The following is a 72,089-nucleotide window of genomic DNA, read 5'->3' on the forward strand; positions in this document are numbered from 1 at the left end:
ACTGAGTATCGTGTCAACGCCACAGCCTACCTGAGTATTGTTGCTGACCATGTCCATCCCTTTATGACCACAGTGTTCCCATCTTCTGATGGCTACTTCCAGCAGGATAACGCGCCATGTCATAAAGCTTGAATCATCTCAGACTGGTTTCTTGAACATGACAATGAGTTCACTGTACTCAAATGGCCTCCGCAGTCACCAGATCTCAATCCAATAGAGCACCTTTGGGATGTGGTGGACCGGGAGATTCGCATCATGGATGTGCAGCCGACAAATCTGCAGCAACTGCGTGATGCTATCATGTCAATATGGACCAAACTCTCTGAGGAATGTTTCCAGTACCTTGCTGAATCTATGCCACGAAGGATTAAGGCAGTTCTGAAGGCAAAAGGGGGTCCAACCCGGTACTAGCAAGGTGTACCTAATAAAGTGGCCAGTGAGTGTATATAACCTATACATACATTGAAACATAAGACCTAACCTAACCTAAACCTAACCTATGGCATATGTACATTATTGTGCCTACATATCAACCCATATTCATTTACATGTGTTCACACACAATACCAATACTCTACAAACCTACTAAAAATACAGTACAATAATGTGACGATAACTACATTCAGATCTTAAAATTTTGCAGTCAACAATCCACCTGCTGTACCGTCCTTAAGTGAGTTATTGTAATGAATTCCATAATTTAATAGTTCTAAAAATGAAAGTCCGTCTTCCCATTTCAGTTTTTATTTTTGGTGGTATATAGTGATTTTTATCTATTATTCTTACATTAACTTGATGTTTATCACATACCAACAATAGCTTGTCCTTAACACTAATTGGCTTTTCAAACTTTTGAATTTTTGAAATCAGTGCAATAGAAGGTTGTCAGTAGGGGTGGGCGATCGATCCAAATATTGATACTATCGATAACACATAAGTATCGATACCGGATCAATTCCAGCGCAAGGGGATCGATGCCAGTTTCAGTTTCTCTCTTATAAGTCACCCATTTCAACAAAGAGTAGAACCGTCTGTGCAAACAACTTTCTATTGTTGTGAACACATACACGCGCACTTTACTTCTCCTCCACTGCTGTTGTTGTCGTGTCGTCACGTGAACATATGCGTCGCCTGACTACCGGCGGCAATCGGACATATGCAGTGATGGCAGAGAGAAAGAGGAGCGCTGTATGGAGTTGTTTTACACATGCAAATGAAAACCTTGCGAACTGCATTGTATGTAAGAAGGCTGTTCACTACTGTGGCAACACCACCAATTTATATAAACATGAAAGGCCATGAGAAAGAGAACGCAGAGCTTTAAAAGAACCGAAGGGAGGAGGAGGGGAAATCTCAGACAGACAGACAGACCCCCAGCCCAGAGACTGAGTTCATTGGCAGAGTCCTTTCAGAGAGGAAAGGAGTATCCAGGTTGCCTATGTAGTGAAATTAATATTCTAGTCAAATCTGATCTTCAGCACTGGTTAATGTTAAGATTTTTAAACTGTGATTGTACATCATTAGCTGGTAATTCAGCAGGCTGATTAAATAAAGACTATATTCAGGCCATTAAATATATTCACCCCATTGAAACTTATCGACATTAGATATTTTAATGGAATTGAAAAAAAATATACCTCAAAACTGAAATATAAAAATGGCTGAATATAGTAACCTTTTTGTGTAACTGAAAGGGAGACTATAGGATTCCTGTATGTAGTCTATATAGGCTATATACCTAATTATTTTATTTCATCTAGGTGATTCCACAAGAGCTCTCAATATAACCCGAAGCCTTGCCGAAATGATTGTGAAGGACATGCAACCTCTCTCTGTGGTTGAAGATGAGGGTTTTAGGAATTTTGTCAAGAGACACTTGAGCCACGCTACAAGATCCCAAGTAGGAAAACTTAAATGGAAGGGAAAATACCAGAAATGTATGAAGAATGCCAATCAAAAGTTGAAAAATCTCTGGGGTGCAAACACTGTTATGCTCACAACAGAGATGTGGACATCGAGAGCCACAGAGGCTTATTTAACTGTCTCATGCCATGTCATTGATGAGAGCTGGCAAATGCAAGACTATGTCCTGGAAACCTGTAGTTTTGCAGGACAACACAGCACTGGCAACATTTGAACAGAATCAAAATGAATCACTGATGAAGGGGCAATAACTGACAAATTTCAGGCTGTAGTCACAGATAATGGAGCCAATATGGTTGCTGCAGTGCACAAAGCAGGTTGGGCACATTATCCATGTTTTGCACACACTTTAAATTTAGTGGTAAAAGACTTAATTAAGGCTCTTCCTGATCTACTTAACATCCAGCAGAGATGCAGTGCTATAGTAGCTTTCTTTCACCACAGCACAAGAGCAGCAGAGAAGCTCAAAGAAATCCAGAAACCGCTGAAGTTTCCAGAACACAAACTGATACAGTCAGTTGAAACAAGGTGAAACTCTGCGTTCTATATGTTGGAGAGACTCTGTGAGCAGAAGGAAACTGTTACAGCAGTCCTCTGTCCTCTTGGAAAGAGCTCACTGTGCTTAAGTGAGGAAGACTGGTCCATGATCAGTCTCTCCACTGATGCCCCGAGACCCTTTGAGGAAGTGACGAGAGATATCAAGAGAAAAACATGTTTCACTTTCACAGGTGATTCCTCTCATGTCACTCCTTGAGAGCAACTGCATCTTATGAATGCAACAGTAGCAAGCTAGCTGCTGAGCTGTCGGTTCAATGCTAATGTCGTTTCAAAGGTATTGAAACCTTTTATGGTCTCGCTGCCAGCACCTTCCTGAACACAAGATTTAAAAACCTTGGGTTCCGCGACCAAGCAAACCCATAAAAAGGTGACTCATCACTGAAATGCAGTTACTGAGCCAGACCTCAGCCACTTCAGTGTCAGCTCCTGAATCTGCCTCAAGCTCTGCCTCAGCAGTGGATACTGTGACTACTTCAACCTTCCTTGCAGTGGCCACTGTATCCCCACCTGCAGCAAAGGGTGGGACATGGACAGAGTTTGACACTCAAGTGCTTGCATCCCAGCAGCATCGCACAACTGGCACCGATGCCTTAATTGAAATGCGCTGGTTCTCAGAAGGGAAGCCAATTCCACGGGATCAAGACCCACTACTTTGGTGGGGGAAAAAATGAACAAACATTCCCCTCTCTAAGCAAGCTTGCCAAGAAACACCTGGGAGCCATTGCGTCCCCCGTACCTGCAGAAAAGATTTTCTCTAAAGCAGGACAGTTAGTACGCCAGAAAAGAAGTGCAATGAAAGGGAAACATGTAAACATGTTATTGTTCCTGAACAAAAACCTCAGTGGTTCTCAACAGGGGGGCTGGGGCCCAAAGGGGGGCCTCAGGGAATATTTCCTTGGTCACAGGAGAGCCTTGGGGGTAAAAAGGTTGAGAATGCTGCTGTAACAAAAGGAAAGAATAATGGTTTAGGGTAGTTTGTGCTTTTGTTCGGTTATTTGAGCTTTGCTTGTTTACAACAGTATTATAAGACATTCATTGTTCAAATAAGTGTGTGCACTTTGCTGAACAAAATGGAAAGGGAAAAATGTAAACATATTATTGCTGAACAAAAACCTCTAACTCAGTAGTTCTCAACAGGGAATATTTCCTTGGACACAGGAGGGTCTTGGGGGTTGAAAGGTTGAGAATGTTGCTCCAATTGAAGGAAAGAAGAATGGTTTAGGGTTTGTGCTTTTGTTTAGTTATTTGAACTTTGTTTATTTATTTCAAATAATTGTTTGCACATTGTTTATAAAAAAAAAGCCAGACAAGAAGTGCAGTGAAAGGGAAAAGTGTAAACATGTTATTATTTCTGAACAAAAACCTCTAATGGAAAGATGAATGGAAGTTTTAAAACATTTTCCCCACAAATAATTGTATGCACTTTGTTTATTAAAAAAAAAATCATGATTACACATTCAACTTACAGTAATCCATCCATCCATCCATCCATTATCTGAACCGCTTATCCTGCTCTCAGGTTTGTGGGGAAGCTGGAGCCTATCCCAGCAGTCATTGGGCGGCAGGCGGGGAGACACCCTGGACAGGCTGCCAGGCCATCACTGGGCCGACACACACACACACACACACACACACACACACACACACACACACACACACACACACACACACACACACACACACAATCATAATATTTTTGAATAAATAAATATTTTTGTTATTTGCCTTTAAAAACTGGCCTGTGTTTTAACATGCATGTGATTAAGTGTGAAGCACAAAATCTTTCAAATCATAAATCAAAAAATCACTTAGTGGTCATGAAAATGTATTCATATTTAGCCTATTGATGATTCATTTACCTCATAAATCATGACACACTGCTCTCCCCTACATGAAAGTACATAAGCCGCTTAAAGAAAGAATCGGTATCGGTATCGGGTTACTGGCCCTGTATTTACTTATTTTGCAGTATCGCACACCCCTGCTGTGCAACACGTGTGACGGCCTCTTTCCAGTTCAACAAAATAATGATTAATCAAGGCCTTCTCCCAATCCACATCTGAAATGACATTCATGCCAGTCTACATACAGGTCTGCACAGGTGCACGGGAAGATTTTTTAAGTAGGGGGGCTGCCAACTAAAATGAAAAGTATTGTGGAAGAACGAGTCAAGAGGCAGAGATCTCTTTTTAATCGCAACTCCCGTGCCCCATAAACTGCACGATCCTGGGAGAGCTCTTTTATTCACACCGGCCAGAACAGACCAGAATTCACAACAACATGACGAGCCCCCCCCCCCCCCCTCCCATGTGGCAAGTGGCGACATCAGTCCCAGTCATGGTCCCGCAGTTAGTCAGTGAATGGTCTCCTAAATCTGGGTCGAACCCCAAAACAACAACACAAGAATAACCACTACATGAACACCACATCATTAAAAGACAATTTTAAATCTAACATTAACATTCCCATCAACCATTGCTCTCCTCCAGCGCAGAACCGCCGACAGTCAGAGTGACCGCCTCCCAGTATGACGTCATTGTTTTATTTGTAAGATGCGTGTGTAGCAGATTTGGAATGGGGTGTTTACTCACTTTATTATTAAAAATGTACATTCCACGCAGCCCTGGCCCACTGTTTAAAATAAAGGTATGTTTTGTTGTTTTTTTTTTGCATTTGTACGTTAGGAAAAGTTAGGCATACTGTTGGGTCTGAGATGTTACACAGCCACCTGCCACTACTGGGTTGGGGGTGTGTGTGGGGGGGTGCTGCACCCACCACTAGGGGACCTGCAGCCCCCCAGCCCCACCCCCTTCCCGCGCTAATGGGTCTGCCTATCAAAATGTATGATCCATGTCATATGGAAAAAGACAAAAACAAATTGTGTATCATGTTCTAGGTGTCACACATGGAAAATGTGCAAGAGAAAAAAATCGAAGGAGGAAGAATTTCATGAATCATTTAAGACGACAGTAGGTCACAAGAAGGATTATTTACGCTTGGCATTCTGCCTATTAATAAGGGCCCTGTGTCCGAGTTTGATTGGAGAGTCACTCTTATCTTATCTTGCCGTCTTTGCTTATCTGTGGAAATGTCAAATCAAAACAAGATGGGCGAGTGTGTGCGAACTCAGCAGTTGTTTTGTGCAAAGCGGTGTTCTTACACGCTGCACCGTCAGAGTGGGTGAGGATGCAGAGGTTGAACAGTTTTTTTTGCTGTGCATGTACGTAATTAATAAGGGCCTTGCAGGACCTAATTCACACCGGGTCTCGCACATCTCTTACATCAAGTTGCATGCCCCCACGGGCCAGGGTGTACGTATCTCCAACTGTGAAGAGGAGTGATCCAAGTCTGCAGAGTGAAGGGGCAAAGGACGTCCGTTTGCCTCAGAAATTAAGAACAAAAAATCAAATTTGTTTCACATTTTTTGTTTAAAACATGCATTTTGTTTCAAGATAAAACAAAAATAAAAAAGCTTAAATGTTTTGAAATTGAATGAAAGGTATTTTGGCTTATTTTTGAAAAGAAGAAGGTTTGCTGGTTTCCTGCTTTGAAAAGTCTTGGCACACAGCCATACTTTTTACTGGCAGGAAGCATGGCTGCTGGCTTTACTTCTTCAAGTTAGGCAAGGTGAGCTGGGGGGCACACTAAAATGCTTTCAAAAGCATTACTGATTTTGGAAACCTGCAACACTTTCAGACAAGACGACAGATTTTCCGGCTGTTTTGTCAGCCTGACGTGTCTGGAATCAGCAGGAAAACCTCAGGTCTGTCACTCTTTGTCTTTCATGGCAAAAAGATCAGGATCAGTGACAGACTTCACACACACACACTCATGAGATATGTCATTAAATCAAGAAATATTGCAGAATATGACGTGCAGCACACACACACACACACACACACACAGATGCACAAAATAGATAGATAAATAAGTAAATAAGTAAATATATATATATATATATATATATATATATATATATAGGTTTGTTGTGTGTGTGTGTGTGTGTGTGTGTGTGTGTGTGTGTGTGTGTGTGTGTGTGTGTGTGTGTGTGTGTTTGAGCTCTAGTTAACCAGTTCTGACATGTTTCTCTTATTACTGTTGTTCTTTTGCCATACAAATTATCTGACTGACTGCTTTCAAAACAAGTTCAGAGATGCCCCTCTACACACACACACACACACACACACACACACAGTCTCTCTGCTCTCTCTCTCTTTCCCTTCCCCCTCTCGCTGTCAAGACGGCATTGTGTGTGAGCCCCACTCTAGAAAATGGTCTGTCATTATCATTTCTAATTTTTAGACAAGACATTGGAGAACACATTCTTCTATAACAATTTGGTGAAAATGGTACAGGATAAAAATAGTGCAGTAAGTGAAAGGCGTCACCACAAGCTATTCTATCAACACTGTCATTACTGTTGTCATCTCGCCATCATCAAGCCATATCATGGTTCACATTGAACCAGGGTCAAACTGAGCAGAAGACACTAACTTGTCATTACTGGCCGGCTCACTGACTCCTCTCTGTCCTAATGCTGTAGAGCAGGTCTGTCTGATTTTGCTGGCATGTTGGCCCGACACCAATTACCCCTTCCCCTAATGAAAGGCAACAGCTAACCTATAGCTGCTCCTGGATTGCCACCTTGCCGTGGTGGAGAAGCTTGCATGTACCAATGACCCTAAGAGCTATGCCGTCTGGAGCTTGGCTCCTGGTAGGGTCATCCAAGGCGGATAGTTCAAGGGGGAGGTTCCAGACAAAGCATAATCCAACAAAGACCTCAACGGCAGAACTGGCGGAAGATGTCTCCAGGTCACAACAGCAGTGAAGGCAGATGAAGGCTGCAACAGAGGGTGGTCCCCAATTGTCTTGGTTCTCCATGCCATTGGATTCTGGTCACCCCCTGCCAAGGACTGTGTGGTGGCTGCAGGTACATCAGCTACTCCACGTAAAAAGCTGTCACACGCAGGTGTCCTTGTCCTCCCATTATGTGGCTCCCCACCTGAAGACCCAGAGGGACCCAGAAGGAGGACGGTCATACTTGACCCTGAGTGACTGCCGATAATGATAGCACCAACCAAACCATTTGCTGGTGCTATGGTATGGTATAGTGGCCTTTGTCAGTTCATGCCTGAGCCAGAGGGCCTGGGATTCAGTCTTCCTCAATTCTCTACCTGTCAAGTTATCGTCTAATAAGATGCTTCTACTCTGACAGCTCATGGAAGCTTAAAACCTGGTTGACACTGTTGTGCAGTTAAACTTTGAAAAGAACTCCACACACACACACACACACACACACACACACAACCAATTCCAGATAGTTTCTAGACCAGCGGTTCCCAAACTTTTTTTGGCAATAAACCCCCTTCTTCATCCTGACCCGGTTGATGCACCCCCGATCCCCCAGACCTTCAAAAAAAAGTAAAAAAGAAAATGCAACATAGCCTATTCATAACTGCATTGTAGGCATGAAGTTTAATCATACACAAATAACAATGGACAACGAAGATATTGCTTCCTGAACACTTTTGGGTGTTTTATGGATGGCTGCTGATCACGAACATCCCCTTAAAATTTTCCTGTCACCGTTTTGTAGATATAACCTACTTTTGTGCTTTCCCACCATATTTTAAGTCTACTAGTACATTGCCAACAAAGCGAGCTGTTTTGGCCAGGCCAAGCCTGTCTGGACATGCACTCAGTGTAGGTGCTATGCAGATGTTGTCTTAGGCATGCCTGATGCTTAGTCAGGTTAGATGCTGGCAGACAAGGCTATAAAAGCTGCTCACATTTACACATACTGTTTGAACCCATGTTGATGCATATGTTCTTAAGGCAGTAGAATCAGAAATCAGAATCAGAAACACTTTGTGGTTTCATTTCATGCACTTGCGCACATGAAATGAAATGAAACGTTGTTTTCCCCAGCCCACAGCAGTGCAACACAAAGACAAAAACACATATCCAAAAACTACAAGAAGTACAAGAACACATATATCCAAACTAACTAACTAAATAAATAAATAAATAAATAAATAAATAAATAAATAATCACTGTCCAGGAGAATGAACACCAGCCAGGATGTCTGTCAGAACTGCCGGTCTGCATGGGCTAGCAGTTAGCTTAGCCTGCCCCACTTCCGCGTCCTGTCAGACCGCCCTCGGTGTTTCATCTTCGGCCGCAACTACAGCCAGGGCCGTGGTCCCTGCGCCCACATGATGCAGACCAAGCTCCCTCCACCGATCCAATGTGAGCTCTCCCAGCCAGACACCTTCGACAAACCTCCCCACACTCCACACGACGACACTAAAAACACAGTCAAGGCTAGGCGATGCCGCCACCAGACCGCCCTCGGTGTTATCGGGACTGCTGGTCTGCATGGGCTAGCAGTTAGCTTAGCCTGCCCCGCTTCTGAGTCCTGTCAGACCACCCTCAGTATTACCTCTTCGAGCACAGCTCCAGGCAGGGCAGTGGTCCCTGGGCCCACAGGATGCAGCAGACCAAGCTCTCCCAGCTCATCCAGCGCCAGCTCTCCCAGCCATCAAACAAAGACAAACTTTGACCTGGACAAAGACACTGCATGGACGGTAATGGGTGAGACCGCCGCAAACGTGATTTCTGACCACCATCTTCCCTCAGAGGTACTGGGTGAGGCCGCTGCAAACATGAATTTGAAGTGCAACATGTCATTGAAAATTAATTTTCTGCATCACACTTGGACCTCTTCCCGGCTGATCTTGGTGCAGTCAGTGATGAACATGGTGAAAGGTTTCACCAGGACATTGCAACCATGGAAAAGAGGTATCAGGGTAACTGGAATCCATCAGTACTGGCTGACTATTGTTGGACACTGACACTAGAGGCACCAGATGCTGAGTACAAAGGAAAATCAGCTGCAAAACATTTTGAGCTTAGTTAAACTAACACAATGTGTCAACATTATTATGTGATTAAACATGTTACATTTAGTAAAGGTTATTTTAAAGTTTTTCCAGATTCCTACGTGAAACAGCAAATCTGAACATATTTTTTGCATTCAGTTTGACATTGTCTATCATAATCTCCAATTTCTTTTCAGGGAGCAAAACATTTGAAAATATTCGTTCTCAGCATTATCAGAACAACAGATATTCAAACAATCGCAACAATGCGCTCTGATGTTCGAATGCAACTGAAACTACACTGTAACAAAGTTTCAATAAGCTGCAACAGAGTTACGCACAAGCCGTCCCTTTAAAGAGCAAAGAGGATGGGTGAGGATGAGGACTCAGGCTCAGAGGCAGACAGGCCCATCAGGAGAGAAGATGGGGGGGGGGGGGGTGCAGTCATATTTTTAACCACATTCAAGAAAAATGGCATCCAGTTTAAATTGAAATTAACCATACATAACATAGCGGTTGGGGATATTAGAACACCAGTGTAATGGTGTAATTATTACATTAACCTGTAATTATTACGCCATTATACCACCATTACATTTTTTCCTCTCGCGCACCCCCTGGTGGCAGCTCGCGCACCACACTGACACTCGCTGGTTTACACCGTATTATACACAAAGTACAAGTACAAAGGTAAATCTGTTCAGCAGCCAAACAATATATATGCTATATACACACATACAATACATTAAATTCAAATAAACAAAACAAAGAATATATGCGGCACTTTCACATTAGCACGTCTATATTCACGAATTTGTAATTCAGTCGACAGATACAAAAACGTAATCAAAATAAAACGTATTCTTTAGTATTTCTTACAGCAACAAAGTGCACAGTGTAGTTTATACTGGTAATTTTGATGAAGTTTAATGAAGAAATTTACTATTAAAATTCCACCTACTTCAGTCAAGGAAATTGCGCTTCCTTGACTCTGATAGCCCCTGGCGTAAATATAGGCGGTGCAGCCGGTGCAGTGGCACCAGGGCCCGTCGCTGGGGGGGGGGGGGGGGGGGCGTCAATATGTCTGCATACATTGTCCTAGTCCAATGTTATGTGTCTGTTTTGAGCATGTGACGATAGCTTGTTTAGCGCGCGCAATATCATTTAACTATCTAGCCTACCTAAGTAACGTTAGACAAATAAAATCAAGCAAGCAAGCGTGAGTTACACACATAAAAGTGGATGCAAAAGAGGAAGGAGAGCTAGGAAAAAAAGGAAAGCTGCAATGTGTGTTGCGTGCGTGCCAAACCATGCAATCTAGCAGGTTTTGAGTGTGATGTGTGCTCCCCTGTTACTGTCGAATGACGAGGCTATTAGCTATATTACAGCCTAGTGGCTCTGTTGACTTATTTCATTGACTTGTCGACTGATTTGATTTAGAGACCGTCTGTTTAGGTTTCCCAACCCTGTCCGTGGTGCGTCCGCTCTCCGTGGTTCTGAAGTGTAGCCAATCTTTGACATACTGACCTTTACAATAACTCATCTGTGTAAACTTTGTCTGTTACTTTGATATTTCTATTTTATTTGTTATATTTTATGCTGTGAAGCACTTTGTGATTGTATATCTGTGAAAGGTACTATACAAATAAATTACTAAAATTACTTACTAAACCCACCTATGGTGGTGGTGGTGTGTGTGTGTGAGCGAGTGAGAGAGAGACGGGGGGGGGGGTCTACAAGGGTTGCTTGCACCAGGGCCCATAATAAATATGTTACGCCAGTGCTGATAGCCTATCAAAGTTTACCGTGTAATGCGCATTTGTTTTAATGTCATTCATATGAGACATTTAACTCACAAGAACATACAGACCCAAACACTAAGCTCTAGCAGGGCAATTTTCATAGGGATAAAGAACTGATATTGACTAACCTGAATCGTGCAAAAGTCCTTTACACCAGCTATTACACCACCTATTGGCAAGTACTGCTTTAGTGCAACTGAGCACAGCACATAAACCAATGCTTTTCACAAGGACGTTATGTACAAAGTAAACATTCTTGGCAGATATCAATATGAATATAAAATAAAACATAAAAATGGCCTCATTTACTTTCACGTATATCTGTCATTATATCAAATACATTTAATTTTGAATGTATGCTTTGTAAAGAAAAAAATAATTACAGAACTACAAGGATAATAAGTACCTTTAATTATCATGAAATAAAATCCAGTCTTTCCATATTACTGGGCGATATATATTGAAGATTTCTGTGCGTTTTTTATGACTGTGACCGCAAAATGGTATTCGAACGCTGGCAGATTTTTTTCTTGTGCTTGATGTCCCTTTGCTGTTATCGACATGCTGACCAAATGCTCAACTAAATCCAGCAATGGCCTCCTTACAGCTATTCTGTCCCAGTTCATGGTTAAAATCACATGCTGCTGTTTACTGATTTTACTAGATGAACCAAATGTGACAGTGACAATGGCCTTGACTTTCAGGTTGGAGGAGGAAAGTGAGATTTTCACACCTGGCTACCGAGGTCACGTGGCACATCCAACATGTCTGTTATAAGGTGTATTTAAATCTTGGTAAAGAAATCACAGGCCACTAGAAAATCAAGCCCAAGGGTTGGTATTTGAATCTGTCAGAGTTGCATTCATAGGGGGCCTTCACGGGGGGCTGCGTGGGTTCAATGGTGGGTACAAGAATGGGGATGGTGAGCGCATCTATTCAAAAGCTTGAAAGGCTCTTAAAGGTGGCTGTTTGTCCTTGGCTCTGCATCATCCTCATTCAGCTTGATGGGGGCGGAGGGTGGAGCTGTCAAACTCAAAGGAAATGTGCCTCTTTCTTACTGTCTCTTTCTTACTGTCTCCTTCTTGCTCTGTCCTGCCTTTAAACACTTGACCTGACAACATTAAATCTGCAGAGATTTTCATCCCACACAGAGAGCACAAAAAACAAACCAACCTTTAATCTTTTGTTCCGTTTTGGTTGTTTGTAACCAGAGGCATACATAATGTTGGTTAAAACGGCTGCTGTGTTATTCAAAGGACACGGACACACACACACACACACACACACACACACACATACTCAGGCACAGATGCAAATACAACCAAAGACTGATGCTGTATCATGGATTTCGCCAGTCACTGTGACTTAGGCAACATGAATGTTGACTCATACTGTTCGACTTTCATGTTGCCTAAGTCACTGTGACTTAGGCAACATGAAAGTCCACCTACAATGTTCGACTTTCATGTTGCCTAAGTCACAGTGACACAGTGACTTAAGCAACATGAATATCCACCCATACTGTTCGACTTTCATGTTGCCTAAGTCACAGTGACACAGTGACTTAAGCAACATGAATATCCACCCATACTGTTCGACTTTCATGTTGCCTAAGTCACAGTGACACAGTGACTTAAGCAACATGAAAGTCCACCCATACTGTTCTTGTGCCAAAGTTAAAGTCAACCACTATTACAGCATGTCAGCTAGTCCAGCCAAGCCAAGTAGTCTATCTGATTAAGGATACTGTAGCATGCATCTCATGTTTAGTTTTCATTTTGCTCATCCAGCTACACAGGTGTAAAGAGAAAGGAAAGCTGAGGAGATGTTACAGCATCACACAGAAACCCTGTGCAGGTGAGAATACACCAGTGGTGAGTGAGGAGCTTAAGCTTACCTTGCAACAGGCGGCAATTACAACCGGAAGGTGCGACATCATTAAATGTTGTGATGACACAGTCTTACCTTCCACCTCAGGGTAGGCATAGCCCTGCACGATAACACAGACCGGTAGATTTGACTGGTGCCTGTTGCCAAGACAAACAAATCTGTGAAAAAAAGATCAATTATACAAGGAAGACTGTTCTAACAGACCTGTGTAAAGTGTAAAGTAAGTTTCCGGTTATGCTCTTCTCCTCTGGTATTATACAAGAAGCTTCCAGTGGCAGAAAAAAGACAAAGCATAAAATTTAGTGAAGTGAGGACACATCTATAATGAGTAATGTCTAATAGGTATGGTTTCTAGGTATGATTAAGACAATCTCTTGCCATGTTAAACCATGAATCTCTTGCCATGTTAAACTCGATGAATGATTCAAACTTCCATGTCCATGAGGTTTTCTAGAAAACAACATGCTATGATCAAGACAAGGGGAACATTGACCTGAATTGTCTGCTAGTAAAATGCTGCAGGCTTGGTCAGGTTGAATTCAAGTAAACCTGCCAGGGAATAGGTTTGTGAATTTTGGATTGATAAGATCTGGCTACCTTGCCAATCCCACTTTCAGGAATACTCCCCAGGCCAAGCTAAACATAGAGCTCAAATAATAGTCCCAGAAAGTTGAATCAGTTGATCTGAACACAGCATTTAGTTGGATAAATGTTTCATCACTCATCTAAGTGACTTCTTCAGTCTCAACTGCCTCCCTATCAAGGATGTGCACATCCACATCCTTGAAAGAGTGGCAACTGGCCCGTAGATGGTTGTAGACTGCGGAGTCCTGGTCTGATGTGTTAGCTCTTCTGTGTTGTGCCATCCTCTTGGCCAACGTCTGTTTGGGTTCCCCAATGTACAAGCCATGGTAATCCTCCTGGCACTTAACATCGTACACTATATTGCCCTGTTTGTGCCGGGGGACCAAATCCTTGGGGTGGACTAATTTCTGGCAGAGCATTTTTTGGGGTTTGAAAGCAGCTGCGATGCGGTGATTGGAAAATATGCGTCTCAACTTTTCAGACACTCCCGCCATATATGGAATCACCACATGCTTAGGCAGCTGTTGTCCTTCTCTCTTTGATTGGCTCGAGAACGAGACGCTCGAGAACTGTTTGGGTGTCTTCCTGGCTTTGAAAAAAGCTCAGTTAGGATAACCACTCTTAACCAGGGCCTGTTTAATGTGGGATTTCTCCCTTTCCCCGGCTGCTGTGTTGGTGGGGACGTTGTCAGCTTGGTGGTACAGCATCCTGATGACTCCTAGTTTGTGCTCCAGTGGATGATGAGAATCAAACCTTAAGTACTGATCAGTATGTGTTGGTTGATGGTCAACATCAACAATAAAATGTCCCCCATCACCAATTGCAATTTCACAGTCTAAGAAGGCTAACCTGTCATTTTTCACATCCTCCCTGGTGAACTTGATGGGGTTGTCCACAGAGTTAATGTGATCGGTGAAATGTGGTACGTCCTGAGATTTAATTTTAACCCAGGTGTCATCCACAAATCTGAACCAATGGCTAGGTGGTGTCCCTGGGTAGGCAGCCCAATCTCACGGCAGTTTGTGAAATAGTCATGACTGATTCGTGTACATGGACACAAATTTTCCATTTTTTTCCTGACACTCAGCATGACTTTCAAACTCGCTGAGGATCATGGGTAGGAACATAGCCTTCCGCTATTGAAACTAACCCTAACAGTTAATCATGGCATTTTGTCCTTGTTTTTATTTCTTTATTTTAATTTTATCAGTCCGGTGTGCGGGCTGGACAGGATCTGTCGCATATCGACCTGTGGATTTTAAAGACATCTTCAACATTTCTCAACACAAAAACACGAAAGTGTCCTTGATACCTCAACAATATGACAGGCTAGTGTTACGCCCATCTGTTTTCCTTATTTCTCCTTCGATTCTAAGAAATCACACTTGTTTTGGTCAGTTTCAATAGCGGAAGGCTACGTTATCCTGCCCACGATCCGCAGCAAGTTTGAAAGTCGTGCTGAGTGTCACGAAAAAAATGGAAAATTCGTGTCCATGTACACTAATCAATAGATTAAATGTTGTAACTATTTCACAAACTGCCGTGAGACTGGGTAGGTCTACACCCATCTATAGGCCAGTGGCCACTCTTTCAATGAAGAGGATGCGCACATCCTTGATAGGGAGGCAGTTGAGACTGAAGAAGTCACTTAGATGATTGATAAAATGTTTCTCCCAGTAAACGTTGTGTTCAGATGAACTGATTCAACTTTCTGTGATTTCCTTACCTGGATTATTGAGCATGCATCAAGACTTAAACAATAGTGTTTTGAAACTCTATGAAATGTTATTCCTGTCAGTGATGGCGCTGTTTCATAGCCCAAGTTTAACAAATATGGCTGAAGAGCTTACATTTTAAGAATCCCAGAAAGTTGAATGAGTTCATTTGGACACAAAGTTTAGTGGGAAAAACGTTTCATCACTCATCTGAGTGAATTCGTCAGTCTCGTCAGGTGAGAGTTTTCACAACTTGCTTGTACTGTATGTTGAAACTAGATACAAGTTACTGTCATGCAGTAAGTCATTGTATGGCTTTTTGTCATTCAAAAGCAATAGTCTGTGGGTTGTTCTCTGTTATAGCCTTGTAATGTTTCTCTATTTAATTGCAGGTGGGCTAACAAATCACCTTTTAGGTGCTGCTGATGTTACCACGTCACCAAAATGGCAACTTCCATTGCCAGTCATCTCACTTAGTCTTGCCACTGGTAGTAGGTGGTCTCGGATGAGAAAGTGGGGCTGATGATACACAACTCTTACTCACTTTAATCATCGTGCAAGTCATCAGTCATCCATCACAGGATGACTAGATGGTCCTCGTCGCTGCGACGGATGAATAACACCTATCTATCTATCTATCTATCTGTCTATCTATCTGTCTATCTATCTATCTATCTATCTATCTATCTATCTATCTATCTATCTATCTATCTATCTATCTATCTATCTATCTATCTATCTATCTATCTATCTATCTATCTATCTATCTATCTATCTATCTATCTATCTATCTATCTATCTATCTATCTATCTATCTATCTATCTATCTATCTATCTATCTATCTATCTATCTATCTATCTATCTATCTATCTATCAATCACCCATCCCTCCAAAGAACATCTCTCCTCTATACATTAATGAAGCCAAATGCAGTATTATTTTACTTCCTGGTATTTTTGTATGAGTAGAAATCTTAAAAAAAATGTTGCTGTTTTTTATTTTTTTATTTAGAGTGTTCTGGCCCTGCAATACATTAACATGCTGCCCTCTGTGTGTCTGTCACCTGTCACTGAAACTAAAATCCAGATTCTGGGAATTTCAGGTTCTGACTTGATATTTATGTTTTTAAGCAGCATTTCCGCAGACATCATTGAACAATACAAGCCTAACCTTATTACTGTGGTGGTATTGATAAGCCTCGGAGCTTTTCATATAATTTATTTCTTCACCAACGGAAGCAACAAAATCAATAAAGTAGCTGAATATGCTCATGTATGTTATCCGAGGCTGCTTCTTCAGATCGTCCTCCAATTCCTCTATAAAAGATGGTGGGGGTATGATAACATCGCCCTGTTTAAGATTTGTTACGATGTGTTCCCACATCATTTAAAACAAGTTGTTTGAATAAGCAATCGATAGAAAATAATCCTTAGCTTCAGAGATGCAGAACAACAGCTGTCAGGACCAACTGGAAGTTTCTCACATCATTCCCACATGCTATCATGGGTGCTAGACATAATGTGGATAAATGTGACAATCACACCACTGCCCTTTGCAGCATCTGTGCAGGAGCTTCACACTATACAAAAATCTCTGATGTTGCATCAGAGTTTCTTTTGAGTATCAGGATTTTGCACTGTGTCCTAATGCAACTGCCAAGCACTCTGTTTTGATGTGAGCTCAGTATTTAGCTACTCTGCAGCTGTCCTGGATGCAACAGGATTTTTTTTTTTGTTGCATATAGCAAAGTGTATCAGGTTGGCCTTGAACTTCATCCAGCTTTGTTATATCAAATTGGTCTGTGTATTTGACTTGTTTTTCTCTGCCAAATTACGGGGTATTTTCACATGCAAGGGCTGTTGAGTGTCAGTTCCACTGGTTAAAGCTGCACTGGGCCTGCTGTTGGTATGGTACAGTGTCTGTACTTTCTGTCTGTCCATTTGCATACTGGTGGGAATGTGGTTCTGTTTTTGGAGGAGAGAAGTGAGGGAATATTGATCATCTACATTGCTTGCACCTGCACAGCATATTGAAATATACTGCCATATTCCTGCCAGCAACCTTGCCGGTAGCTGTAATATATGAAATGCTGTATGTGTGGATGATTTCTTAGCGCAAAACTCTGCAGTTACAGTAAACATAATAGAAAACTGCACATATACACATATTATGCCAACATGAATATCAAATGTCACTCTTAAATAGGGGCGGCACAGTGGTGCAGTGGTTAGCGCGGTCGCCTCACAGCAAGAAGGTCCTGGGTTCAAGCCCCGGGGTAGTCCAACCTTCGTGGGTCATCCTGGGTCGTCCTCTGTGTGGAGTTTGCATGTTCTCCCCGTGTCTGTGTGGGTTTCCTCCGGGTGCCCCGGTTTCCTCCCACAGTCCAAAGACATGTAGGTCAGGTGAATCGGCCGTACTAAATTGTCCTGAGGAGTGAATGTGTGTGTGTGTGTGTGTGTCACCCCTGTGATGGTCTGGCGGCCTGTCCAGGGTGTCTCCCTGCCTGCCGCAAAAATGACTGCTGGAATAGGCTCCAGCATTCCCACGACCCTGACAGCAGGATAAGCGGTTCAGATAACGGATGGATGGATGGATGGATGGATGGACTCTTAAATAGAAAAAAGTGAATCCAGTACAGTGAGGTTTTGGGATCTCTTGTTCAAATATCTTTCATTATTCAAGCAAATTGGATCACAACAAATTAAAGACAACTGATGTTTGATGGCAGCATGGAGGCGCAGTGGTTAGTGCGGTTGCCTCACAGCAAGAAGGTCCTGGGTTCAAGCCCCGGGGTAGTCCAACCTTGGGGGTCATCCCAGGTTGTCCTTTGTGTGGAGTTTGCATGTTCTCCCCGTGTCTGCGTGGGTTTCCTCCGGGTGCCCCAGTTTCCTCGCAAAGACATGTAGGTCAGGTGAATCGGCTGTACTAAATTGTCCTGAGGGGTGAATGTGTATGTGTGTCTAACTCCTGTGATGGTCTGGTGGCCTGTCCAGGGTGTCTCCCCGCCTGCCGCCCAATGACTGCTGGGATAGGCTCCAGCATCCCTGCAACCCTGAGAGCAGGACAAGCGGTTCAGATAATGGATGGATGATGTTTGATGTTTTTTTTTTTTTGGTTTGTTATGGTTTTGTGGAACCCACTTTTTTTTAATTACTATTATTATTTTTGATTTGGTATATTATGGTTTTAAATTGGAGTTCCAGCATATATATATATATATATATATATATATATACACTGCTCAAAAAAATAAAGGGAACACATAAGCAATGCAATGTAGCTCCAAATCAATCACACTTTTGAGATATCAACCTGTCCAGTTAGGAAGCAACATTGATTTGTGAATCAATTTCACCTGTTGGTAAATTGTCTAATGTCCACCAGGTGGACATTAGACAATTTGCAAGACAACCCCTATAAAAGGAATGGATTTGCAGGTGGTGGCCACAGACCATTTGCCTGTCCTCATCTTTTCTGGCCGATCTTTGGTTAGTTTTTCATTTTGCTAGTGCCCTCACCACTAGAGGTGGCATGAAGCGGTATCTGCAACCTACAGAAGTTGCTCAGGTAGTGCAGCTCATCCAGGATGGCACATCAATGCGTGCTGTGGCAAGAAGATTTGATGTGTCTCCCAGCACAGTGTCCAGAGCATGGAGGAGGTACCAGGAGACAGGCCAGTACACCAGGAGATGTGGAGGGGGCCGCAGGAGGACAACAACCCCGCAGCAGGACCGCTATCTGGTCCTTTGTGCAAGGAGGAACAGGAGGAGCACTGCCAGAGCCCTACAAAACGACCTTCAACAGGCCACTAATGTGCAGGTTTCTGCTCAAACAGTGAGAAACAGAATGCATGAGGATGGTATGATGGCCCGACGTCCACAATTGGGGCCTGTGCTCACAGCCCAACACCGTGCAGCCCGATTGACCTTTGCCAGAGAACATCTTGGTTGGCAGATTTGCCATTGGCGCCCTGTGCTCTTCACAGGTGAGAGCAGGTTCACACTGAACACATGTGACAGACGTGAGAGAGTCTGGAGACGCTGTGGAGAACGTTCTGCTGCCTGCAACATCCTCCAGCATGACCGGTTTGGCGGTGGGTCAGTGATGGTCTGGGGAGGCATATCCTTGGAGGGCCGCACAGACCTCTACGTGCTAGCCAGAGGTACCATGACTGCCATTAGGTACCGGGATGAGATCCTCAGACCCCTTGTCAGACCATATGCTGGTGCAGTGGGCCCTGGGTTCCTGCTCATGCATGACAATGCTCGTCCTCATGTGGCCAGAGTGTGTCAGCAGTTCCTGTATGTCGAGGGCATTGATGCTATGGACTGGCCTGCATATTCCCCAGACCTGAATCCAATCGAGCACCTCTGGGACATCATGTCTCGTACCATCCGCCAACGTGATGTTGCACCACAGACTGTCCAGGAGTTGACCGATGCCCCGATCCAGGTCTGGGAGGAGATCCCTCAGGAGACCATCCGTCGTCTCATCAGGAGCATGCCCAGACGTTGTAGGGAGTGCATACAGGCACATGGAGGCCACACACACTACTGAGCCTCATTTTGAATCGTCTTGAAGAATTTCCACAGAAGTTGGATCAGCCTATGTTCTCATTTTCCACTTTGATTCTGAGTATGATTCTGAATCCAGACCTTGATGGGCTAATGATTTTGATTTCCATTGATCATTCTTAGGTTATTTTGCTCTAAACACATTCCTCTGTCTAATAAATAAAGATTTTCAGCTGAAATATTTCATTCATCGAGGTCTATATTGTGTTTTTAGGTGTTCCCTTTATTTTTTTGAGCAGTGTATATATATATATATATATATATATATATATATATATATATATATAAAGTCCAAATGTCATTAATTGATAGTGAGAGAGACCGTGCTGCTTAGGGGCTTGAATAGAGAGAGTGTTTGCTACTGGTATGTATCATCAAATATCCGGCTGCCACACCTATAGTGGAAAATAGGTCAGTTGAAGTTTGGGGAAGTGTTGGCTGAGTGATGCAGATATGATATGCTAATGCTGGTGATAAGGAAGTTAACGATTTGCTCATAAATCTCTGGTCAGCGGCGGACTCACCAGAAGAACTGAGCACGAATTTCATGTGCCAATTACGTCATGCGATACCTTTGGTGAGGTGTGTTCCACAGGATACGGGGGGTGGACTAGGCTTCAATTCAGAGAGAACCAGCCCAGCGCGGGATTGTCAATACTGGACGCACTCCCAGTTTATGTGCACCTTAGAGCTCAGCACACAGGTCAGTGCAAGCAACAAAAATATGCCGTTACTGCACCAAACCAAATATTAGTGTTCCACACAGGAACTTCACTTCTATCCAGATGGTGTTTGCTGCCCAGGTCTAACTTGGTCATACTAGCTTCACACAGTTCCTCCACACTTAAAGTGTACTAGTGTACTAGTAAAAGTTCAAGTATGGATATGTATTTATGTTTTTTCACTTTGTACTGACCCATTTGACATTAGTTTAAATTTTGAAGAGGTCTAGTGTGTACGCTATCTTGTAACCTTTATAAACAAGACAGTTAACATTTATTAAAAAAGAAAAGCATCACTATCAAACACTCTTGAATTGCTTGCTCGAGGGATTTTTAATAGCTTAAAAAAACACTTGTCTTTCTTGTCTTGTAGAGTATCTGCAAAGATCTGATTTGCAAAGTCAAGTGATAGGTAAGCCCCTATGAATACCCTGGGGATCAGCTTGTCGGTGCAGGTGCAAGAAAGAGAAAGATTAGACAGGACAACGTTAGCCTATTATGTCACACCAGGAAATAGGTGGCTTGTCAGTCTGTTGTGAAAATGGTTGGGTGACTCTGAAACTCTGAAAACTCCGACCCACGTCATCCTTACTCCACATTGCATCAGCTGCTGAAATGCCTCATCCCTCTGAACCACAGCTGGTTTAGATAGACTGAACAGACACACACAGACACACACACACACACACACACACACACAATTAAAAGGCTTGAAAGAAAGACTGCGAATAATGAATATGAAAGCTATAAAAGAATGACAAGACAGGCCATTGGCTAAGTGAGAGAGGAAGAGAGAGAGAAAGAGGGGGGGGGCTAGAGAGGGAGAGAGAGCTAGAGAAAGAGGGAGAGAGCTAGAGCGAGGGGGAAAGAGCTAGAGAGAGAGGGAGAGAGCTAGAGAGAGAGAGCCAGAAAAAGAGAGGGAGAGTTAGAGAGAGAGAGAGAGAGCTAGAGAGAGAGAGCCAGAGAAAGAGGGAGAGATAGAGAAAGAGAGGGGGAGAGCTAGAGAAAGAGAAAGAGAGCTAGAGAAAGAGAGGGAGAGAGCTAGAGAAAGAAGAAGAGAGCTAGCGAGAGGGAGAGAGAGCTAGAGAAAGAGGGGGAGCACTAGAGAGAGAGAGAGCTAGAGAAAGAGGGAGAGAGAGAGAGCTAGAGAGAGAGGGAGGGGGCTAGAGGAAGAGGGAGGGGAGAGAGTGTGTGTGTGTGAGTGAGTGAGAGGAAGGGGGAGTGTCAGAAATTATGCAAAAAGAAGTAAGAGAAAAAATGTGAAAACAACGTGTGAGGGAGCAAGAGAAGTGTAAAGGAAGCATTAATGGCTACTGAGTGGGAAGTTAGTGAGTAAAACTTGAATGGGTACAAGTTAAGCAGAAAGATAAAGAAAGAACAAAGGTTTCTTGAGAAAGAGTAAAAAAAGAGGGAAAGAGAGAAAAAGAAATTCTCAGTCTGAGAGGTCTTCACTCCCTGGGATTTGGTGTGTGTCAAGGGTCAGCCAGAGGGAGAAAAGTCAAGTGTCTGAGAAAGAGAAACCTTGTGTGTTTGATGCCTTTTCGGTTTTTTGAGTTCAGATTTTGAGACTTTATCTCATTAGGTGTGCTATACACTTTGGTAGTTTTAGATTGATGTGTATGAAGGACAGATACAAGCTGAGTTCATCCCAAAGAGAGAGTGCTTGACAGTGTGTGTGAGTGTGTTTGTGTGGGCTGTATGTTAGGGAGTCCAAAATGATCAGGAAGTCTGCATCAACCTGTGGGGACCAAGTCATAGCGAATGGGCAGAATTCTTCCCGAAATGAAGCTCGGTCAGACCTCAACGGCAAACAGTGGGATTCTGATGTTCCAAGCGGGAAAGTGGAACTGCGGAAGAAGGTGACGCTGCTCCGGGGAATCTCCATCATCATTGGCACCATTATTGGAGCAGGAATCTTCATCTCCCCCAAGGGGATCCTGAAGCACTCTGGCAGTGTGGGAATGTCCTTGCTGGTCTGGATCGCATGCGGCATGCTCTCACTCTTCGGTGAGTCAGTTTACTGGCGTCGGACTTGATTACCATGGCGACCTGTCCTCTTTTCTTTTTTTTTAAAGTAGCACCGTTGAAAAGTTGGAGGACGGAAATGGGACAAAATAAGGGGGCAGACAATGGCATAGAAATTGTGGGTTGTGAAATGGAAGAAAACATCTTGACTTCCTTTGCACCATTAAAGGAGGAGAATAGAGGTCAGAATATGTTTACCAAGCCAAGAAATAAAATATTGTGTAATAGCCCTTGGGCAACAAGTACAAGTACTAGTAAGATGAGAGTGAACTGCAATGTGTTGAACTGCAAAAAAATATCCATTTTAACAATTCATTCAGTCAAGCATAAAGATTATTTTGTATTAATCTGTCAATGGCAAATGTTCAGTTCAAATAAAACTGTTTTAATTGGTCAAATTATCTTGAAATGATATGCTTTATGCAACTTGTTTCAAAAATAATCTGGAAACAAATGAGAATGAGTTGGAAACAAGTGAAATTATTCCATTAAAGTGAAAGAATGTTATACTCAAAGAACAGCAGCAGAGTTCTTGGAGACTACTAAAATCATCAAATCCACCCACTAGACTACAGTTGTAACTGCAAACCAAACCAGTTAGACCGATTCTCTCAGAGATTGTTAAGGCATGTGGAGGCATGGTGCATTATAATTCATAGTATTTGCAGGGAATAAACCCAATACAACAATGCCTTGAGGTCACAATGCCTAATAAGGTGAGAGGGACATTGTCAGTAATCCACGATGTGCCAACAGGCTTAAGAAATCCTGGCTCTGAATCAGATTTCCGTCTATACTGAGTTTGTTTTGGCCATGATTCATGTACAACACAATGATAATCCTGTTCATGGTATACACTGTGTTTAATGCCATCAGTGCCATGTAGCCATCTACTCTCTAAGTCGTACTGTGTGAAGTTTACATGTATCTCCTGCAGTCTAAACAAATGCATTTTAGTTCAATTAGAGACCAACAAAAAAAGAAAAAAAAAGAAGAAAAAATAAAGCCCACGGTAGTGAATGGTGTGGAATGATTGTGAGTGATGGACTAGCGAGCTGTCCAGGGTATCACCCTGACTTTGTCACTCCTGGCTTGTTGGAAAGACTTTTTAGTCCCATGGAAATCTTGAATTGCATTAAGCAGATATAAAGAATGCATAGGTAAATTCATGAATGAATGAATGAAGGAGTGAATACATAAATGAGTGAATTATAAATGAATGAATTTCAGTGAAAAAACGGCAAAAAAAACAAAAACAAGCTCATGCCCTAAAATGTAGGTCTATGTTTTTGCTGGCTTCTGCAGTACACTTCTAGTCATTTAGCAAAATTGTTTTTCACCACCAAGTTAGCTGGAAAAACTGATGTCAGACTGACGTTCTGGTAAATCAAACACAGTTCATGCAAATCCATTAGGATTTGTTTGACTTACCTGGTAAAATGGATATGTAAAAGACACAAGTTAAACAGCATTTCATTTTAACAAATCATATTGCTTCTGTATGAAACTGTAAATTAGTATAACCAGAACTTAGTCCAAAGCACTCAGAGACAGAATCAAAATAAAACACAAATAAAATAAAGACAAAACACCACTACTACTTTTGGGCTTACATATCCATCCATCCATTATCCAAACCATTTACCCTGCTCTCAGAGTCGCGGGATGCTGGAGCCTATCCCAGCAGTCATTGGGCTAACATGTATTTTTGTATAATATAAGATATAGCTGCAAGTATATTATTCTATTATTTTTTTTTTGTCTTTTCAATGTGATAAAAGGTCCAAGCATACTATCCCTCTGGGCACTCTGTACCATTTGTAAGCCTTGGTTCTTACTGTTATAATGCTGTCCCAGTACCCAGCCTGTACTTTGAAATAAACTATCTCAAGTTTTTTTTCCACTATGGAGCGGAATCTTTTTGATGGGTCACATATTTATATCTGATTATTTCCTCTACGGTAGCATAAGCAATACATTTTGATGATAATGGAGGCCCAGAGGAGTAAACACTATTTCTATTGATCCAGAGCTGAGACTGTTGGAACCCCCAGGCCTAACATTTACTTCCTCATATCTGAGCAAAAGCTAATCGTTTGCATCTTTAATTGCAGGAGCTCTCTCCTACGCTGAGCTGGGGACTTGTATCAAGAAGTCTGGCGGACATTATACCTATATACTTGAGGCCTTTGGACCTCACATGGCCTTCATAAGACTATGGGTTGACCTCATCGCCATAAGGTAACTTGGGATACCGAGCAGTGGAACTGACAGGATGGCATGCTGTGACCTTGTGAAGTTGTATAGCTAGTTTAGCGTAGGTCAGTGAAGCGAGAAGAGGTTGTGTGAGTCTAACAGTCTGATTGTGTGCACAGCAGAGCCGAGGCAGTATAAACAGTCTACACTCTATCCTCAGCTACTGTGTTCTGTAAATCAGCCCGGGCTAACCACGACCCGGTGAAATCCATGGGAAAAGAAGAGATAGAAAAGAGAGAGACACTGAGGGATGAGAAACGAGAGCGAGAATAACAGAGCGAGGGAGGGAAAAGAAATTAGAGAACGAAAGGACAGGAGATTTCCCTAGTTGTGGTAGCTTAGGCTGGTCTGGAAAATGAAGTGGGATAAACTGATGACAGGCTCTGGGTCCTAGTAATCCTTATTTGATTCTTATCATGATGGGCCAGTCCTATAGAAAGCCAGTCATCTTCTCACCACCCAACATATGGACGTGATTATGGTTTGTGTTTCTCTGGTATGCCTTTAAATGTTTGTACAGCATACGATGACAGATATTACCCACACACCTCATGACTATTGCTAATTTAGTCTATTGCAGGGGAGGTGACGCGATAGGAAGTTTTCTTTCAGTCTGCATTTAGTTTTGCAGCAATAGCAGTACAGCACAGCACACACTACAAACCACTAATATCAGAATCACTCATCCCCCTTTTGAGAATAGCACTTTAGTCAACACACAGTATAGCATACTGGTGATGACCATTTCAGGTCAACAGAAAGGAAATTAGTGACTTTGGATTTGAATACGTTCAATGAATATAGGAAGTCCCCGGATTATGAACGCCCGTACTTACGAACTGACCTCTGTAAAGCCTATTATTATTAAAAAAAAATATCGGGTTACACACTGTGGTTCATACTAATGAACTGACGGACTACTTTGCGTGACGCTCAACACACTGCGCGTTTTAGGCGGTTCCTCGGCCCGAGCGAGAACAACGCCATGCCGTCGCCGCCATTTTAAGTCTGCTCGCATAAACATTATTGCGTTGTACCCTCGTAATCACGGCTTCAATGCACAAATCTGATGCAAGGGACGGTGATACCGCGTAGAAAAGGAAAACGACAACGATCGAAACGAAACGAAAGTGGAAATAATAAAGCGTCCAGGGAGAGATGAAACGCTCTTACCGTTTTTTCCACTTATCTGGTGAGGCGCGGAGGTGAGCCACGAGCGGGCTCTCGTTTCCGGCGCCAAACGGCCGGCCTCCGCCGGTCGCGGCCCGCTCCCGGGACAGTGGCAGGTGGGGAGTTTGAAATGTAAAGTTTTTTTTATACATATACACACAATCTCACTCTGTTACATTTATCATTATTACTGCATTATTATATTTGTGATGTTTTAGGTAAAATATATACCATTGTAACCTATTTTTCTGGACTCGCAGAGGGTGACGACTGTAAACTACTAATAAAACACGTTAGCCCCTAGTTAACGGGTACGACTCTTTAGCCGAGCGGTTAGTGATGTCGCCTTGTGGTGCAATACACCCCGTATCGAATCCCGCACCGGGCAAGAAAATAACCGGTTACACCATATTCTAAGACAAACACGCTAAACGTGAACTCTATGTAACTTCCGATTTACATACAAATTGAAAACAGACTCAAAAAAGGAAGTCGTTCGTAATCCGGGGACTATAACACCCTTTCCTGCACCTAGTCTGACTCAAAGGCGTCAACTATTTGGCTAACTATATTCCTGGTGAAGGAGAGTAATTAAGTGGGTGCAAGGCTATCAGAACGCCATCAACGAAAAAAGGGGGTAATTCCTGCTCAGTGGGGGTTTGGTTGGGGTGGGGACGGGGGTCTGATCTGATAAATGACACCTAAATTCATACAAATAAAAATATTTATTTAATTCATAATTTTTTTTAGTGCAGGTAGAACTGGTGACCTGAACGAGAACAGGAGAACGTCACTTAATATGCGCAGTAAGCCCGTATACATGTTCATTATGAATACAAACCACAGGGTTGATGTCAGGTTACAATCTGTTTTACAGTAAAACACCAAGCTCATCGATCTCACTTTTTTGAATATTCCAAATGTATTTCCGTGGAAATGGAGAGCTCATAACAACCAGGAAAAAAAACAACAACAGTAAATTATATGAAGTGAAAATTAATATATCCCGCCGTTTGGTCACCCTAAACTAGCTAGGCTAGTTCACACACTCTGGTTAAACCAACTGGACACAATATTCATAGAGAGTAAAAAGAGACAATATTCCCCAGCAACGGAAATCAAATGATGAGATAACTTACTGTACACATAGGATATGGTCTTCTCCCAAGTCGTTGTCGTCCTACTTCAGATTTGTGACTAAGTTAGTTAGTAGATAGCTGTCCTCTTCTGTCAAGTTGTTGTAGCGGGAATATCTAAATCTTACCCGGATATAGCAATGCTATTATTTGATTGGCTGTTCGGCAGCTATATTCTTTAATTTGATTGGCTGGTGCGTGGCAGGCCCTTCTCAACGCTATGGGGAATCCACTTGATTCCTACCTGTTCCACTGTTATAAAGAATAGCGGCGCAACTTGGTGGGCGTTACCCTGGTTCTCTGCGTGAGAAATAGAAGGTGTGGCGTGTGAGCGAGTTTAAATGCGTGTGTCTCACGCGAAATGCGTGAGACTTGAGAGCCCTGATAGAAACCATACCCATATTTGTATATTATGCACACCAGTAGGCTGACAAGCTCTATGATGGCAGGTGTGGTTAAGCATCCAGACCAACCAGGGTGATAAACATCCAAAAACAATTAACAATACAGTAAAGTACATAGAAAAGGACTAATACAAAAGCCATACTATCAAGCATACATCTTATATATACACACTATATTGTGGTGATACACAATTGAGGGTAGCTTCACCAGGGGCTGCTGCTCCTTTAAGGCAGACGTTCAGAGTGCTGACGTAGGCACTGCTTGGAGTTTCCGGGGTGGAGCCATGTTTGCAGCAGCCTAGCAGTTAGTGGTTGCTGTAATATTTGCTAGTAATATTTGATTTGCTAATGTCCCTTACGGCTTTCCGTAGCGCCACAACAAAGTCACGTGATGTACGTAACAACGTCAGTCGGAATGCGGTCGGTGAATAAACACCCAGCACGAGAGAAGTCGTCCTTGCTTTATTAATGTTATAAGTTAACATAGCCAGAGGGCACAGATCATTACATGGTGTCAGAGTAGCGGAGTTTAAATACCCAATATGGATTCGTACGGCGTTCCAGCTCCACGGATGGACTGGGAATCGGCGAACTTACCTGAAGCATGGAGACGATTTCGACAAACAACGGAGCTAATGTTCACGGGCCCCCTGCGCGGGAAGAATGAAGAGGAGAAATGCAGCTACCTCCTGCTCTGGATAGGGGAAAAAGGGCGCGATGTGCACAACACTTGGACACTCAGCGGAGAACAAGCCAAGAAGCTAGAAACGTACTACGATAAGTACACTGAGTACATCACCCCCAAAGCAAACCCGATTTATGCCAGATATAAATTTCATGAAAAGATGCAGGGAGAGAGTGAATCCTTCGAACGATTTGTAACTGAGCTAAAGCTCCTAGTCAAAGACTGTGGCTACCCAAATGCCGACGAGATGGTCAGGGACCGCATCGTGTTTGCCACCAACTCACCCAGAGTGAGAGAAAAGCTACTTAGCCAGGGAGCTGAGCTAACGCTAGAAAAGGCCATAGATGTAGCCCGCTCACACGAGCTAGCAAAGCAACAGCTAAAGTCTATGGGCCAGGGCAGCACACATGAAACGGTGCACGCAATAGGCAGAAAGACTTACAAACCGAACGCACCCAAAGCAGCTAACGCTAACTTCAGACAAAGGGAGGGTAACGTTAGCACCGCCGCTAGGGCGTGTAGCTATTGTGGAGGGCTACACGGCGCTAAAGCCACTTGCCCAGCTAAGGGTAAACAATGCATTAAATGCAAGAAGCTCAATCATTTTGCTAAAGTATGCAAGTCTAGCTCCCAGGGACAGACAAAGTACTACCGCGGCACAGTACATGCCGTCGGAGAGAACCCAGAAGAGTACACCACTGACAGAGAGCAGGAAGAACTGTACTTCGACAACATTACAGTGGAGAGCACCGCTGTGGGAGAACAGACAGAGCTGTACATAGACTGCATCTCAATAGAGAACAACGGAAAAAGCAACGAGCAGGCTTACGTAGAGGTTGGAATTGGCACACCTCCACAGAAGGTAAAGTTTAAACTAGACACTGGGGCACAGGCCAATACTATTCCCACCAACCTGTTCCAGGCGCTGTTCAAAAATGTGACACTGAAACCAGCAATACACAGACTCACTGAATATGGAGGAGGCGCGCTGAGCGTGAAAGGCACATGCAAACTCAAATGTAAGTACAGAGACAATGCAATTATGCTGGACTTTTACGTCATTGACACAAACGCCCCACCAGTCATGGCAATGAAAACATGCCGTGACCTAAACTTGGTAAAAATAGTGATGGCTGTGAGCGAGGAAAACAATGTCACATCACAGAGCATAATGGATGAGTATGCAGATGTTTTCCAAGGAATAGGAGAGTTCCCAGGCGAGTGCACCTTCCGCGTCACACCAGATGCAACGCCGGTCGTCTGCCCGCCACGCAGAATCCCCATCGCCCTACGCAGCAAACTGAGGGACGAGCTTGACAGCATGGAGAAAGGCGGCATAATCTGTAAGGTAACAGAACCCACAGAATGGGTGAACGCACTCGTCATTGTTGAGAAGCCAAAGACAGGCAAACTTAGAGTGTGTTTAGACCCCAGAGCTCTTAACAAAGTGATACAACGACCTCACTATCCCCTCCCCACGCTGGAGGACGCCACCACAAAGCTCGCTGGAGCTGAGTACTTTAGCGTGTTAGACGCGCGGTCAGGCTATTGGGCCATCAAACTGAGCACTGAATCCTCAATGTTGACGACATTTAACACAGTGTTTGGCAGGTATCGTTTCCTCAGACTGCCATTCGGAATCGTGTCCGCTCAAGACGAGTTCCAGAGACGCGTGGATGAAACATATGAAGGATTGGACGGTGTGACGGCCATAGTGGACGACATACTAGTGTTCGGCAAGACTAAAGAGGAACATGACCAGCGTCTCAGAGCGATGCTGAAGCGCACAAGGGAGCGAGGGGTGCGGCTCAACCCCGACAAGTGTCACATATGCGTGTCCGAGGTAAGCTACTTCGGCCACACGCTCTCACACGAAGGCATCAAACCAGACCCACACAAGGTGAAGGCGGTCAAGGACATGCAACCCCCACAGAACAAAGCAGAGCTGGAGACAGTCCTCGGCATGATCAACTACCTCGCCAGATTTGCTCCACACCTCTCACAGATAAACTCACCCCTCAGACAGCTTCTGAAACAGGACAGTGAGTTTGTGTGGGATGCAGTCCACGACAAGGCGTTCCAAGAGATGAAGAATCTCATTACACAGCACCCAGGTCCAGTACTCTCATATTTCGACCCGCAGAAAGAGCTGCGACTCCAAGTGGATGCATCCAAAAGTGGCCTTGGGGCTGTCATGCTCCAAGATGGCAAACCAATTGCCTATGCGTCCAAGTCACTCAACAGCACTGAAGAAAACTACGCACAGATAGAGAAGGAGCTCTACGCTGTGGTCTTCGGCTGCAAGAGGTTCCACGAGTACATGTATGGACGAAAAGTGATTGTGGAGTCAGACCACAAGCCTCTGGAGGCAATACTAAAAAAGCCACTGGCAGCAGCACCACCCCGGCTGCAACGGATGATCCTGGCGCTCCAAAAATACGACATCCAAATCATCCACCGCCCCGGTAAGGACATACCGGTGGCCGACACACTGTCACGCAAGTCAATAGAACACCACGACAGTGACCTACAGGAAGGGATGGAGGCCCAAGTGCACACAGTCCTCAGCAACATCCCTGTGAGCGACACAAGACTCACAGAAATCAAGCAGGAAACAGCGCAAGATCCACAGCTCACCGCACTCAGACGAGCCACACTCACTGGCTGGCCAGACACAAAGAAAAACTGCCCGCTCAGCATCCAGGAATACTGGAACCACAGAGCAGAAATCTCAGAAATGGACGGTATCCTGTTCAAAGGTGAGAGAATCATTGTCCCCCAAAAGCTTCGCAAGGACATGATACAGCGCATCCATGCCAGCCACCTTGGCGTGGAAAAAAGCAAATGCCGAGCAAGAGACTTACTGTTCTGGCCTGGCATGGGGAAACAGATCGAGGATGCGGTAGCAGACTGCAGCATATGCCAAGAACGGCGCAGCGCAAATGCAAAGGAACCAATGATGTCACACGCCATACCCGAGCGGCCGTGGCAAGTGATAGGCACAGACCTATTCACATGGAACTCACAGGACTTCATAGTCACTGTGGACTACTACTCCAGATTCTTCGAGCTAGAAAGACTTTACAGCTGCACCTCATCTGCCGTCATCATGAAGCTGAAAGCAGCAATGGCTCGACACGGAATCCCCGAGACTATCATCAGCGACAACGGTCCGTGCTACAGCTCTGGTGAGTTCCGCAACTTCTCACAGACATGGGGTTTCTCACACACCACCACAAGCCCCCACTACCCACAGAGCAACGGCCTCTCCGAGAAGACTGTCCAGACGGCCAAACGCATCCTGGACAAAGCCAAAGCTGAGAACAAAGACCCCTACATGAGCTTACTGGAGTATCGCAACACACCGGTGGACAACCTGAAATCACCGGCACAGCTACTGATGAGTCGGAGGCTGCGGTCCATTCTCCCATCAACAGCAAAACACCTGCAGCCACAGATCGCCAGTCAGGAGGATGTTCACAAAAGGAGAGAGGTATGTCAACAGCGCCAGCAGGCATACTACAACCGAACAGCCAAACCTCTGCCCCACCTGCCCGCAGGCACACCAATCCGCTTCCGGCAGGAGGATGGATCCTGGAGACCTGCAACTGTGGAAAGACCAGCGAACACAGACAGGAGCTACCACATCCAAACCAAAGAAGGTCAGATCTACCAACGCAACCGTCAACACCTGCGACAAAGCAGAGTGAACACTCACACTACGCACACACACACTTCACAGCAGACTGTTACCAGCGCTAACAACAACACACAAGCCCATCAGCAAGAGCATGCTGAACCTCCAGACACGAACAATCAGCGACAACCAGACACACAGCCTGGTTACACCACGAGGTCAGGTCGCACGATCAAACCAAGACAAATCCTTGACTTATGAATGTTAAAAAAGAGAATTTTACACCAACCTGTACTATACCTGCTATGTTTTGAAAAGAAATATTTACAGCGTTCACTTACCTTGTGTACCTACCTGCTGTTTGCAGTTACCAGTAATGAAATGAAAAAAAAAAGATGAAATGTTATTACGGTGTCACATTTAGACAGTGAAGGAAATGTTTTACACTACTTTGTTGCAGTCCAGTTATATAAGAGTTCCACTTTCATATTCTTTCTTATTAAGATTGTATTCGCTTATAAACATGCTCAACGTGGTCTGTATCTCTGCAGAGAAAGCAGCACTTTTCAGAAAAAGGGAGATGTAATATTTGCTAGTAATATTTGATTTGCTAATGTCCCTTACGGCTTTCCGTAGCGCCACAACAAAGTCACGTGATGTACGTAACAACGTCAGTCGGAATGCGGTCGGTGAATAAACACCCAGCACGAGAGAAGTCGTCCTTGCTTTATTAATGTTATAAGTTAACATAGCCAGAGGGCACAGATCATTACAGTTGCCTCGACAGATTGTGCTGTATCGGTGGTTTTGTGTGGCGAGCAAACGGAATTGACTCGATCTCTCCGTCTCCTCATTCCTGCACTCCCACAATATCAACTTCATCATCCCATATATCAGAATCTACATCACCTATATGTTAAAAAATATTGTATTAAATTAGAAGACAGAAAAAAACCTCAACTTCTTATACAGAAATTGCACCCTAACCCCTCCTATAACAAGTAGACTAGATCACATAACAATAAAGGAACAAGACACACCTGTTGAATTTATGAAGTTCACCCTTTTCAGTTTTTTAACTATGTGTGCAAAGGTCTAGGAATATACAAAATAGCTATAGACGTCATGGTACTACCACCATTTTTATTTATTTTAGAGAAAATGTTTGATCTTATACTCTTGATTCAGACCACTAGTTGTGGGAGTCTGGAGAGAGAAAATATAAAAACTTTCTCTTTAGAGTAAGAGGGAATTTAAATCCCCTCCTGTGTCTGGGAGAGGCCACTAGGTCACGCTGGTGCTGGGTTCGGATGCAGCTCCTTGCTCTGCTATCCAGGTTTTTAATGCTCTTTGTGGTTTTTCCTACATACTATGCTCAACCACGTGGTCATTAAATAGATAACATTTCTTGTGCAAAACATATAGTGCCTGTCACTGTCATTGTTTTTCCTGTTATCGGGTGGGTGTATGTGGTATACTTATATGTAAAATTTCGCTGGGTGCATGAGCCACACTGGTAATTCCCTGGTGGAGGATCAAGGAAAGTTGTGTTTTTAGCAGGAACGAGATCACATTTCGCTGGCTTTTCAAGTAGTGGACCAGAGCTCAAAATGTGCCAGTGTTTTTGAATAGTTTTTTTTTTTTTTAATCTTTACCCAGGGCTGAATATTTTTATATAGCACCTAGGACCATTATGGAGGTTTTTCTTTTTTGATAAGGCACTCTTCCTATGTGTTACAGTACTGAACCTGTCTTGGGCAGCTGTTACTCCCCTTTCATTGTACCCTCTTTACTTGAATGCAAATTCTAATTCATTTGCATGTTTATTTGTTTAGTGCAGATTCTCCTGATATGACTAAATTGGCTGATGGGGAGGCATTTTTTCAGGTGGAGTGGATGGAATGATTGCCCATGTAAGAAAGAACATTTGTCAGTTTCCTTTCTATACAGGTCTGTCACCGATGTCCTGCTCTCATTTTTTACTAGAATTATGGATGAGCCTCATGGGATACTGTCCTCATGTACTAATACTCGTAGTCATAAAACTACTCTGATACAGGCTTCCGGGTAGTGCAATGGTCTATTCCGTTGCCTACCACCCTGGTTTGAATTCCCATGTTATCTCCGGCTTGGTCGGGCGTCCCTACAGACACAATTGGCCGTGTCTGCAGTTGGGAAGCTAGATGTGGGTATGTGTCCTGGTTGCTGCACTAGCGCCTCCTCTGGTCAGTCGGGGTGCCTGTTCAGGGGGGAGGGGGAACTGGGGGTGGGGACTGGGGGGAATAGTGTGAGCCTCACACACGCTACTTCCCCCTGGTGAAATAAGCGGCTGGTGACTCCACATGTATCAGAGGATGCATGTGGTAGTCGGCAGCCCTCCTCAGATCGGCAGAGGGGGTGGAGCAGCGACCGGGACAGTTTGGAAGAGTGGGGTAATTGGCCGGATACAACTGGGGAGAAAAAGGGGTAGGGAAAAAAAAAGTCAGATAGTGAGGAATATGTGATGAAAATAAAACATGTTTTCAAAGTCATTGTTAGAACTGTATTGGTGTTATGAAGTACTCATTCAGTATTGGCAAGTATCCAAATGTAAGTACTTGTACTAGCACATGGTCTGAAAAAAAAGTGGTATCAGTGCATCCGTAACTAGAATGTCCAAAAAAACTGATTTGTTGTACATCATGATTAATGGTAAATTTTAAATATTCATGGCAGCGATTGAAATACTCATAAAACTGCAATTAAACTATCAAATGGACCATCATGGATTATGAAAATATCATTGATATAATGTTTCTGTAGTTTGATGTGGTTATGGAAGGAATTTTCAGAGGAGAAGATATAAAACTTGTCAAAAACGTAGGGAAGTGAAGTGAGGGGCCATTTTGCTGTCCATGGCAGTCCCTTTGCATTGCCTGTATAAAGAAGACACTTTCTCAAACACAAAAACGTTTTTGGAAAGAAAAATCTCAGCCAGTTCCCTTATAAACCTAGTACTTGGTATAGTCCCAGGTGGTCTTTTATCCAAAAATTGGGTCAGCATAACCCGGTGGAAATGCATTTGAGAGAGGTAGATCACCCGGTGGCCTCTCTCAGACACAGTGGCATGGAGCACGTCAGATCTCTGAGAGGAGGAGGCGATTTAAATTCTCTCTTACTCCAAAGAGAAAGTTTTTATATTTTCACTCTCCAAACTCACCTCTAGAGGTAGGAATCAAGAGAATGAGATCAAACATTTTCTCTAAAATAACTAAAAATGGTGATAATATATCATGATGTCTCTCTATATTTATATTATCTATATTTATTTTGTATCTTCTTAGACCCTTACACATATATTTAAAAAATGGAATAGGGTCAGTTTTATAAATTCAACAGGTGTCTTTTTCCTTATTTTTCCGTCTTTCTTCTAATTTAATACAATATTTTTGAACATATATGTGATGTAGATTCGGATATATGGGATGACGGTCATATAATGTGTATACATAAGATGTATGTTTGATAGTATGCCTTTGGTATTCGTCCTTTTTCTACTTTGGTTCTATGCACTTGACTGTATTGTTAATTGTGTTTGGATGTTTATCACCCTGGGCGGTTCAGATGCCTAACCACACCTGCCATCATAGAGCTTGTCAGCCTACTGGTGTGCATGGTTTATAAAAATATGGGTTTGGTTTCTGTTTTTTCAAACCTTCTGACCTGATTAAGATCCAAGTGGGATCGAAATGTTGTCCTTATTGTGGCTTAGAGTCAGTGTGCAAACTGTAGTCCTGTCCCGTCTGGTGTCTTTGCAGAGTGTGTCTGATCTAACGCATGATACATGTCACTCTTACAAAACAGAAGGGAATGGAGAACAGTTAAAAAGTAATTTTCTCACCCTGATATCGCTTGGATATAAAAATGTGGTAGTTTGGCCAATGAAAACAAATGCAAAGCCCCAAGACTGTTATTACAGTCCATCCTTGTCCAAAACTTGTATCAAAGATTTTTTTTGTTTAATGAAACAGTGGGCAAAGTTAAATCTGCTATTATTAAAAACAAATCTCTTGATGCAACTAGATAGCACAAATAATGAGTGGTATATTTGGTCTACAGTGTAAAACTGGTTGTCTTTAAATGGCTGAACCAGCTGAGAAAAGGAACACATATTATAAAAAACTAGAAACACAAAGGCTATCTTATATGTTGAGGGCACCGCTTACTTTTATGGGTAGCTCATTCTCCTCATGGAAACATCGTGAGAATATTTTCTACAAGTTCATGGGCAATGACTCATTGTATTTACAGTGTGTCCACATGTCTCAAATGCTCTGTTCCTACCCTGCTTGGCACATTGACCAGTACCTGAGCCCAGAGAATTTACATGGAGATAGTTCACAATTAAAATTGTCCTACAGAATCTATTAGAAGGAGACTGAAGTTATTGAATTTTCATGTGCGGAACCTGGATTGGAGGATATTAGAGGTGCAGCCTTGTTTATTAACCTGTTACATTTTCAAGGGCTGCCCCAAACCCTGACCAGAAATAACTCCACGGTCACAATCAATGGATTGATGGATAATCCAGTTCATGTGGATGAAAGGTGGCTAAATTATACTTATAGGATCTCATGACTTAGCGCCTCTGTGCCTCCAACAGGTCCCTTCCCAATCTAACCAGTAAACCACCTTTAGGTTCAATGATCTATCCTCTGATTTCTGGATTTTATTTTTTGTTAGAAATACACTTACTAGGCGTCTGAGTAGCGTAGCGGTCTATTCCATTGCCTACCGACACAGGGATTACCAGTTTGAATCCCCATCTTACCTCCGGCTTGGTCGGGTGTCCTTACAGACACAATTTGCCATGTCTGCAGGTGGGAAGTCGGATGTGGGTCTGTGTGCTGGTCGCTGCACTAGCACCTCCTCTGTCTGGTCGGTCAGGGAGCCTGTTCGGGGGGGAGATGGGGGCGAATAGCGTGATCGTCTCACGCGCTACGTCCCCCCTGGTGAAACTCCTCGCTGCCAGGTAAAAAGAAGCGACTGGCGACTTCACATGTATCTGAGGAGACGTGTGACAGTCTTCAGCCCTCCCCGGATCGGCAGAGGGGGTGGAGCATCAACCGGGACGGCTCAGAAGAGTGGGGTAACAGGCCAAGTACAACTGGGGAGGAGAAAAAAGCGGGGGGAGTGGGGGGTAAAAAAAGGACTACACTTACCATTTAGTTTATTATCATTATGAAATTAGTGTTACTTTGACATACTATATTTGATAGAGAAAAGGCCTACATACAATCCAAAGGAATTGAATCAAGTGCAACTGGACTTGGTATATATCCGTGAAGACGTTTCGCCTCTCATCCAAGAGACTTCCTCAGTTCGTGCCTTTCTGACTAGACCAAGCTAGTCTGACTGGCTGGTGATGAAACTCAGATATTTATCCTCTTTGTTGTTATCAGAGCTATTGATGTCAATGGCTCTTCACATACATGCTTACATACAAGTATATAAACACGCAAGTTGACACTAATCCAATAATAAATTGAGCATCGTGACAAAAGTACGGCGCTTTTATAAGTGTTAAATAGCTGAACTCATTCTAACCAAGCACCCTGGAGTCACGGGCAGACCTCGGCCAGTTTATTTCGACTTCGACCATGTTATATTCTACATCAAAAAACCCGTGGGTTTTATTCTTGCGTGTATGCTTTCAATGAACTAATGTGTCCACATTGATATGAAGCAGGGATTTTGATTGAGTTATAATCAATGATGCTGTAAACCAGAAGGCAGCTTTGTCTGTTGTTGAATACTGGGGAAATCAATGGCGTTTGGGATTAGAGGAAATGCTGTAAAGGTCCTCAGAGTTTAGCACATTGTTGTCTGTGATCGGCCCATGTCATTGTTGTTAGACTGTTACATCTTTACTGCAGAGAGGATTTGCAAGTCCCAGTTACTTAAATCCATGCTGACCCAACTAACCCATGACTGTTACAAAGATGGAGAATCCTATCACAGATAAATCCAGTCACATAGCTCTACCATCCCCTTGAAAGCAATATCCCTTTGTCCAATCCTCCCTCTATCTAGCGCCATCCAAATGTTTGCGAAACATCCCTGTTTTGCCAGTACAGTATATGCTCAACTGTAGTGATAAATAACCACAACATGATTATGCTCTCGTTTTAATTTTGGGGCATCACCCACTTGTCGTACGAAATTAAGATAAACCAAATTAATCAATTTCAGATGTGAAGTTATACATTTTTGATTACAGGGATTTCTGTCATTGCTTTTTAGAGAAACACACATACATCAGCTTTCAATAATAGAGACATTTATTAATGGCTAAATGTGTACCAACAATAGAGTAAATGAATAAATGAAAAATCAAAATCAAATAGATGAATCAATTTTTTTCCTTTCAAAGACAACCCGAGCTTATCACTTAGTTGGCGATGGTATCAGAGAGTATCAAAAAAGGTTGAATGAGTTCATCTGGATACAACATTTGTTGACAGATACGTTTCATCACTCAACTAAGTGACATCTTCAGTCTAAACTGACTGCAGGTATTCCCACCCATTATAAACAACAAAGTACAATACAGTGCCTGACGACCGAAACTAACGACCGAATTCATATGCAAATATTGGTGTGACTTTTAACTAGTTTCAAAGGCCACGTGTACTATTCACAGAGGATTAGGGATTGTTGCAATCACAGCATTGTAAGATGGCGACAGATGTATAACTGAAACCAGCCACCAGTTTTATGTGCAAATATGGGTGTGCCCATTCGCTAGAGTTTTGATGGCCATGTGTACTATTCACAGAGGGTTGGGGTATAGTTGCAATCACAGGGGACAGAGAGCCCCCCCCCCCCCCGGTTCAGGCATGGTCATTCCCTCTTAACATAGATGGACTCTTTGACTCCCCGTTCAAACCATCGCTCCTCCCTGTCAAGGATGTGCACATCCTCATCCCTGAAAAAGTGGCCACTGGCCTGTAGATGGGTGTAGACTGCGGACTCTTGGCCTGACGCGTTAGCTCTCCTGTGTTGTCTGTGAATGTTCTCATTCATCCAGGTCATGGTTATCCAAAGGAACTGAATCAAGTGCAACTGGACTTGGTATATATATCCGTGAAGGCGTTTCGCCTCTCATCCAAGAGGCTTCATCCTCGTGACGGAAAGCCACAGGAACGTAGGTTTTGAAACGGAAGTCTGGGAAATAGTGGGCTCAGGTCAAATTGCTGCCCTCACTGGGGAAGAAGATACTCTCCTGTGTTGTGCCATTCTTTTGGCCAGTGTCAGTTTAGTTTCCCCAATGTGCAAGTCACTGCAATCGTCCTGGCACTTAACAGCGTACACTGTATGGAGAACCAAGACATGGAGAACCACGGAGAACCACGACAATTGGGGACCACCCTCTGTTGCAGCCTTCATCCGCCTTCACTGCTGTTGTGACTTGGAGACATAGTCCCATTGAGGTCTTTGTTGGATCGCACTTCGTCTGGAACCTCTCCCTTGACTTATCTGCCTTGGGTGACCCTACCAGGAGCCAAGCTCCGAACAGCATAGCTCTTGGGATCATTAGTAACTTCTAAAACTAAAACTTCTAAAACTAAAAACTTTTTAATGAAGAAAATTGAAAACTAACCTTCTATCGTCACTAGATGGCAGTATGATTTCATGGTAGGAATGCAGTTAAAATCTTAAATCAATATCTCAGTCAATTTACAGCCATGGGAGTTAGAGCATTTTTCATGAAATTGTTTGTTGAGTACCGTTAGCTGGATTACTAGAGAGTTAAAAAATTAATTCACATCAATGCAGACATATACAGAGACAAAGAGTTAAATTGAAGGCCTCTGAGGAATGTAGGAATTTATGACTTAAACAGCACTTGGCAAGTTCCAGAGAGGTGGCTTGAGGGTGTCTATGTGATTGTGTGTTTGCATGTGTGTGTGTGTGTGTGTGTGTGTGTGTGAGAGAGTGAGAGAGAGAGAGAGATTTTATTTTTTTCATTTTCAAAAGCACATTTGTTCAGTTTACATTCCAGTCCAACAGCTGATATACAAGCATGTTCATCTTTTTGTACTCCAGTTCATAAAATGAAAAACAGTTTTAGAAAAAAGTCCCACTGAGTAGTTTAAACAAAGTATTTATAACAACAAACAGGTTTTCAAACTCAAGTCAACTCTGCTTGCATAGCCCAACATCACAAGCACAAATTTGCCCCAGGGGTTTTTACAGCAACACAACATCCTGTCCTTAGACCCTCACACTGGATGAGGAACAACTCCATAAAAAAACTTTAACAGGGAGAAAAAATAGAAAAAAAAACCTCAGGGAGAATAACAGAGGAGCGCTCTCTCTCCCAAGATGGATAGACACGCAATGGATGTTGTGTTTACAGAATTTATATAATAAATAAATAAATAAATAAAACATAAGCCAACAATATAGCCAGGACTTTGCCTCATTACACAAATTAGAAAAAAAAACCAAAAACAAAACAGATCTTCATCATCTCCCACTGAGCATAATACTCCTCCAAATTCTGGAGAAAAGGTCAGTTCTGTTTGGATATTCCCCTGTCATAGTTCCTCAGCATCTTCAGCTCCTCTTCAGAAAGTTTTTAATCGATAGATTTAAAATGTCTCTTGTGCAGCATGTAGACCTCATGTTGAGCAGCTGAGCTACCGCCTCGGTGTTGTTGAGTCCTGATCCTCCTGCTGCTGCCACTAAGCGCTGTAGGGTGATGTTCCTGGTGGAAACCAGTTTCTGGGAAAGTTCTGGAGTGCACTGACTGTGGATACCAGCCTGGCTCCATGATTCAGTCGCTGGTCCAGCAGCCAGTGCAAGGAAGCTACAGGCTCCAACCATTCACACATATAGTATCCTGGCAGCAATTTCTATAGAAACTCAGCCTCCTTATGCATGACAGTCTTGATGATCAACTCATCATCCTTGGTCAGATAGAAAACTGGCCCGCTTGCTCCCGTGTTGAAAATTTTGATCAGGGGTCATTACTCAGTGACAGAAAGCCACAGGAACGTAGGTTTTGAAATGGAAGTCTGGGAAATAGTGGGCTCAGGTCAAATTGCTGCCCTCACTGGGGAAGAAGATACTCTCTACCACATAGAAGTCCTGCATCAACACGTCTCTCTCCAGGTTGGAGCTCAGGTTACCCACTGTGTAACCTATACTCAGCTGGATGGCACCTTTCAGGGCGGAGGATGTGGTCTTCTTGTAGGTGGTCTCTCATGAGGCATCCACGCCTCTGTGGCCAATCATCTTCTCCTGACCGGGCTGGCCTGAGGAAGAAGGCATCTCTGTGATGAAGGCCTTCTTTGCAGCAGCATCAGCAGTACATGTTTGACATCCCTTTTGTTGGAGTCTAAAGTTGGGGTTGAGTCGGCACATGATCAAGTTAGTTATTTCAACAGGTAGAGGAAAGAGTAAGTGCAAAACACTCATCAAGACCTTACTTACTTAGCCTTTAACCTTTAAGAACTGTTTTCCTTTATTGGCCTTATGCATCTTTCAGAAACCTGTTACTTGTTTTCTCAAACGGAAATTTTTTATCATCCAACAAATCAAAACCGTCTATCCCTATCAAAACCAAAATTGTCCCTAATTGTGAATATGTGTGTGTCAGTCCTGTGACGGACTGGGGGCCTGTCTAGGGTGTCTCCCTACCTGCCACCCAATGACTGCTGGGATAGGCTTCAGCATTCCTGTGACCCTGAGTAAGGATAAGTGGTTTGAATGACGAATGAATGAATGAATGAAATCAAAACCAACTACTTTCTGCAAAGTTGACACATGTTCAATACATTTTCCTGCATCCGAAAAATACTCAGATACTTTCACAGATTTTCCAAAGTTTTTTTTTCCAGTCTAAGAAACCATTAATTTCCTCTAGTGAGTACAGATCTCCAATTTGTGACTGTGAGTCCGTAACAGAGATACAGTCAGAGTCAGAGTCATACCCTATTTCCTCCACCTTATCCTCACTAGCAACATTCTCCATAAAGCACGACCCACCCTTTGCCCCCTTTGTACCACCAGCCTGATGATGGTCAGGTCTAGCTGCTGGCCCTTTTCCGCTGCTTTTCCCTGCTGCCAGTTCTTCCTCTACTCCTTTCCTTTCGTCTGTTGTGACACTTGGGACAGCCGAGCTGTCATTAATTACATTGTCACTGCCCGAATCAACTTGCTGTTCCCCTGCCTGATTATCTGCCTACCTGCTGTATCCCTCCCCTGCCTCAGGCTCAGTCAGCAGGGCGCCACTGCCCCCGAGGAGCCAGGAGAGCACTGGTGTTAGTGCACTCCTCGGCCGGCCCAGCCCCTGGCTCAGGGTGCCCCTTGGCAAGCCTGTGAGGGCAAGTGTTCTGCTTGTGCCCCACATCCCCACACTGAAAACATTTAATGCTGCCTGTGCTGACGCACACCATGTAATGTCCTTCCCCATATTTTACTCTGAAGGAAACCTCCAGCATCTGTGACGGACAATTCGGATACATGAATACCAGTCTCCGGAGGGATTGGACATTTTTCACTTTATAGTTCATACAGCCCATTCCACGGTCCTAAATCTGCTTGCCAGCTTCCCAAAGCACTGCAGCGCCTGCTCCAACAACTCATTGGAAATGAACGGGGGAATCCTGGAGACGATAACCCGGGTGGAAGGCATGGCAAGTAGGGAAACCTGAAGATAGATGCCATTCAGACAGACACCGCTTGCTATTAGCTTAGCCACAAAACTCTCCTCTTTCAGAAAAGCAACCACACCTTTATTCATCCTGGAAGCATAGGACAGGTTGGTGTGTCCCGCAGCCAGGGGAACCACCTCTATCAGAACAGAAGGATTAGACTGAACCCACACTCCATGTCAGTTAAAGAGATAAATCATCTCCGAGGATTGAACAAAAAACTACAACAAACAAAACATGACCACGACCAATAAACAAATTCAATCTGAAACCATCAGCCCTAAAGACAAAAATAAGCTAATAATTGGATAAATACATTGACTTTACTAACAGCATCTTGATTAGGATGCCTCCTGGGCGCCTTCCTTTGGAGGTTTACCGGGCACGGCCAACTGGGAGGAGACCCCGGGGTTGACCCAGAGCACACTGGAGGGACTACATGTCCAATCTGGCCTAGGAATGTCTTGGGATCCCCCAGGAGGAGCTGGAGGACATTGTTGGGGAGAGGGACATCTGGAGTGCCCTACTTAGCTTGCTGCCACTGCGACCCGACCCCGGAAAAGCGGCTGAAGATGAGATGTGATTTACTAACAGCAGGTCGCTCTCACCAAACACACTTACTCACACACCGACTCGAGTGAGAGAGAGACAGAGAGAGACAGAGAGAGAGAGACGCAGAGAGAGAAGGAATGAGGTTTGAATGTCCAATTCAATTAATTTTCCTAGTAAAAAGAGAATGTATTTAACCTCGAACACACCATTAAGGTATTAAGTACTCTAAAAAGAAAAAGTGCTCTTTTCTTGTATGGAGATGGGATTAACTCTCCTTCCTGTGATCAATGGTGCAGATAACCTGGAAAGGTCGTTGATTGCTCCCACTTCCTGTTTTAGATCTGATAACCAAGTCAAGCACAAACTCTCCCAGAAGACTTTACTATCTGGTTAATGTCAATTTGTTACGTTTATGTGAGGTGAAGGAAAGGTCACTGTGCGGACCCACTTAATAGATGAGCGGCTCCTCATCTCTGGTGATTTCCCATGTGAAAGAGAAAGAGCAGGGTACGATATAACCGATGGCCCGGGGCCAGAAAAAGTTTATGCAGGGCAAGTTGGTTGGCCAGTCAATCAGAGTCATGGGTATGTCCTTTTAAATCTTCCCCGCCCTAGTGTCATTCATCCATCATACTCGTACAGGTCCTCGGAAAAAAAAACTGTGAAAGAGACATATGAGGCTTCAAAAAGAAAGATGGGCTTTCTACTACTTTATCAAAAACATGCTCTCGATGTGCACAACAAAAGAAACCACTCACAGTGTGCTAGCCAAGCGGATGGCGGATAACCCATCATCAGGCCCGCTTAACATCTGGGCGAGATGGGCAAATACTTAGAGTCACCAGAGGATGGAGATGCTTATTAACACAGCTTAGCACACCGTGAGGAGTGAGCGACCCGTCATCGCTTATGGAAAGATGGTCACCGATGTGGCATGTTAAAGGCACACAAACAAATGTTATAAAAATAATGTTAAAATGTTAAATGTTATAAAAATGAATCAGTTGTGTGTAAGAATCAATTTTATTTTACTTGACACATTATGAGGAAATAATCAGCAGTATCATATTTTATACAATGAATAAATCACCAAAATTTCGGAAAAAAGTTTAAATTTTTTGGCTGCCTGGTCACTGAAATGTACAATGGGCCAGTAAAGCGCTGATCTACTGGCCAAATGGTCCGACACGAGAGAGAGAGAGAGAGAGAGAGAGAGAGAGAGAGAGAGAGAGAGAGAGAGAGAGAGAGAGAGAGAGAGAGAGATCTCACTACACAATGATAGCATCTTTTACTAACCAACCGGGCTAAGATAGGCCTTAAACTCTAATAGTATGGTATCTTTAGGAACAATCCTATACCATTTTATTATTATGATGTAACTTTTAAAGCAAAACCAGGTTGCATACGATTGGGTGATGCATAATATTTAATGTGTAAGGCAAACTAAAAAGGCAATAATCTGATGTGTAAAAGTTTAATCCTTTTCTTTGTGTGCCCGTTTATATTTGTGTGTTTCTCTGATCAAATATTTTTTCTTTGTTTACTCATCTTTATTGAAACAATCTATATCAACCAAAGTATTTAATATTAAAGCATATTGCTACTTTTTTATTTCTACTCTGTGCAACTTTTTCCTCACAGGCCAGCAGGGCTGGCAGTGATCTCCCTAGCCTTCGGTCGGTACATCCTGGAGCCTCTCTTCATGCCCTGTGGAATTCCCCCCATCGCCATCAAACTTGCCACTGCCATTGGCATAAGTATGTACTACACAGAAACTGCACAATTCTTTTCTTTCAATACATAATACATAACAGCTGGGCCCCACAATGTGTTGCTGGCCCACTGCAGGTGTCTCCCAACATAACAAAGGAAAAAAACACCTTAATGAGTGGGGGTCCCTGCAGGTGAAACGACATTTCCTTTAGTTTGGTTATCATTGTTTTCAAAAATAATGTGAACACAAATGTTGCTTTTCCATTCTAAACTAAAAACTTGACAATAGTCAGCATCATGAAAATCCATTCAATTATGTCATTGTTATACAGACTCATTCTTTCTTTAATCTATCTATCTATCTATCTATCTATCTATCTATCTATCTATCTATCTATCTATCTATCTATCTATCTATCTATCTATCTATCTATCTATCTATCTATCTATCTATCTATCTATCTATCTATCTATCTATCTATCTATCTATCTATCTATCTATCTATCTATCTATCTATCTATCTATCTATCTATCTATCTATCTATCTATCTATCTATCTATCTGTCTGTCTGTCTGTCTGTCTGTCTGTCTGTCTATCTATCTATCTATCTATCTATCTATCTATCTATCTATCTATCTATCTATCTATCTATCTATCTATCTATCTATCTATCTATCTATCTATCTATCTATCTATCTATCTATCTATCTATCTATCTATCTATCTATCTATCTATCTATCTATCTATCTATCTATCTATCTATCTATCTATCTATCTATCTGTTTGTGAGAATGGAACAGCATACAGGTGAAAATTGACCCATTTGAAATGGGACCCTGAAAATATACAAAAAGGTGATGTTTTGCATGAATTAAACAAAAAATTGAATAACTTTATTCTAATCCCAGAAAGTTGAATCAGTTCATCTGGATATAATGCTTAGTGGGAGAAATGTTTCATCACTCATCTAAGTGACTTCATCAGTCTCAGCTGACTGCAGGCATCCCCAACCTTATAATACAACACCCTTAGCAATAGGACCGCCCTTAACACCGACCAAGTGTGTCTGCTCCTGAAACTGTGTCTCCAGTCCACGTACTTCACATTAACTACAGTTTCAATGGCCATGTGTACTATTCACAGAGGATTTGGGAATAGTTGCAAGCACAGCATTTTAAAATGGCGACAGAAACTGTAGTTAATGGTCACGTCCATATTTGCATATGAAACTGGTAGTTGGTTTCGGTCATTATGCAACTGTATTGTTTATAAGGGGTGGTGATACCTGCAGTCAGTTTAGACTGAAGAAGTCACTTAGTTGAGTGATGAAACATACCTGAGTGATGAAACGTTTCTCACACTAAATGTTGTGTCCAGATGAACTGATTCAACTTTCTGAGATGTCCTTACCTGGATTACTGAGCATGCATTGAAACTTTATTCTAACAGAAGGCTTTGATATATTATTTTTAATTAGTTCCAAGATAGATTAATCAAAGAAAAATTATTTATATGGATAATTATATGGAAAACAATGAACAGAGGACAGCATGTATTTGGCAAGAGGGGACAGAAGTATTGTTATTCATCATATTGAAGTAAAGCCGGAAAACAAAATAATTGAGCGTTTTCCCTATTTGGTGTTGTCTTTCAGTCTGCCTTCTGATTCCTCACCATCTGTCCATCTCTCTTCCTACCTCGCCATCTCACTGTCTGTCTTCTTGTTTCTCTTATTCTGTTTTTCATCTCTCTCTTCATCTGGTTAGCTTCCGTCATGTACCTGAACAGTATGAGTGTGACCTGGACGGCCAGGATTCAGATCTTCTTGACCTTCTCTAAGCTCCTGGCCATTGCCATCATAATAGTGCCTGGAATGTATCAACTCTTCAAGGGTAAGACACCATCACTATCCTCACCATTGTCAAATTATCATTTTTTTTCATCATCATCATTTCTAGTGCACTTTAACACATTAGCACATGCAAAAAACATAAGCTGCACAAGAAGTCCACAATCCTTCAATTTCAGAGCCCGGCCTGACAGAAGAACATAGATAATATTTGACTGTTTACATAAACATTGCTAGACGTCACCAGGGTTCCTATGACAGAGATGCACCAGTTTAAACCCCGTGAGTTATGTTTGAATTTCAGTATGATTGATTTGTAACACAAAATTGCATGAAGGTTTGTATTGAATGTCCACATCATCTTGGTTGAACAGCGGTATAAACCAACATCTCAGATTGGTTGCCCTGCATATATGATACTCACATTTCTGGAAATTGGCCAAAATAATATCTAATTAAAATGTGGTACAATGCTAATATCAATTATCCAAACCACTTATCCTACTCAGGGATGCTGGAGCCTATCCCAGCAGTCACTGGGCAGCAGGTGGGGAGACACCCTGGACAGGCCGTCAGTCCATCACAGGGCTAATGCTAATATTTGTGATTCCAATTGCTCTCCACATAAAGATTTAAAAGACTTGAAAAAATATTTCCTAGGTCAACTTCTTACTTTAAGCTATACATGCCAGTGAATGTAAAATAAAACCAATTTTAGTTATTCCAAATGAGAAATTTCTTCATCATGTGTTTTCTCAGTTCTTCTCTTGCTGATTTGATTTAGGCAAGATTTTTTTTTAATTCATCACAACTGTTTAATTGTGATACATTGTGTTTTTTATTGACACAGAAGTCACACATATTTGATATCTTTTTTTTTTTTTAATTTGAACCAAGTTGTCAGTGGCTTTAAAGAATTCACTGTATCTCAAATTTCAAAGGAACAGGTGGAGGCAATACCTCACTTCTGTCCTTAATTCCCCCACCTCTATTTTAACCCCAACAAATGAACAGAGGAAATTATTCATCTTTCATCTTTGACTTCCTGATATTCACACCATGAATGAAATCAATGCTCAAGACTTGGCAGCTTGTTGATCCATCGATCCATCCATTGTGCACACCAGGGGTCCCTAACCTTTTTTTGCACAGCAGACCGGTTTGATATTTACAATATTCTTGCATGAACATGTTAAAAACTTTGCAACTCACCAATATCACTGACGTGAGAGCCCTGGGCATGTTTCCCTGCAACAATACAGTCATGACGTCTTTCCTTTTGAAGGAAGCTTTCTTTCTTTTTCTTTTTCTTTTTTTTTTGCAGTCTCGGCCTCTGCTGTCTGTGCATTATCATCAACGTTAGACCTTTTATTTCCCCTACCTCTTCTGAAGAAACTCAATCGACGTTTGTTTTTTACTCATGGTAGCTAGTTGCAACACACACATCGAGTAGGTAAGTGGATGATGACCGACTGATGACCTCACGTGCGTTGCATTACGCAAGTTCAACATCAGTATCCCCATCCTGACAGGGAATGTGAGGAAAGGTGCAGCACAGACAGACCATGCCAAGTTAAGTGTAATTACTGCACAAATACCCTATAATATTATATGTTTATTGTTCAGGTTTATTTATTTATTTAGCTAAATCATATCGTTTCCTCGCAGCTCGGTAGCAAATGCTTTATGGCCTGGTGCTGGTCCATGGCCCGGTGGTTGGGGACCGCTGTTCTACACCTTCTTAATCCTTTTCAGGATTACCAGGGGTCTCTATGGAACTTTAAAGTGATAATCTCAGACTTTTTCATATAAACAATCCCTCCAAAGGCTCAAACCTCAAACTCAAAGTTTTTTAAGCAATATATTTATTGAATTTTGTTTGCAAATTACATCAAAACAAGTAATAGCACAGTGCAGCAAACATTTTCACCCCCCCCCCATAACCCTGTCCCTATAACAAGTAATACAATTCAAAGCAGGGTTAAAGAAGATAATAAAGATAAAAATTCAATTAATAAAAATAATAAAATAAAATAATAATAACAATAATTTCTTTCACAGACTGATTAGAGGGTGTGGTTTTTTTCCAGTTGTTTTTACGCATATAAACAGTCAGATAGAGTTGTTCTACTCCCCCAGAGCTTGTTCTTGATGAAGCAAGTTACCAACACTAGTATTACGTCTTAGGAAGTACAGAAACAATCCCCAGATTTTATCAAAAACACTTTGTTTACGTCTAACAATATACATTATCTTTTCCATTGACATGTTTGAAGCCATTTCTTTAACCCACATACCAATTCTTGGTCCATCAACACTTTTCCAATTAAGAGCAATTACACGTTTTGCTTGTAATATACACATATCTATAAATCTGAACTCATTGCTATGTAAATGTGGGGTGGTAGGATATAAACCAAGAATAAAAAGCTTTGGACTCAATGGTAATTTCTTTGACAAAATTTGATCAATCATATCAACAACATCTTGCCAGAAGGTTTTCACTTCCACACATTCCCATATACAGTGAAACAGCGTCCCCCTTGCCTCACTACACTTAATACAGGTATCTCAAACTCACATTGGGGCCTGCATCGATACATCGCAGCGCCCTGGGGCGTTCTGTCACCACATATCAAAATTTGATTTGCTTATGATATGGTCACTCAAAATTGTAATCAATTTGCAGCTTCGGGCTTCAACGAAAGGCTAGCAGTACAAACTAGTGGTGGTCCAAGGAGCAGTGATGCATTTAAATGACATAGGAAATCACTGCTCTGCCCCAAGTAGAAAACAAGTAATTGAATTTGGACATGTTTCAGGCACACTTCAATATAATAATGAAAAACAGATTATGATTGTGATTTTGACAGGGCCAGCAGAGAAGGTCCTAATGGCCCCGACAGCCCACCACTGATGCAAGCTAAAACAGACTTTTATTTAGTTATCGAGTTCACGTGTGTGTCTGTTTGTGTGTATGCATTCTTACAGGAGAGACCAAAAACTTTGATAATGCCTTTGAGGTGAACAGTGTTCAACTGACTGGTCTTCCACTGGCCTTCTACTCAGGAATGTATGCATACGCTGGGTGGTAAGTATGGTCAGAACACACATGCACACATACACAGATCCATGCACAAAGTTAAGGCATTCATTTTAAAGGAATTAAAGATTATTGGTCATTATTTGTCTTCATATCTCACATCTGTGATACATTTTTTGTGGTATCTGTCCATATCTGTGGTACTTTTTTCACCTTTAGATAGAGTTTTTGAGATTTGTTTTCTTTTTTAAACCAGGTTCTACCTGAATTTTGTAACAGAGGAAGTAGATAATCCTGAAAGGTGAGTTTACACCATAGGAAAAGTGTATTAAGTTTGTCCCCTCTTGATTTAACAGAATCAGAATCAACTTTATTGGCCAAGTGTGTCTATGCACACGAGGAATCTGACTCCGGTACACAGCAGCTTCTAGCACCTGCAGACATCACTCACACAAAAAAGAAAAAAAAACTAAACAGAAAAATAGATGGAACAATAACAGGACATTGGAGGCAAGCGTGTATGTCACTACTATACAGAGTTTTGTTATGGTTGAGTAATCAACAACCTATGCTATGCCATATTGCTTATATGCTTCATTGCTCATACACTACACCATATACCATACACCATATATATTCCATACACCAGAGTTCTGCTGGTGTCGGGTGTGGCTGCCGCTTCTCCCTCTTGTAGCACCCCCCCCCATCCACCCCTGTATGTCTGTGTTATATTTATCTGTTTTGTTTCACCACCGTTTATTGTGAAGCGACTTTGAGTGTTAGAAAAATGCAGTGTAAGTTTGATTTATTATCATTATATACCATACCACAACTGCACAACTATATACTCCCACTATATTACACTATATTATCTTAGATACCTGTTTTATACACTATATATTCACCTACCAACAACCTCACAACTACATACTATGTTATATACCGATGGTACAACCACAACAACAGCAATAATTGTAACCAGTATACAGCAGTTGTATGTGTATTTACAATTGTACATTTGTATTGCACATCTGGTTTAAAGAGGTAGTACCCATTGTAGATATGTAGGTGAGACATATTGACCAGAGGGGGCTATTTACAAAGTGTCATATTTACATAATAAGTTTCTGTTCTTGCACCACACTGTTAAGTGTTCATGAGAGAGATGACCTTTGTGTGTGTGTGTGTGTGTGTGTGTGTGTGTGTGTGTGTGTGTGTGTGTGTCGGGGGGGTTGTTCCTATGTCTGGTGGTGGTTTTAATGCCCATCACTCTGTAGCGCCTGTCAAAGGGTAGGCGTTCAAACAGACTGCGTCCTGGGGTTGCAAATGTTTGATTAAATATCACTTTTCAGCAGTAATCTGTCTGCTCTTTGACCAGTCCTTTGTGATGCTATGTATCAGTGAAAGGAGGTTGGTAAAACAGGCAAGAACAAAAGACAAAAAAAGGCTTCCTACAACTTTACTTGTGGAGATCTTGTAGAGAGAATGGCAGATACCAATAAAGAGGTAGTGGCTAGCCAGAGAGAGAGATAGAGGTGAGGTGGTAATTAAAGTCAATTCCCTCTGTAATCCCCCCCCCCCCCACTGCCCTCAGGACTGTACCACTGGCAATCTGTATCTCCATGGCGATCGTGACTACCTGCTACGTCCTGACCAACGTGGCCTACTTCACGGTGATGTCAGCTGAGGAGCTCCTAGCATCAACGGCCGTTGCTGTGGTAACAGACACATAATTTTCTTCAGGATGGGGCACTTTTCCTGTTATTCTCTGCTCTTGTAACCAAAAAAAGTGGGGTGGATATGAGACAGGTTGCCAACAGCGATTAGAATTTAATGCATCTTCATCTTGACAAAAACAGATAGTGATATCAACATTGTGTTATTCACACTTTGAATATCTGAGCAGTGGGGAAGTATTTGTTATTTGAAACCAGTCAATTTAGACTCACCTCTTGTCCGAGTGTTGCTCACCTTTGACGTAGGCACAATCATTAACTTCTTCCTCAAAGTCTTGTTGCTAGTGGATGATCTCCGACTTTTGGGCCTCCCAGTAACTGTAAATATGATCCTGCAGGCCCATCCATTTAGTGCTAATGAAATCTCACACATTCTCAAGTAGCAGCCACCTCATTCTTATTAGGCTAAGCACTGTTATCAGTTTTACTGTAAGCTTGTAGTTTGGGAAGACCGATCACATAACAGCTTTTTCTAATGAGATTAGGTTTATTGCACTGTGCACAGTGAGTGATCGGTGCTCCTTAGCAAAGGTAAGAGGGGTATTTATCTGCTTAAAAGGATGTGGCTGGTGCTCTAAAGCTTATACTAGGCAGAGAAAAGTTAATATGCTATTTGAATTTGAAAAATCCACTGCCGGGGAAACCCAACTCAATGGGTTGTTCCTAAGAAATGATATAGTAAGAATTACTATTAGAATAATTTAATAATACTTTTCATCAGTAGTTATAACCTAAACAAAATGTGACATGATGTAAAAAAAAGTGTGGTGTTAAGATACTTTCTCAGAGGGTATCTGGGTGGCATGGCGGTCTATTCCGTTGCCTACCAACATGAGGATCGCCGGTTCGAATCCCCATGTTACCTCCAGCCTGGTCAGACGTCCCTACAGATACAATTGGCAGTGTCTGCGGGTGGGAAGCTGTATGTGGTTATGTGTCCTGGTCGCTGCACTAGCGCCTCCTCTGGTGTGTCGGGGTGCCTGTTCAAGTGGGAGGGGGAACTGTGGAGAATAGTGTGATCCTCCCACGCACAAGGCCCACCTGGTGAAACTCCTCACTGTCCGGTGAAAAGAAGCGGCTGGTAACTCCACATGTATTGGAGGAGGCATGTGGTAGTCTGCAGCCCTCCCCGGCTTGGCAGAGGGGGTGGAGCAGCGACCGGAGATGGCTCGGAAGAGTGGGGTAATTGGCCAAGTATGATTGGGGAAAAAAGCCCCCCCCCCCAAAAAAAAAAAATCACTGTAACCAAACAACTGTACAATGACAAAATAAAGTGGCTTTCTTTTTCTTTTCTATATTCTGTATTGGCGTACTCACATCTGGCCCCGCAAGTGTAGTTGACATACATCATATGCATGTAACAGAGCGCTGGCAATCAATATGTATTGGGAACTGCAAATATATAAGTTGTATACCACCTTTTTGTGAGACTGTGTTGCATATTCATATGGTAATTCAGAGCATGGCCTGTGTTTTAATGTTATGATGTATTCTATATTCTGATTTAACATGTAAAATAGTGCATATACATTTGTGATAAGCATACACCAAGGGATATCATATTAATTGAGTTTTTTTCCCTTTCTGTAATGAATTATAATTTTTTTTCCCACTCTTGTCTGATATGCTATTTACACCAACCCTTGACCCCAAGACATTTGCGGAGAAGTTAATGGGAAATTTCTCCATGGTGGTGCCAGTGTTTGTGGCCTTGTCCTGCTTTGGCTCCATGAATGGCTGCCTCTTTGCATTCTCGAGGTGGGTGCACCTTAATTTTCACTGCCTGTTTTAATGTGACCTCGAGTGACCTCGGATTCATGTTTCCATACAACTGAGGAAGCTGTAGGCTATTCCGGTGGCATCTGGACACTGCTTGGCATCCTCTTGATCATATTCTTCATATATCTTATAATTCCTTTATAATTCTGTTATCCTCTTTATTGTTTTATTTTGCAAATTGTGTATTTTGTAAATTGTGTACGTCTGTCCATCTTGGGAGAGAGATCCCTCCTCTGTTTGTTCCTATTTTTCTCCCTGTTAAAGGTTTTTTTTTAGGGAGTTGTTCCTTATCTGATGTGAGGGTCTAAGCACAGGATGTTGTGTTGCTGTAAAGCCCACTGAGGCAGATTTGTAATTTGTGATATTGGGCTACACAAATAAAATTGACTTGACTATGATAAAATACCTCCCTTCGCATATCAATTTAAATGGATGTGTATGGGAGAAGTAAACCCACACACAATATTCATTACTAATGGATTTTAATGGAACATGTAAAACTTTTGTCGCGTGTAATTATCTTTTGTGTGTATAGGTATAGCATTGCAATCAGAGTTCACAACAAATTGCAAAAGCTACAATCTGGTCAATGCTAATTGCTGAAGTAGCTACATAGGAGAACATTAGAAGCCGTCATACTTTTCTTCATTTTTCTTCTGACAAATTACATCCTTTGATATCAAAGTTCCCATTTTAGATTAAATAAAAAGTGTTACAATGAAGCAATGATGCTCAGCCTGTGTGTGTGTGTGTGTGTGTGTGTGTGTGTGTGTGTGTGTGTGTGTGTGTGTGTGTGTGTGTGTGTGTGTGTGCGTGTGTGTGTGCGTGTGTGTGTGCGCGCACACACTCACCCTTCCAGAATGTTCTATGTGGCGTCACGTGAGGGTCACCTCCCCGAGGTTCTGTCCATGATCCATGTCCAACGACATACTCCACTTGCTGCTGTCATCGTACTGGTCAGTATCTTACAACAACACCACAAAAACAGCATCACGATGCAATACTTGGCATGGTGAGTGGTTAGCACTGTTGCCTCACAGCAAGAAGGTCCTGGGTTCAAACCTCAGGCCGTCCCAGGTCCTTTCTGTGCAGAGTTTGCATGTTCTCCCCGTGTCTGCGTGGGTTTCCTCCAGGTGCTCCAGTTTCCCCCCACCATCAAAAAATACATGCATGTTAGGGTTAATACTCCTGTCTGTGCCCTGACCAAGGCAATGGAAAGAAATAACTGGAGTTGGTCCCCGGCTGCTGCATAGCAGCTGCCCACAGCTCCTAGCTACACAGCTAGGATGGGTTAAATATAGTATATTTCATTTGTATGTATATATATACAAAATGACTAATAAAGAATATTCTATTATATTCTTCATGGCAATTACTGTCACAGGAACAACAAATGAGCATTCACGTTACAGCTTTTCTCAATTGCTTTGACACAATTTTCAAATGATAATGAATATTTTCAAAACAATGTGCAAAACTTTTAAACCACTGGGCACTTGTTCCCGACAGATTTGAATTTCTCATTCTTTTAAACAGAATGAAAGAAAGAATGTCAGGTGAAACTTGAACTTCACTAATGAATGGGGAGTATCTCACATCTTACATCAACCAATCACACATTCTGTCAAGTTAGCTGACAGGTGCTCTTGATGAGTATGGATTTTGCTAAACATATTTATAGAGCTTGACCACAACAGAATCACTACAATTTCCGAACATGGAGGAACCTGGCTAGGTAAACTGCCTGTTTGAGGAAGAGGAAGAGGAGTAAGGATCCATGTAGTGAGGGGAAGACACCAGACTAGAAAAAGAGGCAGAAGAGTACAAAGACATAGAGCTTTCCCAGATGAAACACGGGCCACAATTGGAGCATGTAATTAACCATGGCCTTACAATGGCTGAGGCTGGTCGCCGAGTGGAGCCTAATGTAAGCCGTGCTACAGCGTCTTCAGTTACCCAGCCATTCTGCAGGGAAAACAGGTATGTACTCAGTCAATACTGGAATTATTCATGTTACAGTATTCCAGTTATAGAAATACAGCAGAAATAAATGTAAAAAAACAAAACAAAAAAAAAACAGTTGAATTGCATAAAGTCAGTAAAAGTCAGAATACTAATGCTGTAAACTCATCCTGTAAGAAATACATGAGGCACAGTACATCACAGGACAGTGCATTACAGTGCATACACAGTAATATTATCTGATTTTGAATTCCAAAGTGTAGGACTAGATGATTGCCCTGTGCTAGTGGCAGAAGAGCTGTTTTTTCACCTCAACAAGAGCAAGAGATCTGCAACATGGTGGTAGCAAATAATGCTATTACACTGAGAGACATCCAGAGTGCAACCTTAGAGGACAATGGTATCTTTCCAAATATCAACTCTGTAAGCATCTATACAATAGATAGAGTGTAAAGATACCAGATGACCATGAAACAACTTTACTAGGTACCGTTTGAGAGAAACTGTGACAGAGTGAAGGAGCTGTGGTACCAGTATGTGCAGGTAAAGCAGTGGTGTACCCTACACCTAGTATACTGTACAGCAGGGTTCCCAAATTAGTTTTCCCCAAGGGGATGCCAAGCCAAGGGCCAAAATGTCAGTTTTTTTCCCAATACACCAGCAAAAGTTGTTTTTTTGTGCAGATATTATTATTATTAGTAGTAGTAGTGGTGGTGGTGGTTGTAGTAATGGTTTAGGGCTGAGATTCTTAAAACCTGAGTTGATGGTCACAAAAGAAAAAAAAGCACTCTTGAAGCAAAATAAGTCTAAATCATGACCAAAAATAAATGGCTCTTTATTCACCAATCAGTGAGAGTGATGGGATGAGGCAATCCTTCTGATGTCAGGCCTGTTTTCTGTTATGGCAAGCTTGAGGAAACGGCCAAGATTTGCAATGACGAGTCTTTCTTTTCTGGTTCCTGATCGAGTTCACTGAAGAAAACGATGACTCGCATATGTATTCGGAAGGAAAAATTGTGAGTAAAAGCATTGCAATAGCTCTCCTGTTTTTGAGTCGAGCTTGGGGAACCACGCTGATCCAAAAACCACTCACCCCAACGTCCTTGTGTTGTGCTTTGAGCAAATCAGATGTTCCCATCTCCAAGACCTCCATCTGAAGAGTTGCCTCATCTATTGAAGGCACCAGCATTTTGGTCTCTACAGTCCACTGGCTATCAGCCAGAACTGAGAACGACTGTCTCAGGAAGAGGAGGCTGTCACCTGAGAGTTTAGAGGAGCTTTCAAATCATTCCTTAAAGTTTTCTGCCAGGCTCATCATGAAATCCTTCGTCGCTGGATCTTCCTGCATTTCATTCTTCTCGCAATTATCCCATAGACTTGGAAAGTGCAACTTTCTCCCATGAATGTCTCTCTCCAAAGGTTCAGCTTTGACTGGAAAGCTTCAACCGCCTCGTCTGGAACAGTGTTGTTCTTGCCTTGTAACTGTAGATTAAGGCGATTTAGGTGAGACATAATGTCACATAAAAATTATATATATATATATATATATATATATATATATATATATATATATATATATATATATATATATATATATATATATTCAATTACATTTATTGTCATTAAAAACAATGTGCAGGCACATGTTAAAAATGAAATGAGGAATATATATAAATATATATATACACAGTCCAGTCAGATTTGAACTGACGGATATTCTGGTCAATTTTTCACTTTTTTGTGCAGGCCATATTCTTGGTTTAAGACAGTTATTGATTATCTGTGACTTAGCTGGTGAGTGGCTCTGTCTAGTCAAGGACTATGCATTTGTAATTTATTGACTTGGTATATGCCCCCTTGACCATTAAGATCTGCATATGGAGCCCTGCTAGCTATTCCCAGGTCTCAGTTTGTTACAAAGGCTGATCGAGAATTTCCTGTTTGAGCCCCCACTATTTTAGAACCCTCTTCCTGCTGAACGAAGACAAACCAAGTCTCTAGCTTCTTTTAAATCTCATCTTAAAACTTGTCTTTTCATGAAATCTTTTACAAATGTTTGATATTTGTTTTTATACTGTTTTTATTTTTACTCTTAATTATTTGGTCTTACTCTTTGCCTTGTCTTTGTTTTTTTTTTGTGTGTGTGTGTGAAGCACTTTGTGACATTGTTTTAGCAAAGTGCTATATAAATAATATTATTATTATTACTACATGTTTTGGGTGTGTTATGACCTTTTGCAGGTGAGCTGTGGTGTTGTGCTATACCACATAAGCTGGTTTGACAAATACAACTAGAGCTTTGAGAATTTTAAAACTGTTTCAAGAAATGAGCCAAAGCGATTGAGAAAAACTGTAATTTACAGTCAACAATAGCAATACTTAACAGTGACAATTATCAGTGAAAACCTGATCATGTTAACAAACAGCAAACAACAGCCATTGCAATTGCAACAATACCACTAACTACATAGGCAATGCACTTAGCATACCTGCAATTCCTGCATGCATTTTTAAATACAACCTTTGCAAATAATTTGCTTATCATGTTACCAGGCAGGGCCATTATGGCTGGTGCAAACCATATAAAATGGAAGATTCTACACCAATGTACAATGCATGGCAAAACAAATATTCCATGCACAATGATAGGGTCTCCTCCTGTGTCCTTTCCATTCATCACCTGTTTGGTGGCTATAGCACCCAACACCCCTACTACTACTTCGACTACTGCCCCTACCACCATCTTGTATAACAACACCAATTAAACTTCAGTAACATTGATGTACACAATAGTATTATTATTATTACCAACTTCATTTCCCCCTTGTTTTTGCTCAAATGTGTGTGTGTGTGTGTGTGTGTGTGTGTGTGTGTGTGTGTGTGTGTGTGTGTGTGTGTGTTTTTTTTTTGCACGCACAGTACCCTATGACTATGTTCCAGCTGTTTGTGGGTGACATATACAGCCTGTTAAACTTCATGAGCTTCCTGCGCTGGCTGTTTATCGGCATTGCAGTGCTGGGATTAATCTACCTACGATACAAAAAGCCGGAGCTCCACCGGCCCTTCAAGGTGCGTGAGGTCACAGTTGTTATGGTGGGAGCTATCAAACAAGTCTTCTAGGTTAACCTATCCTGAATTGGATCTAAACTGGGTCGTGGAAAAGCACAGCTATCTGGAATTCATACCGTTTTATTATAGCAGGAGTTGTGACAGAGATCCTCCATCCTGAATGCTTCCTGCATTTTTAAAAAAATATTTAAAGCCGTTTTCAAACTGTTGTGCCATGATATTACACCATTTGTTTGGCTGCTCTGCTGTTATTTATTTAATAAAAAGTGTTTTAATTGCTGTTTCTCAAATAATTTATTTGCTGTCAAGAGGACTAAAAATGGTAAACAAACAGAACCATGCATTGGAATAAAAAATACAAGATACATCTTCTTAAATGGCTCTTTCAATATGTATTGTGCTTTATGACTGCTAAAAAGAGGTATGATTATATAAAAGCATACTAATAGCAACACCTGCAGTGAATCAAACTGACCTCAATATTTTTCCCTGACACTTCCTCCACAGGTGCCCCTCTTCTTCCCGATCATATTCTGTTTCACTTGTTTCTTCATGGTCTTCCTGTCCCTGTACTCTGATCCAGTTAATACAGGGATAGGCTTTGCCATTTCCCTCACTGGTATTCCGGCCTACTACATCTTCATTGTGTTCAACCGCAGACCAAAATGGCTACAGAATGCATTAGGTACCTCACACCGGCACAGACGGCTAACTGAATGATGAATGTGCCCTCAGACATGTGGCCACATATCTACAAATCTAATGCTTGATTTATTGTTGCTAAGATGAAATCCATCCCCAGAGGACATGACTGAAGTAAAATGTTTTTATAGAAGACATATATCCCAAAAGCAAGTTTTTCACATTTTTGTGTGGTGTTTAGCACTGTTATACGTTGCACCACACAATAGTAGACATTTTAAACCTCAGTAAACATTCTACTTATTTTTATTAATGAAAGTGACGCAGGTTGTAAAAATCTTTGTAAAAATCACACACACTGGCTTTTAATGTTTACAATCAACGGGAAGAGAATGCATATATTGTAAAACAATTACATAATACCCATAAGAAAGCACAAAGACATAATACATAATAAGATCAAAATTATCATTCAAGGGCGTCCAGGTGGCATGGCGGTCTATTCCGTTGTCTACCAACACAGGGACTGCTGGTTCGAATCCCCGTGTTACCTACGGCTTGGTTGGATGTCCCTACAGGCACAATTGGCCGTGTCTGTGGGCGGGAAGCTGGATGTGGGTATGTGTCCCGGTCGCTGCACTAGCGCCTCCTCTAGTTGGTTGGGGCGCCTGTTCAGGGGGGAGGGGGAACTGGGGGGAATAGCGTGATCCTCCCACGCGCTACGCCCCCCTGGCAAAACTCCTCACTGTCAGGTGAAAAGAAGCGACTGGCGACTCCACATGTATTGAAGGAGGCATGTGGTAGTCTGCAGCTCTCCCCGGATTGGCAGAGGGGGGTGGAGCAGTGACCGCGACAGCTCGGAAGAGTGGGGTAACTGGCCGGATACAACTGGAGAGAAAAAAGGGGGAACCCCTCCCACTAAGGAGGGAACCCCCCCCCCCAAAAAAGTGCTAATGTTGCAATTGTCTGTGCATTATACTGTTTATTGAAAAGCATATAAATTGAAAAACTGTTCAGGCTGTTCTGAGGCACCTTGATTAGGACTTTCAAAACTCCCATACGCATTCTCCTTTGGCATTTCACTGCTTCACACCGGTCGTGTTCCCTCATACCTTTCTCCTCATTTTATGTCACATTACGTAACAACCATACTGAGTTTTGTTAAACCATACATCATGTGAGAAATAATGTCATGTATGGCTTTCTTTCTGTCCTCAGATTCCGTCAACAAATTCTTGCAGATCCTTCTGCAGGTGGTTCCCGCTGAGCATTGATACCAACCACACGCTGGATCCCCTGCTGGACCCATTCACGTTGCAGTGCTTAATGTGTAAGGTACACAAAAGTAAACTGGTGCCTTTTTTTTTTTTGTTCCTTTAGAATGACTGACCCAGTCCAATACACCTCTGATTTGCTTGGTGCTTTTATCATTGTGGCCTTCCTTTCGACAGGTTGGAGCACACAGATACTCCAACTATGACACTTGGTGCTATTTCCTAGAGGACTCTTTACTATTTGACACTTTCCATTATTATGCCTTCAACTTCTTGACCTATGTGAACTGTCTCATCCATTTGCTTACATGTCACATAAGCCAATTCCACCTTGTTGACTGAGGAACCATATAGTTAACTTTATTCACATTTTAATGGAAATTGATAAATCAAACTGATGTACTGTATAAAGCTTAATATTCCCACTTATTTACATATGATGTGTGTTAGAGTGAAAATTCAGATTCAATTGCTGAATGTCCATTAACTTTTCTTGTGCAAGGACATTCTTGGAGACTTTTAAAAAGCCCTTGATTTTATTCTGTCTTTGCCTACTGACATTGATGAAGAAGGTATAAAAAGGGTATAGATGTAGAGGACAGTGATGGTGATATGGATTAGACTGAAGGTAAAAATCCTTCCAGCTTCTCACAAGTACGAAGTACGCAAGTATCAAGTACACAACTACCCAGAAAGTTTAGTTGGCTAATGCCGGCATGTCGCCTTTCTACTCACCTCATATTTTATTGGTCCAATGAGATTGACTCCATATGTGTCGCCTATGTAGCATGGGTCTCGGCGTATTTGATGACCCCCGTATTAAGAAGGCAATTTGGAGGGGGTTGGTCTTACTGTGTGCTTTTACACAGGAGATAGATGTAGACTTTCTTTCTCAGAGTGAGTGTGAGATGCAGTCTCTTTTTCTTTCTTGAATTTACCACCAGTGCCATCGGTTTTACCACCAAAATCATACTAGTATGTTTTCTAGCTCAAAAAAACAAAAACAAAACAGGCTCAACCAGTTAAGATGGAAATGAAAAAAAAAAGCCATTTTATTTTCAATTTTATTTTTATTCTATTTTCTGTATTTATTGCAATCTAAATTTAGAGTACTCGAGTACATGTACTCTAGCTGTTTCTGTAACAAAATGAAAAAGCAATGGGACATTATTTAGCTTTTCCATTTACATGTTCTGCCAATCTGGGAGACACTCTTTGTATGGGAAACTTAGACAGCATCTTACCAGACCTCTCAAAACAACATCAAATACTAATAGCCTACAAGCATATTGTGCTGATGATATGGGGGTAAGACCCCATCTCACAAATATGTGTGGGCACAATATGCTCTGACACAAATTGGAACATATATTTCAATCTGTAAGGACATACGCTACATGACCAAAAGTATGTGGACACCTGAACATGACACCCATACACTCACTGGCCACTTTCTTAGGTACACCTTGCTAGTACCGGGTTGGACCCCCTTTTGCCTTCAGAACTGCCTTAATCCTTCGTGGCATAGATTCAACAAGGTACTGGAAACATTCCTCAGAGAGTTTGGTCCATATTGACATGATTGCATCACGCAGTTGCTGCAGATTTGTCGGCTGCACATCCATGATGCGAATCTCCCGATCCACCACATCCCAAAGGTGCTCTATTGGATTGAGATCTGGTGACTGTGGACGCCATTTGAGTACAGTGAACTCATTGTCATGTTCAAGAAACCAGTCTGAGATGATTCGAGCTTTATGACATGGCGCGTTATCCTGCTGGAAGTAGCCATCAGAAGATGGGAACACTGTGGTCATAAAGGGATGGACATGGTCAGCAACAATACTCAGGTAGGCTGTGGCGTTGACACGATGCTCAATTGGTACTAAGAGGCCCAAAGTGTGCCAAGAAAATATCCCCCACACCATTACACCACCACCACCAGCCTGAACCGTTGATACAAGGCAGGATGGATCCATGCTTTCATGTTGTTGACGCCAAATTCTGACCCTACCATCCGAATGTCGCAGCAGAAATCGAGACTCATCAGACCAGGCAACGTTTTTCCAATCTTCTATTGTCCAATTTTGGTGAGCCTGTGCGAATTGTAGCCTCAGTTTCCTGTTCTTAGCTGACAGGAGTGGCACCCGGTGTGGTCTTCTGCTGCTGTAGCCCATCTGCCTCAAAGTTCGACGTGTTGTGCGTTTAGAGATGCTCTTCTGCATACCTCGGTTGTAATGAGTGGTTATTTGAGTTACTGTTGCCTTTCTGTAAGCTCGAACCAGTCTGGCCATTCTCCTCTGACCTCTGGCATCAACAAGGCATTTTCGCCCACAGAACTGCCGCTCACTGGATATTTTCTCTTTTTCGGACCATTCTCTGTAAACCCTAGAGATGGTTGTGCGTGAAAATCCCAGTAGATCAGCAGTTTCTGAAATACTCAGACCAGCCCGTCTGGCACCAACAACCATGCCACGTTCAAAGTCACTTAAATCACCTTTCTTACCCATTCTGATGCTCGGTTTGAACTGCAGCAGATCGTCTTGACCATGTCTACATGCCTAAATGCATTGAGTTGCTGCCATATGATTAGCTGATTAGAAATTTGCGTTAACGAGCAGTTGGACGGGTGTGCCTAATAAAGTGGCCGGTGAGTGTATATGCTTGTTGAAAATCTCATTCCAAAACCATGGGCATTAATAGAGAGTTTGCCCCCCCCCCTTAGTGATATAACATGCTCTTCTCTTCTGGAAAGGCTTTCCACTAGATTTTGGAACATGGCTGCAGGGATTTGCTCCCATTCAGCCACAACAGCATTAGTGAGGTCGGGCATTGATGTTGGGGAGAATGTCTGTGCCTGGTGTCCTTGGGATGTTCAGGTTTCTGAAGTACTTTTTGTTTTTTTTAATATCTATTGGGCATTATTTGTCTTTACGTAGCATTGTTGTCCGTGTCAAACGCGATCTCATTCCCTGTATGTGTAAGACATGCATATGACAATAAAAGCAGGCTAAGTCTAAGACTAAGGCGTGGCTCACAGTCGTCACCGTTCCAATTCATCCCAAAAATGTTAATGGTGTTGAGGTCAGAGCTCTGTGCAGGTTCTTCCATGCCAAACTCAGCAAACCATGTCTTTATAGACCTCGCTTTGTGCACAGGGCAGGGGCATTGTCATGCTGAAACAGGAAAGGTCATTCATTGTATGCTGTAGAATTAAGATTTCCCTGCACTGGAACAAAGGGGTTGAGCTCAAACCATGTTATTCAGTTTTTCCTCCTCCACCAAACTTTACAACTGGCACTATGCATTCAGGCAGGTAGTGTTTGCCTCCTTGCATCTTCCAAACCTGGATTGGTTCGTCAGACTGCAAGATAGTGAAGTGTGATTCATCACTCCAGAGAACACGTTTCCACTGCTCAGTGTCCAATGGAGGTGTGCTTTACACTGCTCCAGCTGTTGCTTGGCATTGTGCATGGTAATATGCAGCTGTTCAGCAATGGAAACCCAGTTGATGAATCTCCAGATGAACAGTTGTGCTGACGTTGCTGAGATGTTCAAGCCTGACATGTTGTTGCCCCGAGATGATTCCACTTCATAACAAAGGAGTTGATCAGGGCAGATCTAGCAGGGCAGACATCTGACCAACTGACTTGTTGGTAAGGTGACATCTTATGACAGAGCCACGTTAAAAGTCACTGAGCTCTTCAGTGCAACCCATACAGCCAATGTTTGTCTATGGAGACTGCATAGCTGTATGCTTGATTTTACACACCATTTAGCAAACCCACTAATTAGAAGGGGTGTCCACATACTTTTGGTGATGTTTTGTATTTGCAAATGCATACTTAGACTTCTGAGCATGCATTTATGTCTGTAAATCTGTATTGTGGCTTAAAAATATGCCACTGTAAAAAAAAAATCGTAAAAAGTCTGGCAGCAAAAGTACCCAAACACTTGAATGAACGAAATAATGGAAGAATGAATGCATGATGGTTTATTTCAAACATGTAAATAAGCAGGATATAACAAACAGATAAGCCATTGCCAATAATCTTACCATCAAATGACAGCAAAACACCTTTAGTTATTCTACATAGAATTTTAAAAAAAATACTGATATTTACCGTACATTCTCTGCTGTCATAGAATAAAAAAAAGTCATTATAAAACATGTCTAGAATGTCAAACAAATGTATCCATCTGCACAAAAATATGAAAAAAACATTGCAGAAATACCTCAAAGTACCCCTCCACTTAAAAATGTGTGTTTTTTATGTCCCCTAGAATGTCTGGCCTTGACTATACTGACTTGTATCTGTCCAAAGTTTGTCACTAGAGAGCTGTTTTCACATTCCTCTACTGGCAGAGGAGCTGTCTGTCCGCTTCCCTAGAATCTGAGATTCAAACGTACCCCGGGTAAACTAGATTTGGTACGTCACAAATCCAAAAGCCAATCACTGTCTAATATGTAAATGCAGGGCAGACAAAGAAACCTGAAACCTCCCACGCAGAGCAGACTCGTCGGGGCAGAGAGCGAGTTTGCATTAGCATAGAGAACATTTTGACATCAGACATGGTCTAGTGTTCAGTTTTTTGGATATGAACCAGACCTTGGAACTTCCTTCCACTATTTACCGCAAAAAAAAAAAATCCCACTATACTGCTGAAATGTTTGGAATTTATTCACAGACACTGGGGTCAGATGCCTACAAACCTGCAGGGACTGTATCAGCAGCAGTGCTCATTTCAGTGAGGAGTGTTTCCACAACCTAAATCAAAAGTCACTCGATTTTCACAAGAAATTAGTTTTGAAATCCGATGCTGTACCGACTATTTATCCTGGGACTGCGACAGCGAGTGGGATTCCGTATGTAAGTTATGTATTTATTTTACTCAACCAACAGTCAAATTAAAGCTCTCTGCGTGTAACATATTTCCTTTGGGACTTATAAATAGAATGAACTACATTAGCTTTTTGCTAGCTACTGCTAGTTGTTTGGTAATAGTAAAACTGTAAACTATGTATTTAGCAAACGTTTCAAAGCCCAGCCATATGAAACGATGACGGCGGCCCAAGGTGCATCGTCTTTCCCCTGAAAAATGGCGTGGTGTCCATGGGACAGTGGTCAAGGCTACTGCACAGTACACATCCCTGGTAAACGGATAGTAGGCCTGAGTCATGCAGTAGCAGTTCCTCTCGGGTTTTCCCTGGCTGAAAACGCCCCCTTGCAGCGGGGTAAGGCTGGGTATGACCATGGGGATGTTGAGGCGCGGAACCATGCAGGGTGTGTGTGAAGGCTGTGCCTGGGCTAACTACGCCAGGGATGCAAAACAAATCAAGAACAGGCTGGGGGATGCAAAGCTCAAGTCATTATCATGATTAAAATACTTTTTTTATCAATACATTTGTGAGACATTGATATACTTACATTCCATTTAAACGTGCATATTTTGAGTTGTTCAATTATTTTCCAAGCGTATTGCAACTTTACATTTGCGGTACACTGGGTCAGTGAGCTAGTATACTCCAGGCTTTTTAAAATAAGCCATTTAAATCTACTACTTTCGGCTGCTCCCGTTGGGGGTCACCACAGCGAATCATCCGTTTCCATTTCTTCCTGTCTAATAATAAATGATAATAAAATAATAAAATAAGCCATTTAAATTAACAAGCCTAAATGTGTTGTAATATATTGAGTACCATGCGTTATTGTAGGGTGCATGTTGATTCACTCTGAACTATATCCAGGGCTCGAAACTAACTTTTCACCACTGTCCCAAAAATATTTTAATAATCCCGATGTACATTGACTGTCACCTGATATGTATGCAATTATTTTATTTTTTTTACATTATCTAGACATAGACATCATCTATGATCATATTCTGATAAGAAAGATAAGAAAGATTGAAATTCAATTGAAATTGAGAAAAAGCTGACTAAAGACCAATGCATTAGGTAATGAATTAGGCCTAATAAAGAAAAAAAAGGGGGAAAATAACCGATGCCTCCCGAAACAGCAGAGTTGAAATATCCAAATACTTTAGGCCAGTCCTAAGTTAGTTAGACTGTGTGCTCGTTGACCAAATTTCCAGTAGTGTTGGAGCCAGTGGTGTTTGTTGACAGACTCAGTTACAAGCTAAATAGCCAATCTAAGCGATCAAACATGATAATAATAATGATAATAATAATGTTGCTTGTCCAAGGCTCCATCACTGATGTCCATGCTCTCTTTTTCTTTCTCGCTCTCTCCCCCTTTCTCGATATCTCTCTCTCTCCCTATTATTTGCACTCTCTCTTTCACCCTTGTTCTCTCCACTCACACTTTGCCTTCTTGCTGTCAGAGCGGGATTGGGCGCTCCCCCACCCGCACTGATTCACTCTCAAAATCTCCGCTACAATGATTTTATGAAACATTCATAAAACAGATGCTTAGTTTTCAAGTGTTGTGTGAAAGGACAATGCAAGTAAACATTATTAATACGGGAGCTTACTGGCATTGCACTTTTAAGTTTAAGTAAAAAAATAATAAAATAAAATTAACATTTTGTACAGTATAAACCAATATTTAGCAGGAATTTACTTTCTCGATATCTCTCTCTCTCTCCCTCTTATTTGCTCTCTCTCTTTCACCCTTGTTCTCTCCACTCACACTTTGCCTTCTTGCTGTCAGAGCGGGATTGAGCGCTCCCCCACCCGCACTGATTCACTCTCAAAATCTCCGCTACAAGGATTTTATGAAACATTCATAAAACAGGTACTTAGTTTTCAAGTGTTGTGTGAAAGGACAATGCAAGTAAACATTATTACTATAGGAGCTTACTGGCATTGCACTTTTAAGTTTAAGTAAAAAAATAATAAAATAAAATTAATATTTTGTACAGTATAAACCAATATTTAGCAGGAATTTACTGTAAATAGATTGGATAATCAAAATGAAAGCCTAAAGCTGTCAAGTTACTGTTGATGGGCTTTAAAGGGGGGTAATTTGAAAGTAATTGTACATTAAAATGTTGTGTTTTACATTCAGAAATCTGTATTTTGATGGCAAGTTCTTGTGGATGGATTGGATAATCCTATGAATTTACCAAAGAATAATGTATGAAAACAACAGTCTTCATTTAAATTGGGTATTTCAAATTATTTCTGCAATGTTTTTCATTTTTTGTGCAGCTTTATTAATTTTCATTAGTATTCTAGATATGTTTTATAATTCTACAACATCTGGACTGTAAAAATGCAGAGTCTGTACTGTTAATATCTGTATTCAAAATTAATTCTCATTAGAATAACTAAAGTTTTTTTTGTTTTTTTTTACAGTTATTTGATGGTAAGTGTTTGGCAACTGTTGCAACCACACTGTTTACCTTTTTGTTTACAATTTAAAAAAAAGTTACATTAATTTAAAATTGTACTGTAAAAAAAAGCAAAACAAAACAGAAAATGGCTTAATTTTACAATCAGCAATAGGATATGTATTTTTTTTACATAGAATTCCATGTTATTTAATATTCAAGACCATTAAGCAATTGAATAATCCTGTTAAAAGTCTATATTTTCCCATCATATTAATTTACAGATTAGAACCTCTTTTTTGGTTAATATTATTAATAAAATTAGCTAATGTATTGTATTTTTATAGCATTTACATTTAATGTTGAAAAAACATAAAAAAACTAAAATAATACAGTGACTTTCTGTAAAATAACATTTTTCTTTTTACAGTTTGGTTTACAATCGTTAAATGAGTACTCTGATTTGGGAACATCTATCAGAATTTGGAAATATATACTTAAACATGCATTTGTAAATGGACATTTGGGTATGAATGAAAAGGGTGTACAGTGAACAAACAAGCCTATCACAGAGGTGAGCAAACGTGGGCACACAGGCTGTGCATGGTCCACATTGCCTTTAAATGCAGCCATCAGAGCAGTTCCTCTACCACATGCAGGGTCATGTGATATATAGTGACTGAACCATTATTGACCGGGAAAATAATGAAATTGTGTTCATCTTTAAAAACTTTCTTTTTTTGTTGTTAAGATAAATTGCACTCAGGTGATCACTGCAGTCACTGGAGCTCTAGAATGTGGCCCTCATCCGTCATTTATTTTCACCTATTCTTGCCTAAACTGTTTCATTTTACGATTACTGCCAGGACCTTAAAAGGTTGCATAAGGCATTAAAGTACAAGAGGACCAAGTTACATAAAATTACCAAAAGACCATTACTTTTTCTTTTCTTTTTTTAAATTTTTGCTGTTTTCATGAGGGAAAAAGTGCCAAAATTATATACTTTATGGAATAATTTCATTTGTTTACATTACATTTTAGATGTTTTACAATTTTACATTTTCTTTTTATATGGGGTTAAAAGATCTTGAGAAGTTTATTTGAAGAATTGAAACATGTTTAGAAAAAAATGACAACAATGTGACGCACAATATGATAAGCGATTACACTATTTCACGTTTGTAAGTGGTAAAAAATATACAGATAAAGTTTCGTAAATACCTGGTTACTGTAGTTTATCTTGAACATAGACAAAGAAATGTTGATCAAGTGTTGAACGATACATCCAGACACTAATAAAGATGGTACTGTGAAACTTACTAACTGGGGCATTTTTTTTTCCAGTTGAATGATATTCTTGTGCTTATTATCACATCAACTTTTTTCAACACTTGCATGCATTGTAAAAAAATAGAAAATAAAAGAACATTAATTTTCTGGAAGCTGGGGTGCCCAAAAACATTGCAAAGAAGTGGAAAATAACTTACTCATAAAAATACATTAATTTTCTATACTCAAAAAACAGTTGGTAGCTTTAATTTTACATGAAATCTTGTATATTTTTCAGGCGTTTTAATGTTTAATGAAGGATAATTACATCTGTAAAAACAATGAAATTACCTATAAATATGGTCAAACACTGCTATCAGGCTTAAAATTGTAGAAGCGTGCTGCTATTGCTGGGTTTTATTATATAATATTATGTTAAAAAACTTGTTTATTTAATCAAAATGTTCAGTTGAATGATATTCTTGTGCTTATTATCACATCAACTTTTTTCAACACTTGCATGCATTGTAGAAAAATAGAAAATAAAAGAACATTAATTTTCTGGAAGCTGGGGTGCCCAAAAACATTGTAAAGAAGTGGAAAATAACTTACTCATAAAAATACATTAATTTTCTATACTCAAAAAACAGTTGGTAGCTTTAATTTTACATGAAATCTTGTATATTTTTCAGGCATTTTAATGTTTAATGAAGGATAATTACATCTGTAAAACAATGAAATTACCTATAAATATGGTCAAACACTGCTATCAGGCTTAAAATTGTAGAAGCGTGCTGCTATTGCTGGGTTTTATTATATAATATTATGTTGAAAAAACTTGTTTATTTAATCAAAATGTAGTGTAATAAAATTATATACCACCCACAAAACATTTGATATACCTTTTTAAATAAATGTCAAAATACTGGAGTAAAATGGGTAATCAGCTTTATTATTACAGAAATTTAGTTTTAATTTAAGATAATATCAAGTGCAGAATGATTTTTTACAAATAACTTTACATACAAATTTTGCATATTTAATATACTTTTAGCCCTGTGATGACTCCAGCATCCCTGCGACCCTGAGAGCAGGATAAGCGGTTTGGGTAATGGATAGATGAATATACTTTTAATATTAAAAAAAAATGCCCAACTATAAAAACAATGGGTTTACCTTTATAAAATGGCTAAACACTGCAATTATGACTGTTGCCTCTTGATCAGTTATCTTCCTTTTAGCCTCTGCTTCTAGGTGCTGTTTTTCCAACTGTTCTCATTCTTGTAACACTTCTGAAAGGGTCATCCTCTGTGTGGAGTTTGCATGTTCTCGTGTCTGCGTGGGTTTCCTCCGGGTGCTCCGGTTTCCTCCCACAGACCAAAGACATGTAGGCGAGGTGACTCGGCTGTACTAAATTGTCCCTAGGTGTGTGTGTGTGTGTGTGTGTGTGTGTGTGTGTGTGTGTGTGTGTGTGTGGACCCTGTGGCGGCCTGTCCAGGGTGTCTCCCCGCCTGCTGCCCAATGACTGCTGGGATAGGCTCCAGCATCCCCACGACCCTGAGAGCAGGATAAGCAGTTTGGATAATGGATGGATGGAATTACAACAGTTCTTGCCTCCCTTCATTGACTTCCTATGCATGTTAGATCAGACTTCAAAGTGCTTCTGCTGACTTATAAAATCCTAAATGGGCTTGCCCCATCATACCTCTCTGATCTCCTTAAACCGTATTCCATATCGAGCGCTCCACTCTAAAAATACAGGGCTTCTGTGTGTACCCAAAGTTAAAATGAAGTCAGCTGGTGGCAGGGCTTTTTCCTATCGGGCCCAATTCTTGTGGAATAACCTGCCTGCTGCCATCAGAATCTGTTGAATCTTTTAAATCCAAACTTAAAACTCATCTTTTTGCCTTAATTGACAATCATCCATCCATCTATTATCCTAACTGCTTATCCTGCTCTCAGGTTCACAGGCCCCTATTCCAGCAGTCATCGGGCAGCAGGCAGGGAGATACCCTGGACAGGCCGCCAAGCCATCACAGGGCCAACACACACACACACACACACACACACACACACACACACACACACACACCTAGGAACAATTTAGTATTGCCAATTCACCTGACTTTGGGAGGAAACTGGAGCCCCCGGAGGAAACCCATGCAGACGCTGGGAGAACATGCAAACTCCACACGGAGAACGACCCAGGATGACCCACCAAGGTTGGACTACCCCGGGGCTCGAACCCAGGACCTTCTTGCTGTGAGGCGACCGCGCTAACCACTGCGCCACCGTGCCGCCCAACCTACAATCAGCTGCCTTTAAATTGAGTACTTTACGACCTGTACTGCATGGCGGGTCAGTTTTTGTCTCAATGAATTTACTAAGCACTGTTCTGCTGATGAGATTATAGAGTATAGATTGCAATATTCTTCACGTCTTTTCTCTCTCTCTGAATGATGTCTTCTCCTTTCTCTCCTCCTGTGCATGTGAATGGTGTGATGTGAGTCTCCCTTGTGTGCATGTGTAGTCTGTCCTGTCAGGTCTACATGGTGATAGTGGTCACATAGCTCAGGTCATAGGCTGTGCTGGTGGCATCTGGGCACTGCTTAGCTTCCTTGTCATCATATTCTTCATCTATCTTATAATTCCACCATTATTCTGTTATCCTCTTTTAGTGTTGTATTCTGTAAATTGTGTTTTATTGTGTACACACAACATCCATTGCGTGTCTGTCCATCTTGGGAGAGAGATCCCTACTCTGTTGCTCTCCCTGATGTTTCTTCCTATTTTTTCTCCCTGTTAACGTTTTTTTTTAGGGAGTTATTCCTTAATTGATGTGAGGGTCTAACGACAGGATTGCTGTAAAGCCCACTTAGGACAATTTGTAATGTGTGATATTGGTCTATAAACTAAAATTGACTTGACAACTAAAAGGTTTCTTGGGTAGTTGAGTTACGTTTCAACGTTATTTCAGAAACAAACCTTAGCCAAAGCTCTGAAGTTGATGTTAGTTGCGACATTTGCATTTGGACCCTGTTGCTGCATCTTGACATGAGAATGAATCAAGAATAAATCAGAGACATGGCATACGTGTCAAAATCAACAGTTGGATGCGTTATTAAGAAGCAACAATGTATATTAATACACTCAGCTCTTGTCAAGAACCTGGTAGTCCTCTGATGACCAATGAAGTGAATGACAGACAGTTGGAAAACTGTCTGTCATTCACTG

At 41.8% G+C, this 72,089-nt stretch overlaps 1 protein-coding gene across 1 annotated transcript; it reads left to right on the plus strand.

The window, feature by feature from the left end:
* The first annotated feature begins 22,367 nt into the window (after window positions 1–22,367).
* Window positions 22,368–60,303, plus strand: slc7a11 (solute carrier family 7 member 11). Its single transcript, XM_056277700.1, has 12 exons — window positions 22,368–22,659; window positions 24,792–24,918; window positions 44,862–44,977; window positions 46,703–46,828; window positions 49,777–49,876; window positions 50,085–50,129; window positions 51,423–51,546; window positions 53,219–53,322; window positions 54,203–54,299; window positions 58,225–58,374; window positions 58,882–59,059; window positions 60,235–60,303. Exons 1-12 carry the CDS (start codon window positions 22,368–22,370, stop codon window positions 60,288–60,290), a joined length of 1,515 nt encoding a protein of 504 aa, XP_056133675.1. The 3' UTR covers window positions 60,291–60,303.
* Window positions 60,304–72,089: the final 11,786 nt, after the last annotated feature.

This window comes from Lampris incognitus, chromosome 1 (assembly GCF_029633865.1).
Source record: "Lampris incognitus isolate fLamInc1 chromosome 1, fLamInc1.hap2, whole genome shotgun sequence".
NCBI classification, from domain to species: Eukaryota; Metazoa; Chordata; class Actinopteri; order Lampriformes; family Lampridae; genus Lampris; species Lampris incognitus.

Excerpts from the sequence above, each read along its gene's own strand:
- slc7a11 (XM_056277700.1), top strand. The coding sequence starts at position 22,368 with ATGATCAGGAAGTCTGCATCAACCTGTGGGGACCAAGTCATAGCGAAT. Across the intron at positions 44,978-46,702 it reads TGCCACTGCCATTGGCATAA|CTTCCGTCATGTACCTGAAC; the intron begins GTATGTACTACA and ends TCATCTGGTTAG. Across the intron at positions 50,130-51,422 it reads GAAGTAGATAATCCTGAAAG|GACTGTACCACTGGCAATCT; the intron begins GTGAGTTTACAC and ends CACTGCCCTCAG.